Source organism: Melozone crissalis, unplaced genomic scaffold (assembly GCF_028551555.1).
Source record: "Melozone crissalis strain CALT ecotype California unplaced genomic scaffold, PUWL_Pcris_2 ptg000099l_1, whole genome shotgun sequence".
In the NCBI taxonomy this organism is placed as follows: Eukaryota; Metazoa; Chordata; class Aves; order Passeriformes; family Passerellidae; genus Melozone; species Melozone crissalis.
This window is the reverse complement of record NW_026535876.1, coordinates 2,454,702-2,526,790: the sequence shown is the minus strand read 5'-3', so window position 1 is coordinate 2,526,790 and position 72,089 is coordinate 2,454,702.

Below are 72,089 nucleotides of genomic sequence, written 5' to 3'. Positions count from 1 at the left end.
AAACTCCTGCCGTGCCCCCGCCCTAAAGAGCCCGGTTAGAGCTCCCCGACCTCCCTGCAAGTGTTCCCGAACTGTTTACGTTCCCCCGAGGATCTCAAGTTTCGGCTCGGACACAGAAGTGTCACCCGAGAGCCTTCCCGGACCCCCAAACAAAGCGTTGGAGCCACTTCCAGGACTACGGCTCCCATCATGCTCCGCGGCACACGTCCAGTGCTGTTCCAGCCGGGACTTTATCTCCCGTCATGCCCCGTGCCCCAGCGAGCGCCATTGCAGCTGCGCCTCGAACTCCCGTGATGCTCCATGGCCCCGTTTAACAGTATTACACCCACGCCTTCAACTCCCATCACCCCCCACGCCCCAGAGAGCCCTGTCAGAGCTCCCCAAGGGCCCGCCCAGACCCGAAGGCCCCCAAATTCCCCTCACTGACCTCCAAGGGCCCCCCTGGACCCCCAAGTGCTGCCCCGGACCCCGAACTGTCCCTCGGAATCACTGAGTGCCCCTCCAAGTGCCCACCCGGCTCCCCCAAGTGTCCTCCAGACCCTCAATTTCTCATTGGATTTCCTCCCCAGACCCAAAACTGCTTAAATGTGCCCCAGAAATGTCACCAGGGAGCCCAAAGTGCCTCCCTTGACCCTTTCTGAGAAAAAGATGATAAAAAAGATTACAAAAAGATTCAAATATTTCTAGTTACCATAAAGAGGAATAAATAAATAGCCAATGGAGATTAACGAATAAATGAAGGGAATTGTGTTACTTAGAACCAGCGACCAATAACTTTTTTCGTTCCTAAAAATGTATTGGTTTTTTAATATAAATGAAATAAATAGGGCAGGAGATCTTTATCCTTTTTAATGTTTTTATAAAAATCAGATCAGGTGGGGTGATCCGATGGGTCTCACACTGCCGCTGCCCCCAGAAGTGGCACAGAGGAGGAGAAGGAAAAGTGCAGTTGTGTCCACTGGTCTGCAGGCAGAGCTGGGGGTTCCTTCCTCACGAGAGCACCAGGGGATTCCCAGTATTTTGGTTTGACATTTGAGGTCCTTTTTCCAGCCAACATGTTTTTAGGTTAGGGTGAGGGGTTAAAAGGGTCTTAGCGGACACTGGATTCTGTTCTTCACATCTAGACATCACTTTGATCCCTCAATTCCATGTTGTTTTTAGGGGTTTTTGGCTAGGTTTGGTGAGGGGCTTCCTCATTTGCATGCCAACCCCGATGTCATTTCCATGCCAACTTGGTTGTCCCCTTCTCTTCCCTGTCCCAGGTGCCATCCTCCAGGAAGCAGCAGGGTGCCCCTCGACAAAAAGGGGAATTCCCAACCATCAAAAACAGGTAATGAACGAAAAATTATTAACAGCAGGTGATTACAACAACAAACAGTTAGAACTCCACCCTGGCAGCAACTGGCCCAACCTATGAACTCTGCAACCTTTCAATAAAATGGGCAACTTCTCTACTCATAACAGTATGACATCACAGAGAGGGTTTTGTGACATCACTGAGGGAGTTGTGACATCATACAGCTTCTGTGACATCATAGAGTAGGGTGTGTGGCCATATAGGATATGCTGCCATCATAGAGGGTGGCTCTGTGACACCAGAGAATGGGTTGTGACATCACTGGCTGGCTGTGTAACATCATAGAGCAGGTTGTGACATCACAGAACAGATTCTGACATCACATTGTGGCTTTCTGACATCACAGAGTCTTTTGGGACATCACAGTGCAACTGCCCGACATTCCAGGCTGACATCCTAGAGTTGGCTCTGTGACAGCACAAGGGTGACGTGTGACATGCTAGAGTGGGCTGTGACATCACAGGTGGCTGTGTGACATCACAAAAAAAGCTGTGTGACATCACTGGGGGATCTGTGACATCACAGGGGCTGTGTGACATCAAAGATGGCTTTGTGACATCACAGATGGCTTTGTGACATCACAGGGGCTGTGTGACATCACCAGGAGCAGTTTGACATCACAGGGGCTGTGTGACATCACAGGGGCTGTGTGAGGTCACTGGGGAGGTCACTCTGCCCCGGCCCCCCTCACAGTTCCCCCCAGAGCAGTCCAACCCTGCTTGTGCACAGCGGGGTCCCCTGTGCCCCCAGGTCCCCCTGCCCCTGGCCCCGCAGCCTCCCCCAGAGGATGTTCCACGAGATCGACCCCAGAGCCTGACACGGGGATGGGGGACAGGGCCCTGGGGGTGGCACAGGGGGACAGGGACCCTCTGGCAGCGTCCCCGTGTCCCCCAGGGCCAGAGCCTGGGCCAGGGTTCCTTCACCCTATTACCAATGAGGCCTTGAGAGCGCTGAAAAAAATCTATGGCAAGGGATCAGCAAAAACCAGATTTAATATTAAGGGACAGTAGCACAAAGTTCCTTGGCAAGAGTCACTCTGCTCCTGACTGGAAACTTGAGGCACACCAGGGAAACAAAATCCAGGCAATCAAACCAGAAATGAACTGAGAACTGTCCCTGTGTGTGTGTATGACACATGCACAGTGAGGGCAAGGATAAAAGGAATATAGCCTAAAGCTTAACAGGCCTCACGCTTAACAGGACTTAACTTACACCTTAAATGTAACCGATACCTTAAACATCAAAGTTTAGCAAAACAACAGCACTAAACAGTATTTAACTTTACTTATAGCCTATGACTTAGTAATTTAACAGAGGAATAACACCTAACAATATTTAATTTAGCTAACAACTTAAATTAAACATAAAAATTTTGCAAAAGAGCAACTCTTAATAGAATTGAAGTTAGCTTAGACCTCATGACTTTACATTACTTACAGCTATCTGGATATCTGATTGACTCAGCTATCCAAGGCACTCCAACCCCTCAGAGAGCAGCATTTCTGCCACATTTCCCCAGCACAGGCACTCCTGTGTGCACACAGACACAGAGTCAGTGCAAGGCACCTGGGAGAAATTCCCCTGAAGGCAGAAAAGGCTCCCTGTGGATCCATTGGCATTTCCCCAGTGGGCAGAGGGCTGAGCCTGGAGGAGTGGGGGGATCGGCCCAGGCTCCATCGTTGTTCGGGATCCCCGAGTGCAGCAAACGGGAGAGTTCCTGGATGGGAGAGACCCCACTCAGAGGGAGTTGCTGGCCCAGGAGAGCTCCAAGGGCTCCTTTTGGAGCGCTGTTTGCAGGGCCCCAAGAGAGGGGCTTCAGTCCCAGCAATGGTTCATCCTGGCCGCACTTGGCATCAACAGCTTTCTTTGGCAGTGTGAGAACAGGGATGTTGTGCCACAGAGGGAACAGAAACAGCTCCCAGGGCTGCTCCTAAAGGAACCAGGAGCTGGTTGGGCAGCAGCAGTGCCTGTAGCAGACAGTGTTTGTGATGAGCTGCAGAGGGGCTGAGCCCAGGGGCTGTTGGCCAAGGCCGAGCCCCAAGGAGCATTTCTCAGCTGGCAGGGCAGCCTGAGAAGGGGAGGGGGGAATGCAGCAGCACAGGGCCCATGGAACCAAGGGAGCATTGTGACACTGTGGGGCCTTGTGAGACCAAGGGACCATTGTGACACTGTGAGGCCCTGTGAGACCTAGGGAGCATTGTGACACTGTGGGCCCCTTTGAGACCAAGGGAACATTGTGACACTGTGGGGCCCTGTCAGACCAAAGAGCCAGTGTGACACTGTGGGGCCCTGTGACATCAAGGGACCATTGTGACACTGTGGGGCACCATGGAATCATGGAGAACACTGTGACATTGCTGGGCCTCATGGAAACATGGAGACCATTGTGACACTAAGAGGCCCCGTGGAATAAGCAAACCATTGGGACACTGGAGGCCTCATGGAACCAGTGAGACCATGAGGAAGTCCATTGTGATACTATGGACCTCCTCATGGTGGCCCTGGGAGGACCATTGTGATACTGTGGGGCCTCATGAAATCAAGAGGCCTTTGTGACACTGCAGGGCTGCATGGAACCAAAGCTCCAGGGCAACACAAAGTGCCCTCTGTAATCAATGGTCCATTGTGACACTGGGCAACTAAAGGAGACCATTGTGACACAGCAAAGCCCCAGGGTCCAAAGGTCCATTGTGACATTGCAGACCTCATGGAACAGAGGAGTCCCATGACATTGTGGGGCCTGGGGAACTATGGAGACCACTGTGACACTGCAAGGGCTCATGGAATCCTTGGGACCATTGTGACACTGTGGGGCCTTATGACACCTGGGGGCACTGTGACATTGTGGGACCCAATGGAACCTAGGGGCCAGTGTGACACTGCAGGTCTTCTTGTAATCAAGGGGCCATTGTGACACTGCTGGAACCCATGGAATCAAGTCACCATGATGACACGGCGGGGCTCCATGGATCCAAGGCACCATTGTGACACTATGGAGCCCCACAAAACCAAGGGAACACAGAACAGCTCTGGCTGGTTTGGCCTCCCATGGACTGCCTGACTGGTCCAGCTGACCTGTGCATGTTGAGGGTCACTTCTCATCTGCTGCTGAAACACTGGGGCTCTGTGCTTTCCTTCCCAATGGAAAAGAACTGTCCTTCTGCTCCAGGCACCCATGGCCAGAATTGGGATTTCACCTCCAGATTTCCTTATATCCCAAGATTGTTTCCATAGGAATATTGCCAGAACAAGTCTGGTTAGCAGTGGTTTCACAATAGTCACTTCTCATCTGTCCCCAAAACACTGAGGGAGGCTCCATGCTCTCCTTCCCATGGGAAAGAACTGTCCTGCCTCTCCAGGTGCCCATGGCCGAGATTGGTTTTCCACCACCAAAATTCCCTAAATTCAAAGACTGCTTCCAAAAAAAATCTGCCATTCCTGACACGTCTGGCTGGCCTTGGCCTACTGAGGCTCTCACCTGCCTTCCAAACCTTGGAGCTCTGTGCTTTCCTTCCTATGGAAAAGAACTCTCCTTCTAATCCAGGTGCCCATGGCCACAAATGGGATTTCACTTCCAGCATTCCCTGTAGTGACAGACTGGAAGAGATTGTTGGCTGGAAACATTTTGTGTGTGGGGGAGGAAGGGGCAGGTCCAGCCTTGCCCTTCCCTGGAACCCCTGCCCTGCCCTGGAAACCCAATCCCCCCAGAGCCTCCATCCCAGCCCAGCAGTGCCTGCCAGTCCCTGGCACAGCACAGGCAATGCTCCACAGCCACCTCTGCAGCCCCAGCCCAGCTCCTGAGGGACCAAATGAGCCCAAGTCTCACCTGGGGGAAGGGCCCAGGGAGACCAAGGGGTATTTAAGGCTGACCACAAGGCAAGCACACATCTTGACCCTGCCTCCTCTTGGAACTTCTATCTGAACACTGCAGGAATCCAGGAGTTGGTAGCTGTGTGTGTGCTCCTCTGTATCTCATTTGTCTTTCTCTCTTTTTAATTCACGCTTCTTGTAGAATTGGAGTAACTTAAAATTGATGAAGCTAAGAGTTCGTGAAGGTGAATGGGCCAAGTCAGTGCTTTGAGAATTGGTTTTTGTTGATTGAACGTCATACTAAACCTTTTGCCAAAGTTTCTCTGATTTTTCTAAAGTTCCCAGTAAAGGCTGTTTTGTTCTTTTGAGCTCCCAGCCACATTCCACACTCCATTTCCCAGCTGGAGCCGCTGCTGCCTCTGAGTTGTGCTGCCCCAGCCCCAGGGACGCTCTCCTTGTCTGCCCATTCCCCCACGGTCTCTGGGCAGGGATGGCCTCAGTGGGGGCTGCTGACATCCTCAGCACCTTGGAGGCTGCTGCTGAATTTTCCTGCTCCAGAGGCTTGTTCAGCCTTCAGCTCTTCAGTGCAGGAATTCAGTGTCCCAGGGCTCAGTAACATTCAGAACACTTTAACAAGCCAAGCCTCTGGGGATAATTTGATTTCAGTTTTCAAATCTTGTGTGGTTAATTAGGCAGATTTCAGAAGTGTATTCAAACTGAATATATTCTATTTTAAAAAACAGTGAGAAAAGATTTCTTAGGTCCCGTTTAGGTTTTTTTCCCTGTTAATAAATTGATATGTTCAATCTTCAATTGACACTGAATCCAAGTACCTCCTCATGCAGTTTGAATGGATATGAAAATCAAGATCCTTCATGGCTGACAATCAAGCAGACTCTGTCCCTCCCCCCACCCCACCATTTCCCTCATCCAAGCCCTGGCACTCAGAGCAGCCTTGTGCAAATCTGAGCTCCCTCCAGCCCAGGCTGCACCTGCAGCTTTCAGCTCCTTGGCTCCAACTCCCACCTGCTTTCCTTGGAGGAGGAGCTTCCCAAGACACAGAGGGATGTTCGTTTAATGTCAGCCAACAAAGCCAAGGGAAGGCACAGCTCCATCAAATGCAAAAGTCATTTCTCTGCTGAATATTAAATCCACTTTCCACAGCAGACAGTCTCAGAGCAATGGAAAACACCTTCTGTGCCCAGCACAGATCCCAGTGTCCCCCCAACCCTCCCTGCCCCGATTCTGCCCAGATTTGCTCTTTGCACACACGAGTCGCACGCTGAAGTCAGGAGCTCCCCCCAATCCCCAGAGGGAGGAAAAGAGAGAAAGGGAATGAAGAGCTCTCCTGTGCAGAGCCAAGGTCCACGTGCTCTGGGATGTCCCAGCACCATCTGACATGTCCACCATCCCCCAGAGATTTCTGTACAGTAACAGTTTCAGACAAAGACAAAAGAAAAGGTAATTCTCTGAGATATAAACACAATTAAGATGTTGACTAATATGCTATTTTTTTGAGCTTCAGAAATATTAGGCAATTCCCTGAAGCTCAAAGCATGAAACCAGTCAGCTGAAGGGCACTTGAATGACCAGAAAGCATTGGGAGGAGTGTTGAGGGTTTTTTGCAGGACAATGGACATATGCAACATATGCACAATGCAGCCTTCATAGAACCTGAGTAAGGTCTCTATGCCCTTGAAGGACACAAAAGGAGAAGAACATGCTCAGCAGCAGATGGTTCAGGATGCAAAGGCACACAAGAAAACCACAGTGAGATGCATGAAGAAGAAAGATTAACTAAAATTAACTGAAATGTCAAAATGCGTGCGTAAAAAGGACTTAACCAATCACGTATTAGCTTGAGGTGTGAACAATAGAGAACAGTATAAAAATGGCTTGCTTTTTGTAATAAATTGGCTTCACTTGATCATATTGATCATGGTGTGATGTCCCATTAATGATCCTCTGCACCTGGGGACCAGAAATGCATGCAAGCCTCCACCCCAAGAGACATTATGAATCCAAAAAACATGGCCATTAACTGCTTGATACCAACACAGAGTAATGGCAACCAAAATGCAGTCAGCCAAGGGTTTTTTCCACTCTCTCTCAAGCCCCATGCATTGGGCACCAAATTTTGTCCTGGTTTAGGGCAAATTTGGGAGAAAACCTCCAAAGGGGCCCCTCCAGAAAGGAAACCCACACAGCCCCTCTCCCCAACCGGGTCGGGAAGGATTCCTTGGAGAGAAGTGGAAAGAACCTGTTCATTTAACAGGCAAAGCACCCCCAGCACACAAAATGAACAATACCAGGTGACAACACTCTTTCACCACTCTGAAAAAGATGACAAATTCAGAAAGTCTCTCTTGGGAGTGGTCGCTCTGTTATCAGTCCCTCCGGTGCTGGGGCAGCTGCTGCAGCCACAAGGTGCAAACTCTCGGTGTTTCCCAGGGCCCAGTCTGGAGCAGTTTGAGTGGTTCCAAAAAAGGGAAAGGAAAACAGTCCAGGCAAAAATTCAGACTGCTTAGCTAAACTAACTAATGAGCAGAAGCAAAAGCAAGAGCAAAGCATAAAGCCAAGCAAAAAGCAAAAGCAGCACCATGTACTGCCCTGCCTCTGTGTCCTGCCAGCCATGGGGGAGCGGCTGATAACAAAACCAAAACAAAACTTCACTCTTCAGAGCGAGTCTTGAAGGCAAAGAACATAATATCCAGCATAAACAGAACAGACAGCTGGGGATACAAGCGTCCTAATGTCACCCTAGGACAGCACAGTTATTCCAAACTGCCCCCCAGCAGCCCCCTCCTCACCGATGCCATCTGCTGGGGCTGTGCCAGCTTCAGGAGATGCCTCCAGGGCCTGCATTACCTGTGTGAAAAATGCATATTGTATGACTGCCTTTTCACAAATATTAAAATGAATATTATATGTGTTGTGTTAGAAAGTTATGTTGTACTAATTTCCTTAAGTAGTGTGTTAAATCTAGTTTTAGGTTATACCATAATGTTGAAATAGAAACTATGCTATGTAAGATACTTTTATAATTAGAGTATTAATAATTTGGACAATTTGAATTAGGACAATATGAGATAATAGAAACAAAGAATTACAGACGTCTGGGTAACTTCTTCTGGGCAGCATAAGCCTGAAAAAGGACACACTTTAACAGAGGATTAACCCTTAAAAACAATAGCCTGTTGCATATTCATACCCCTCATACACGATGCATAAATTCTATTCAAACACAGGATTCTGTCTTCTTCCTCTGAATCCTGACGGCGTCTGCATAGCTGAGCAGGCAGGAAGAAGTTAGTTTCTTCTGATAAGAGAGCAATAAATTCTCTTTCTCTGAAAGATTTAGGTGTCCTGTGGCCGCTATCTCGTTGCGAGTCCTTTCTTTAAAAAAAGTATTTTACATAGCATAGTTTTTATTTTAACATTATGTTATACTCTAAAACTAGATTTAACACACTACTTAAGAAAATTAATACAGCATAACTTTCTGACACAACACATATAATATTCATTTTAATATTTGCGAAAAGGCAATCATAAAACACGCATTTTTCCCACGGGAGGACTGGCCCCCCCCCAGTTATTCCCTGTACCGGCGGGACCACCCCCCCGCCTTCCCCTCAGAGCTCTCCCGCGCTGAGGGGCCGCTGCTGCTTCCCGCCCTTCGCGCCTGCCCTCAGCGGCCGCTGGGAACTGGGGCCGCCCCGCCCGCCCTTTTATCGGAGCCATGGAGAAGGGAAATCGCTTTAAACTGTTCATGCCGCCGCGCCTGAGCGCTGGGCAGGTGTCTGCGGGCAGATCCCAGGTGAGCGCTCGGCCGCGGGGCCGCTGAGGGCGGCCCATACCACACCCGCCCCCGACCCCGGCCGCCTCCTCGGGCTGTGCTGCTCTGGAGGCCGCGGCTGAGGAGGGGACGGGGGGAAAGCGCAGGGGCCCTTCCCGGGGACACGGAGACAGTGCTGGGCCCGGGGAGTGCCCCGGCAGAGCCCCGAGCTGGAGCACACACACACCTGCCCCTTGCCCCGGCAGAGCTGGAGCACACACCCACCTGCCCCTGCATAGACCGGGACGGCTCCTGCACTGGACTCATTTCTGTGCGTATGCCTCGAGTGGCACATGCACAGACATCTTCAGTTTGAATTTCAAAGACTTTTGTTGTTGTGTTCTCTCAAAACTGAAGGGAATCATCTTCTGGAGCATCCGCTCTGTGTTGTAAGTCCGCGTTTGCTGTGGGTAATTCAGCCCAGAGAGCGAGCAGGGCTCTATCGCTGGCCGGGCTCTGTGTACAAATCACCAACGGGACGGGACTGCTGAGGAACTGCCTTGAGCTGTTTTATTTTCCAGCATCAGTCTCATTACGTGGTTATGACAATGGGAAGATGCCAGCAGCTCACATCCCAGGCAGCAAAGAACTGAATGTGACAACTTACTTTAAAAGTTTTTTGACCAATCACATAAAGCAAAAGCATATTGACAGCAGTTCTATCCAACCACTATAAGCACAGGTACCTTTGGTTAAAACAATGCTTGCCTTTTTTGAATACAATACCTGCTTGTAAGCCTTGAAACACAATGCACAGAGCTCCATTATTAAGCTTAGAACTTTCTAATATCTTGCTAGATAAACTTTTCTGTAGCTTAGGGAGTTATTCTAGCCAAGCATTAATACACAGACCATTGTTCTATTTGTCATTACTTTTCTACTTTTTGCATAATTTTTCTGCTGACCTATGTCATGGCTACTGCTTGGCACTAATCACAGTTCTGCTGTCTCTGAGGCTGCCTTTTGCAGCTTTCTGAAACCCCTCTGATTTTATGGATTCCCACAGGCCCCACTCAGATGCTCACATTGGCGTCTTGGTCTCACCAGATCAGGTGTGCAGTGAAAATGTTCTGTCCCCACGCTGAGTTATGAGAATTCAACAAGTTATTTTTTCATGTCAAAGCTCCTTATGAAATATGTTGAGATTCAAACAGGATATTCTGACAGCAGATGAGTTTGCTGTTTACAGGATGAACTTCTGTGACTTAAAAAACTTGTAAAAGGGTATTTTCATACTGAAACATAATCAGATATCGTTTAGAAGTGCCCTTGGAAGTAAAGCAAAAAAGAAATATCAACTACTGAAAAGTCTTCAGAAAAGTAATTTGTCTCCTTGAGCCCTTTGCCATGCACCAGTGCCCAGACAGGCAGGCGCTGCTGAGTTCCCTGCATTGAAAGCTCCCCTTTGGCCACAGTCTATAAATCAAACTGCAGAACACCAACAGTTTGATCAACCACTGGGAAGTAAGAAGTGAGTTCCAAAGCCATTACCAATACCTTGGGCTTTGAAAATTGTAGGCAGCTGTTTAATTAATGACACATTCTATTTTCACATCATCTGTAGGGATTTTTTCTGGCTTTTATAATTCTTCTTTGCAAATCTACTCTTAAGGAACTAATTTTTAAATTTGTGCAGGGTATTAACAGACGCTCAGATGATGACTTTAAGCTGCCATTCGATGTGTTGAGCCATGGAGAAATCACTGATTCAGGTACGATTGGAATATTTGCCATGCACCTTCTTTAGATTTTTATATATTGTCAAGTTTTAATTTTCATGAGTAGTCTCACAGTTTCATGTCTGTAACTGTTAAATACAGTTTCACTGTTACTTTTTTTAGAAATACATTGATCAAAATCTCTTCATGTTTCAGATACAATTTCACAGCAAGTGAAACTTTGCTCTGAAGTAGGTGAAGAGGTCAGCTAAGTATCAACTCTGCACATCTAATTCCTTGGGGTCTTTTGAATTTGTTCCCAAACAGTGCCTAAAGCATTATTCAGTAGATATTTCAGGCCTAAAGGAAGTAGTCAAAAGGGAATAATGTTTTCTGTCTCCTGTTTAAAGCTGAATCACTTAGAGGAGATACTTGTGATTTAGTGAACACCCCTGGAAATTAATCTTTAAAAATTAAGGTGATTGCAATATTGTTGTTGTTTTTTTCTTTGTTTGAAGTGTCTGCAAAGTCCATGAGCTTTAATTAGAGTAAGATTTAAACACTTAAGTATTCTTGTCGAACTGCTGCGGAATATTCTGTTGAGGGGCAGAAGGGTTGAAGTCAGAGTGTTCTTTGGAAAACTGAAGTAGATTATCCCAATTGCCCTTTCTGGCTTTATTTTATCTGTAAAACAATGAATTCAGTGGTTTCCTCAAGCACTGGATTCCTTTCACAGTGTCTTTACCAGCAGATCTCTGCTTTAGCACAACTCAGTACAGCTCATTTTTTTGCAATAGCTTCTCTACTTTGCAGCTACAAAACACTGTTTGCTACCACAAAATAAAACACATTTCTTGTGCTCTCTCTGCTGTTTTTCATATCCCTGACAACTTTTTAGACTTTTTTAATCCTAAGCTATTAAAGCACCATCAGGACTGTAACAAAACTGTGATGCAGCCAAAACAAGGGTGGTGTTTGGGGGTGTTGTAAATGAACCAAAGGGCCCTTGGGACTCGTGTGTTGCTCTCCCTGCCTCAACCACTGGCCCAGCACTGCTTGTAGGGCACTTTCAAGGTGCTGTAAGGGCACAAGGGTGGTGGTTTTCCTTCCTGCTCTGTGTGTGAGCAGAGAACTGCTGGGACACTTGGATATTTATAAATCCCTGGTTCCAGATGGGATCCATGCCAGGGTGATGAGGGAGCTGGCAGATGAGCTTGCCAAGCCTCTCTCCATCATTTTTCAGGAGTTGTGGCTCACTGTGAGGTTCCAGAGGATTGGACACTGGCCAGTGTGACACCCATGTACAAAAAAAGTAGGAAGGAGGATCCTGGTAATTCCAGGCCAGTCAGCCAGGCCCCAGTGGCAGGTGAGATAATGGAGCAGTTCACACTGAGTGCTATCACACAGCACTCACAGCATGACCAGGCTATCAGACCCAGCCAGCAGGGCTTTACCAAGGATGGGTCATGTCTGACCAATCTGGGCTCCTTCTGTGAGCAGGTGACCGCCTGGTGCATGCAGGAAAGGCTGTGGGTGTTGTGTCTCTGGGCTCCAGCAAGGCCTTTGGCACTGTGTCCCACAGCACACTCCTGGAGAAGCTGCAGCCATGGCTGGGACAGGAGCACTCTGTGCTGGGCTCAGAACCGGCTGCATGGCCGGGCCAGAGAGTGGTGGTGAATGGTGCTGCATCCAGCTGGCAGCCAGGCACCAGTGCCGTCCCTCAGGGCTCTGTACTGGGACCAGTTCTGTTTAATGTTTTTATAGACAACATGGGTGAGGGCATCGAGTCCTTCATCAGTAAATTTGCAGAGGACACTAAGCTGGGAGCTTGTGTTGATCTGTTGGGAGGAAGGAGGGCTCTACAGAGAGACTTAGATCAGTTGGATGGATGGGCAGAGTCCAGCAGCATGAAGTTTAATCAGTCCAAGTGCTGAGTTCCACATTTTGGCCACAAAAATCTCCTACAGCGTTCCAAGCTGGGGACAGTGTGGCTGGACAGTGCTCAGGCAGAAAGGGCCCTGGGGGTGCTGGTGACAGCCGGTTGAACATGAGCCAGCAGTGTGCCCTGGTGGCCAAGAAGGCCAATGGCTCCTGGCCTGGATCAGGAATGGTGTGGCCAGCGGGAGCAGGGAGCTCATTCTGCCCCTGTTCTGGGCACTGCTGAGGCTGCACCTTGAGTGCTGTGTCCAGTTCTGGCCCCTCAGTTTAGGAAGGACGTTGAGATGCTGGAGCACATCCAGAGGAGGGCAGCAAGGCTGGTGAGGGGTTTGGAACACAAGCCCTGTGAGGAACGTTTGAAGGAGCTGGGGCTGTTTAGCCGGGAGAAGAGGAGGCTCAGGAGTGACCTTATTGCTCTCTACAGCTTCCTGCAGGGAGGTTGGAGCCAGGTGGGGTCGGGGTCTTCCACCGGGCAGCACTGACAGAACCAGAGGACACAGTCTCCAGCTACAGCAGGGAAGGGATAGGTTGGATATTAGGGAAAAAATTTTCACTAAAAGAATAATGAAGCACTGGAATGCTCTTCCCAGGGAGGTGATAGAATCACCATCTCTGGATGTGTTTAAAAAAAGCCTGGACATGGCACTTGGTGCTGCAGTTGAGGTGTCAGGGGATAGGTTGGACTCGATGATCTGAGAGGTCTCTTCCAGCCTCATTATTCTGTGATTCTGTGATTCTGTGATTCTGTGTGTGTCCATGGCAATATCACAGGTACTCCTGGGCAAAGTCTCTGAAGCTGCTTTTACTTAACTCAGCAGTGTCTGTCAGAAGGAGAGGACAGAAATGGGGTGAAGAACCTGCTAGAAGGAAATTTGGCTTCACTGATAATTCTGGCAAAATTTTTGTTGATTTTGGTGGATTGCAGTTATCCGTGTCTTTAAGCCCATCTATTTGGTGATGTCTGAAGGGGGTTTGGGATATTTCATTGTATTTGTATCTCCTATGTGCCCTGTAATGCCTTTTGATACATATACAGAGGATGCACAAAGATTTAAACTTGGGCTCCTGATCATATATAAGCTTATATCACCATCTGTGGAAAAAATATTACTCTTGTGATGTTTCTAAGAGATAAATACATTATCTACAACAGTATTAATTAGATATTATATACTATTAATTAGATAGTATATCATGTGGAACCTGTTCTATTAGAATCCAGAAACAACAAATGAATTGTTCTCAAAACTCTACAAAGAGGCTGAGAAGATCAAGCAGTGGAAACTGACTGTGGAAACTGAACTAAACCAGAAAGAAAGAAAACTCCAAGAGAATAGAAAGATTATTGAAGCACAGAATAAAGCCATTCAAGAACTGCAGGCCAGTATTGTATAGTGTACATTGAATAGATGAAGTTCAGTGCTTCCTGATTCAGTATGACACTATTATTGATACAATTAAATATTAAAGACTGTTGCAGTTTGGTTTGTGCCTTGAGAAAATGATTATTTTGAGAAGTTGCAGGCACCTGTCCTGTGTGAGGGTAGGTATGAAGAATATACCTGTAAGTGTCTCATTTGCTGGTAAATTATTGTTCATTAATTATTGTATCTTTCATGCAAAAGATGACTCAGCATGTAATACCAGATAAAACAGACTTCTGTCTACTGATGCCCCAAGTGACTTTTTCATGAGGGATTTGAGAAGTTCAAGTGCATTTCTAATATATTTTTCAATAACAGTGTCTTTTTGCATCTGTTCCCGATGAAATCAGTTTGAAAATGAGAAACTCCATTTGAAACTGGAAGATGAGATATGTGAAAATAAAGATCTCTTGAAAGAGTAAGTAATAGAACCAAGGATATATTTTTGTGGTGGAAATAATCAGTTTCCATGTGGGCAGTTTTATGTAGCTGTTAAATTTTGAAGGTCATTTCCATTGTTACTCCTTAGGTGCACAAAGCACTGTGCACTCCTGTGCAAACATGATATTTTTCCCTCCTTTAGAGCTGCTGCTTCGAGGCATCTGTGTAATCTGCTCAAGGAAACCTGCACTCGCTTCACAGAGAAGACCAGCAAATGTAAATGCTTTTTTAGTTTTTATTTATCAGATAAATGTACTTCTAGCTTGTCTGAATTCACAAACAGAAGCAAGAAGAAGAAATTTCTCGTGCTGTTCAGAAAAGTTCTCCAATTGAGATTGACTGGATGTGGCTCTCAGAATGAGAAGTGAATTTTAAGTGGCTCACAAAATTGGAAGTGAAGCCCCAGGTCTAACAGATTTGTGGTTTGTAATGCTGAATGCAGAGGGCTTTTGAAGGCAGTGAGATTGTTTGCTGCAAGGTTGCCAGCCTGGGAGCTCCTTGGGTGCCCAAACAGTGCTCCAGGTTTGAGGCAGTGCCCACAGCCCCGACTGGCACTGGAGCCACTGCAGAGCAGGGCAGGGCTCCCCAAGGCTGCTCAGCCCATTGAAGCTTTGCAGTCCCAGCCACACTCTGGGAATGTATTCAGACATGAGAAGTGACACTTCATGCCTGGTTTTAGGCAGTAGAATCTACTCTGAATTCCCAGCACTCTGTAACAAATTTCCAGAGCTGACCTTTCCTGTTTTCAGCCATCACACATTTGTGGGGAAAAAAGGTCCGAACCCCAAGGTATAATGAGTAACTGGAATTCTTCTCATGAAACTGAACAAGCCAAGACAGTTGGATAACTTAATGAAGTGTAAATTCTTGAGGTTTTAAAATATGTTATTGATTGGGAATTTTACTTTATATGCAATTTAGAATTGTTATTATAATCATTATAATTTACTAACTTGATCCTGGATACTTAAGAAGTGTCTATTTCTTTTTAGCCTTAATTCTAGAAACACTTGTATATAGATGTACTGTTCTTTTTTGATAGCTGTTTCTTTTACTGTTCTCTTTTTAATTGTTTTCTTAGGAAAAAATAGTATCAATTACAAAAGTGAAAGGAAAGAAGGGAAATATGGACATGGAGTGTTGCAATTTTATAATGACAGTTCAGATGCTCTATCAGCATCTGCTGATAGGAAGAAATTAAGTGCTAAACCCTAGATTACAGTTTATAAATACTAACAGTTTTGATACATTATTATTCAACAGCATTAATACTATAATAATTAATATGGTCGCATAAACTGATCCAGAATTACACTTTTCACAGCAAAAAATATCTTGGGAAGGAAATTTAAAAGTTGAGCTTGCTTAATGTTTCAATGAAATACACATTTTCCCTAGATTCTGTAAATTTTGGCACCATGTTTCACAATGACTTATTTAGTAAGAATGGAGCTGATAATTCCTTTGTTAATTCATTATGCTGATTAAAAATTATGACTTGGGCAGCTGGCATTCTTGTTCAAAAGAAAAGCTTTCTTATATGTTCTTGCTTTGATAGATGAACAGGAAAAGGAAGCAACAATACAATTGCATGAGGAACTTCACAGCAACATAGAAGTAAGTGAGCAAGCTTGATGAAAGGAATGTGAGTTATGTGAGCTGAGCTGAGTTCCATGTTTATGTTGGGATACTGTTTGTGTCCATCATGTGTGGGTGTCATGTCATGTGTGATACATGAAGTTGGGTTTTCAATCCCTTTTCAAGAGTGATTTTTGCGTTCTATAAAGCACATTCAATGGAGAAGGTGCAGCAGTGTGTGGGATGTAGATCCCTGTGATCTGGGTGATGTGTGCTTAGTGCTGGGTCGCTGCCACAGCTTCTGGCTTCTTTATGGGCTCTGTTTCACCTCCCTGCTGGTTCCTCAGAATGGCTGAGGTGGGCAGCAGCCCCTGGAGAAGTTCCAGGGTTTCCAGTATTGAACTTCAAATATTAAATTTTGTTTTTAGAGAATGACGGTGGCATTTGAAGAGCTTCGTGTGCAAGCAGAGAACGACAGATTGGAAATGAGTTTCAAATGTGAGAATTCTGTTTATTTAGTTTATGCAGCTGGCTCATTTTTGTACTTCATAGCTTGTGTTACACATGCAGTGTCAGGCCAGCCAGATGTGAAGTGCTGGAATGGTGAGCAGCTCACACTGAGACACTGGGACCCTTCTTTTATTCCTGCTGCCTTTGGTCACTGCCTGGCCCCTTCTGTTGCTGTTCCACTGGGCCAAAGCTGGAACTTTATTTCTCAAACAGTCACTCAAAATTGAAGTTTTGTCTGTGAAGTACAGTCTAGAGATCAGTACTTACTTCCCATCGTTTGTTTATTTAAATGATAATGCACGAGTGTATAGCTACAGAAACTTTAGCTAAATGCTCTCTCTCTGTATGTATAGCCTGCTATGTTCCTGTTTCATTCTCACATGCTCTTTTCTGTTTGTATTTTCATTATAAAATCAAACATTGCCTCAGCAATTACTCTTGGGAAACAAATGGTACAGCTGTACAATTCCAGGCAACCTTAAACTGGAAGTTGTATTGAGCTTGGAGTATATTTCAGCTAGTATGTTAACTATGGATGTTACTGTATCTCCAAAGTAAAAGAAGAAGCAGAAAAAGTGGACAAGTTTGAAAAAGAATGCAGACTGGAAGTCAGTCAAAAGGAAAAGCAGGTTTGCTCATTTTACCATCTAAGATGTAGAGCTTTATTTGGAACTTATGGGGCAATGCAAGAGCCAAGAAGTGTTTCTGGGTATTAGTAAAAATGACAAAATAACATCTGAAGCTGCATTTAAGTCAAATTCTTCTAAGTTTAGTGGTGTTTCAGTCTCTTTAGTCTACTGGAATTTATGGTTTGATTTTGAATTGGAGAACTTTTTTGTTTAGAGTAATGTGACTTGATCAATATTTGGCTAAGATTATATCTAGACAAATATTATCTATCTATCTGTCTGTCTATCTATCAATCTATCTATCTTGAATGACAGCAAAATGTCTGCTTATCATACCTGGGTACAAATGAAAATTAATATCTGTCCCTTCTCCAGACTTCATGATGATATTTCTTGCATTTTTCTAGATTTCAGCTCTTACCATACAGAGAGATGAAAAAGATGATGTCATAAAAGACATCAAGGCTCAGCTGCAGACGTCACAAAATAAGATTGCTGACTTAATGGAAGCAAAATGTAAGAATGTTCTGCCTGCTGTGTTTAAATGTAATTGTTTATAGAATTGAAATGTAATTGTTTATGAATCTTTATTTATTATATGTAATTGTTTATAGAAGCATAGGAAACAGGGCCATGATAGTCTTATTCTGTTGCTGGTTGGCAGCAGAATTTTGGGGCCTTGAAGGCCTTATTTTTGTTTGGAACAGGAGCTGCTCATGTGGGAGCAGGACTGGCAGGGCAGTTTTTAGGGGGAGTCAAGCAGTGAGAGCTTTTGAAAATTGCAAGGGGAAAATATGTTGCTTCAGTTTTGCAAATATACAGTCAGGCAGATGTCACTGAGGACACTTTTCAGAACTTGATTTTCAATATTTTTAAGCCATCTATATTTTAATTTCATCTATTACTTTATAGTATATGATGTCAGTACCATTGGTCTTTGTTACATTCTTTAAATGTATGTAATTTTCCATTTTTAGCAGCATTTTTTAGTAAATAATCCTATTTTTAAAAATATAAACATCTTTTTTTGCTTAGTACATAATGAAGAAATGTTAAAGGAATCCCAGGGCAGTAAAGAACATTTGAGGGCAGAGCTGGAAGAGGCTAAAATTTCATTGCAAAAGGCAGAGGTACCCCTTGCTTATAGTTTTACAGTACAAATAGACTAGATGAGTATTTGCATAAATAATTATGGATACTTTAGACATGAAACAGCTGTAGCTCTTTGTTGCAAAACATGTTTAGAAATGATATCATGTCTTGAAGGCTACTCAAAAGAACTTGGAAACTGAATTCCAGACTACAGTGAAAACATTAATTCAGGTCACTGGAGAAAAGGAAGAGCAGGAGGAAGAATGTAAAAAAATGAAGGCTTTGCTTGCAGCCCTGACAGAGGAGTTTGAGACTTCTGTTGCCAATTTGAAAAGCTTGCTGCAAGAAGAACAAAATAGGTAAATTAATGAGTTTAAATTCCAAGAGTGATCTTACAGGTTGCAGCCTATGACGAAATCAATAACAATTGGAAATGAAGCTGAAATTTTTTTCACGCAGTGGTCTAAATGCAGAGAATTTAATGTATTTTTTTTGTTTGTGATAGTTGATACTGTATAAAAAGTAATCTTTTGCCCCCTCCAACTTTCATAATTCTGTCTTTAAGAAATACAGATTTCTGTAGGTATATATTTGTTTACTTTTATGTCTACTGTTCTGAGTTTTTAAAAGTGAAATTTGATGTGTGTTGCAGGCAGATCTATCACCTGCCTGTTGAAAGATAAATGTTCTTAAAGTGCTTGTGCTAAGACTTTGTCTTATTGTCCTGTAAGTTTCAAATGCAGTGCTTTGTACCCTACATTTGGGATTTTTCATTTACCATTTCCTTAGATTAAAGAAATCTGAAGATGATTCAAAGCTGCTTATCTTGGAGCTCCAGAATAAATCTGCTGAACTGAGTAAGGCTTGTAGAAAGGCAGAAAATGAGCTGGGCAGTAATAAAAATGTTTTCTGCTCTTTTCTGGAAATGGACTGTCTCTAGTAGCTGGAGAAATGATTTTACAGTACCTGTACCTGTCAGGAATGCCTGGATTTATTTTTACTCAGCTGATCCCTTTCCTTTGGGGGTCATTGGTGCTGGCAGCAGCCAAAGGGCAGTGCTGTGCACAGCTCCAATAGTCAGACCATTCATGCATGAATTCTTCTGGAGGTAATTTTGGTTTGCAGCTCAGAGCAGCAGCACTGCAGGTGCCAGGAGTGACTTGTGCAGCAGAGACAAAACCTCCCATGGAGGTTTCTGTGACCCTCCCCATGCTGGAAGTGGAATGATGCTGGCAGGGGTTGTCTTTAAATATCATCAATTTGATATCCTGTGGTTTCTAGGATGTACTCCTTAGTCCCCAGAGTAAGAGCTCTGCCTTGCTGTTGAGAACTTGCAAAAAATCCCAGAATTGTGGATGTGCACATAGAAACCATTTGGAAGTTAGTAACAACTGGTTTCCTTTCCCAGCATATCTATGTGATACCTTCAGCAGTTCATATTTTTTTTCTGGAACAATGCAGGTGCATCAATACTTGGAGAATACTCTAGTCTTACAGTCCATGGTTTACTTGAAGCTATATTTGTGGAAAACATAATAGGCTCTAAATTTTATTTAAGATAAATATTTAATTTCTCTTCAGATATAGATTTGCTAATGTCTGAATCATTTTCTCAAGTCTACATTTAGATTAAGTCATAAATGAGCTTTTCAGTTTCTTAACTTAATCCAACAAGTTTTGAGAACTGGGTATTGCAAAAGGGAAATGTTTTATACTGCCTGCTAAATATGAAAAATCATTTCTGTTCCAATAATTTTACATTTCATGTGCTGTAGAAGAGATGACAAAAGTAAAATGTGACAAAGAAGTGCAACTTGAAGAGCTGTCAGAAACTCTGGTAAATGTTCATTTTATTAATCCCATGGCATTTGCTCTTCATATGAAATTCCTCTTGCTTTGTAAGTATCTTAAATGCCATAAGTAAACTCCATCCAGTCTACCTTAACATTTCTACTAAACTTTCTCACACACAATTTCAGTGTTTTCTTTGAAGAACTTCTTTATTGCCTCTGTTTTTCTTGTCTCCTGTGCTTTTGGTTTTTCTTGTCTCCCATGTTTTTGGTTTTCCTTCTCAAGGTTTTTGGTTATTTCCTTCTTTGTTTATGCCCATTCAAATGCCACTCCCTCTGGATATAAAGTTTTCCCATTTTTTCTTCCTTCCAGGAAGGTAATTAGCTCTGGCCTCTGTGAACCCTGCTGTGCTGTGACACAGGCCCATTTTCTGTCACAGAAGTCTAAGCTATATGAAATACACTCTTAACAGAGGTTTATTTTCATTATGATTTTATATTTACAAGCCTAACAAGAATCCATATCAACTAAAGTTAAGATAGTGTGAAATCAGGTGTGCATTTTACTGTGTCTGCTTGTTGTTATAATCTGTGCATTGAGTGTTCTGAACTGAGTTTCACTCATTTTCTAAAATGGGTAAATTGGAGCACTTTTACTGAAGAAGAATCTTGAGGCTACTGTACAAAATTTGCAGAGACAGAGAAATGTGGAGAGAGAAATGAAAATGCTCTCCGAATGAGGGAGGTCTGAAGAAAGGCAACAGTTACATGTTTTTAGAAATAGTGAAGTTGCACATCATGACTTGGATACAAGTTTATACATAAGAAACAGCACCCAGAGCAGGGTCCCACCCGAATTTTGCAGCCCAGGTAATGAAACTCACAGCAGAGGACAGACATGAACAGCACTGGTGTCACAGTTCACTATCTCACACCACTTCCAGATCCCAGCAGAGACTGGAAAGATCCAATCTGGATAATCCATGGCATGGATGTTGTTGGGTTCTTCTGAAAGCCTTGTGCTCTGAGTTCATGTCTGATAACCTCCAGCAGTTGGAGTTTGCACATGGGAACTCAAAACTCTTCCTTTTCATTTTGCAGAAAGAATTCCACGGTTTGAAAGCACAGCTGACAAGAACAGCTAAGAAGGAACAAGATTATTTAAAGCAGCTTGTGACTCTGAAAACAGATCTTGAACAAGAGGCGTATGACCATTTTGAAAATGGGATATTTCATTAGTTTTGGTGTAATATAGAAGTTGCTTTAATCCACAGTGAAATGAACTATGATTGTTTTCTAATGGAAATTTTGAACCACATATATGCCATTAATTATATACTTACATTTCTAAATTCCACTTATCTATTTATGTGTATTCTATGGCATATGTAGTTGTTCTTTCACTTATTTAACAAGAAGAGAAAGTTTCTGAATTAATTGTTAATCTTGCTTTAAAATACATAATCTTCACTAACCATTATATATATATAAAAGTTGACTCTGATTTTCTTTCCTTCTTCTGTCACCTTCTTACATCTCTCTGACTCTGCTACAAAGCTTATATTTGTAGATAAAGGCCTGGACTTCTTTCACCATGGAATAACACTTGATAATGGGAATTTTTAATTTAAAAGGAGATTTCAAAATGCATCTTCTTATTCCTCTTGGCCATTTGTTTTTAATTAGGTTAAGGAATGAACAGCTAACAGTGTATCTCAGTAAGCTTTCACTAGAGAAAGAACAAACAGCACAAGAGAAAAATGCTGTGGCTGCAGAACTCCAGAAGCTGCAAGAACAACAAGAGGCAAGTTGTAAACTTCCAGCTTTCTTGAAAGGACAATACTCAATTTGGCAAATGACTCCGTTTTACAAATTAGATGATGAGCTGCAACATGACTTGGATCTGTAGAGTACCTGAGCAATTTTTTTTGTGTTTGAATTGGAAAGGAAGTGTATTTACACTTGTGAACAAGGCAGGTCTGTGTGCTTTGGATGGCTTTGAATTTTTTAAGAAGTCACTTTGAATTTTATTTCTTTGCTGACACAAGGGTCTTTATTTAGGATAGTAAGAAAAAAGAAGACAATACAAAGCAGTTAGTTGAAAATCTAGAAGAGGCAAATAGCCAGCTAAGGCAAGTAAAACCAAATATTAATAACTGATATTGTTAAAGGAAGTAGACTCAAATAGTTAGTTGTGTTCAAATGTTGCTTTCTGGGATTTTTTGGTTAATGTTTTTTTAGATTACATAGCTAAACGGAAACTATTCAGAATTGCTGTTGGCCAAGTAGAAATTTTCTCAGATAGAAATACCAATTGCTGCAGGAACAATGTTTGCCATCATTTTGTATTCCATAGTAGGAGCTGTCTTGTTTTGCATTAGACATCTCAGGTGTGAAGGAAATTCAAACGGAAGCTGAAGGTTATGGATGAAATGTGACAAGGCAAAACTGGATCAGAGTTACTCTCTGTATCCCCAGTTCAACAGACAGGCAGCTCCCATGTTTCACAGCTGCATTGCAATAGTCCAGGTCAGGATGTATTTTCCTTGGGCTCCTGGAACATCTTTTCCTACTTACAAGAAGTATGGACAGTTCACATATTGACTTACTGGGCCTGTTGCTGCATTTTAAGAACATTTTCATTGAGCAGCTTATGTGAAGTTCCCATCAACATTAGCAGCTCTTTTCAGAAAATAAAATATGGGTTTGTTAGAAGTACTGAAAATAAGTTAAAGGCAATAAGGAAATATTTACTAATGCTTGTTAATTTGGAACTTAGAAATGAACTGGAGTCTTTGAAGGAGAAAATGGCAAAGACAGGTGAAGAGATGAAAAGTACACTGGATGAAAGAGAAGAAAATGTATGTCCTGTGTCATGAAGAAATCTTACAGAACCTGCAGGACAGCATTCAATGTAAAATCTTTGTTGGGATTTTTTCTGCAAAGCTCTGCCTGGGGGATGTGATCTCTGCCAGAGGTTTCTTCTTTCCCAGCTGCTGCCAGCTGTGCCCTTGCATGTCCCCATGTGAGCCCTGGTATTTCAAAAGACAAGCACAGTCACTGGGATGTTCACTCTGTGCTGGAAGTTTAATATTAAAGATTTATTTGTTTTCAGGCAAACAGAGAACCTGCTTTTCTGTTTTTTCATATACCCACTCAGTGATGGATGGGCTCTGGATTACCTTTTTATATGTAGTGTGAGTTTGAGCTGAAATAGATTCAAACACTTTTACTTTTCTTTCTATTGGTTCAAAGCAACCTGGGGTTTTTAGCAAATTTCAAAATTTCATTGTAAAAGTCAAAGATTTACAATTTATTTTCAGGTTAAGAGAACTGAAAATGAAATTTCAAGAAAGGAAAAGCCATTGAAGATTCTAGAAAATAATTGGGAAAATTCATTTTTTCATGGATGTAGGGAACTTCATACAAGTGCACTTTTTAAATTGTGAAGATCTTGGGGTTTTTTTCTTCTTCTTTCTTAACTCCATAACCACTAAGGAACTGGTTCACTGCTATTAATCAACATCTTGTGGTACTTTATGGCTAAAACTCTGATTATTCTGACACGGCAGCTGGTGTTTCAGTCCCATTGGAACAAACCAGACTGGTGCAAGTGCAGGTTTGAGAACATCTACAGGAATTGCTCACATAGGGAGTCATTTGTAGAACTTACTAACTCATGTCTGAAATATCTCTTTCAGATGAATAATTTAAAGAAACAGATGGAAAATAAAACCAAATGCATTGAAGAGTTGCAGCAGGAGGTGTGTAGAGATTTTAAATGTCACAAATACATAAACACATTATACTTTGGGTTGCCTTTTCAGCAGGTTTTTGTCTGCTGTGATGTCTTTAGATACACCTATGTAACTTAAACATTTTCCTTTCTTATCCTAACCCTGAGCAAATTAGAGAGTCATCTTAGGGATCACTTGATTTGTTAAATGAGCCTTAATTTGAAAAGAGCAATTACAAAAATAATATCTTTAATAAACTTCTACTCTTTTTCATTTAGTGCATAGTGTTATTTATGTACGTGTATGAATATCTCAGTTACCACTTGTAGAAAAGAATTCTGCACTGGCACAAACTGTAGTAACTTCACTGTAAAAATAAATAACTTGTATTTTTGGTCATGACATCTTGACACCTTCTGTCAGCAGCATCTTAGTTTTAATTTCCATTCTGCACCTCATTTGTTATTCCTTGCTGCTGCTCAGGAGGAGCCTTTCTTAAGGTCGTGAAGAAACAGTAATTATCACAGAAATTAGCTGAACATTCATTTGTTTGAAGAATTGTTCTGGAACCTGAGCTGCACAACAAAGAGTTATTTGCCTGATGAAAGCTGGAATATCTTGATGCAGTTAAACCATGACATAATTCTATTAACTTATTGAGGTACAGTGCTTGTTTTGTTTTATTTCAACAGAATAAGGTGCTGAAAAAGAAAATTACTGCAGAAAGCAAGAAAAGCAATACTTATGAAGGGAAGGTAGGTTTAAATAACATCGTGTAGAAGATGAGGTGAGTGTTTTTAACTTCCAGTGTAGGTAATGATAATACTTGTTATACATTCTGAGCTGGTTTATGGATCTAGGATCCAGACTTTGCAGGAATGAGCTCATAGTTTTTAGAAGATGCTTCCATTTTTAATCATTGGGCACTGACTATTGGACATTTAAGAGATGGATTCACATTGCAATTAATGATGTTTCCAATCTGTTCCCTTTTTTTTTCTTTTGTTGACAGTGGACTGAACAGGGTTCAGCAACCTCATTGTAACAGAAAAGCATTTAAAAGAAATATATATATAAATATATTACTCTTTTTAGGCTGTTCTTTAAATGTGTTCTTCAGTGGCAATCCCTCTGATGGGAATATTGTGTCCAGCTTTGGGTAATGCACTTGAAGAAAAGTGGACTTTTTTGAGGATATTCATTTGAAAAACTTAAAAGGAAAAACTGTAGTCAAAATGCACAGCTGGGAGAAAATGTACCATAAAACCTGTGAAAATCTGATTCAGATTTACAAGAGAGGGAATAAAATCTCCATCTCTATTTGTTTTTTTTCCAAGGCATTCACAGCATTTAGGGTGACTGCTTAGGGCAGTCTTCCCCATTGTGCTGTTGCCATTGTTCCTTTGAATATTTTCTAACTCACTTCAGGCCAAAGTTCAACTCTTTATTAAAAAAAACCCCTGAACTTTTCAATAGGAACCACTTGAATCATATACCTGAAAAGTAACAGTGTTTGTGCTCAAAAATAAGAGGTAAGAAAAAATAACATAGTAATTCCTAAACAAATAACAGCAGCAATTCTGCTTTCTCCAAAGGTGAATAAATTGCAGTTAGAGATGGAAAATATGAACAAGCAACATAAGGAAGAAGTTGACATCTATCAAAAAGACATAGAAACAAGAAAAGTAAATGAAAATAAACTTCGTGAAGAGGTGAGAGGTGTTAATTTTTACTGCAATTTATTTTTTTTTAGTTTAAAATGTTGTTCTGAAGCTTTAATATCCAGAGTCCTTGCTCATATTTCAGTCTTATCAACATAAATGGAACTTGTTTTGTATGCCTGTGAGCAAAGCTTTAGTACATTAGGTGCTTAGGTTGAAATATTTGAATATGTCTTTGACAATGAGAACTCCATTAAAAATTCCTTCTTTCAAGATATAGTTTAAAGAAATTCCACCCTTGGTATAAAGTCAGCCCAGTTAAATTAGATTATAACTTCTCCCATATTAGGATTTTTCCGCCCACACTTTTTTGATGGCAATGCTAAGAAATGTTAGGGCAGAGGGCTTGAAATGGCCTTTTGGTTTGCAGTGAGCTTGCCTGCCATGGCTGTACCTTTGATCTTGCCCATTTTAACAATCTGCAGAAAAGATGAGGGATTTGAAAGGGATCTTAAAAGCAAATAAAGCCCAAGTGGGACTGCAAACTTTGCACCCACAGCGGGAAGAAGAAATTGAGATTTAAAAGAAATATATTGTTATGTTGATGAATGAAATGCAATTTATTACTGACAGGTAGAAAAGATGAGGTTGCTTTGTGATGAAACTGCAATGATACAGAGAGAAACTGATGCCAGATGTCAGCACAAGATAACTGAGATGGTGGCACTGATGGAAAAGCACAAGGTCGGAGATTTTCCTGCTTGCTGTGGTTTGCAATGGGTGATACCATGTCAATACCATGTTTATAACTTGTGACACCATGTTAATGACCTTTCCAAAGCAGAAACAGGCCTGAGTCTGGGAAAAGGAAGCTGAACACATGCTGGATTTTGCATCATCTAAAATCAAATTCATTTGAAGAATATGAACACATTCCTATGGGCAGATACATTCCATTCATCTAAACTTCTGGGATTTTTAGATTTTTTTTTCAATTCAGGCTTCCTTTGATACCGTCTGAATGCAATATTTTTCAGTATCAGTTTGGCCTCTTTCTCAGAGGTTACCTAGTGACTGTCAGCAGTTTAGCCTGACACATTTTAGTTTACCTTTCTATTCCTCATTTTGCAATATCTTTAGCAGCTACATTAATAAAGATGGCACAGCTGGCTCTTAGTGCTGAGCACATATTGCTGCACAGAAATAAAGCACTCTCTGCCAGTCCACAAAATAATACTTGAATTGAGCATTTCCTGTTTTACAGTTTCTGCAGAAGCATCAATGAATCTTTTCTTTATGAATCTTAAGAGCCTGGTTTGAAAAAATGATGTTTTAAGACTGGATAACTCTATATTGCAACATTTAGTCACATGTTTTGAGTTTGTTGTTGGTTTGGTTTTTTTACCACAGAATGAATATGATAAAATGGTTGAAGAAAACGATGCAGAGTTAAAAGTATATAAAATGAAACAGCAAAAGCAGTTCTCATCAGAAAGGGCACTGGTAAGGAGCACTTTGCAATGGTCAATAATTCAGTGAAGGGGCTGATGTCCTTGTGTAGTGGTTTTATACTGGCTAAGTGCCAGGCACACACAAAAAAACATTCACTCATTTTTCTCTGCTATTGTTGAGCAGAGGAGGGGAAAGAAAACTTCAAGGACTGAGTTGAGATAACGATTAGGAGAAAAACACTTTGAGGGTAAAGCAGATTCAAACTTAAATAGTGCAAAAAAATTATTATTAATAGAATTAAAAGTGAGTAATGATAATTAAACGCAACCCTTAAAACACCTTTTTTCCCAATCCCTCCCTCTTGCCCACCGACAGCACAGAGAGACAAAAGATGTGATCTTCGGTCAGTTTGTGACTTCTAAAGATCTTTTTTCAATTTGCTTAGAGAGTTTCTTTTCCTGCTGTGCTCTGGGGTCTTCCCACCAGAGACATTCTCTGGGAACTCTTCCAGTGTGCTTTTAATTTTTACCCGCAGCAGTCCCACCCAACCTGCTGCAACAGATCTTATTCTGGGCGCTAAAAACTCCAAATGTTTCTAAAAATAAATTGGAGTGGCAGTGTGTTTGTGTCTGCTCCTCCAGGTAGTGGGTCGTGTTCTGACTCCGCACTTTGAATAGGAAACTTTTGTTTTCAATATTTAGATTGTGCCCTCTCACCCCTGCTCTATTGTGCCCTCTCACCCCTGTTCTCCCAAGGGTTTTAAGGTATTACCTTGAACATTTCTGATCAAGTACCTGTTTCTTACAGTGCTTCAGTCTTTGTTAAACAAGCTAAAGCAAAGCTTCAAGTATAGGGCTGAAAAGCACATAGAATTATCTTGTGTATCTAATGAGTGTCCCTGTTAATTACTGCCTCACTTGGGACTGTTTTCCTTTTTCTGGGCTGTGCAGAGTTAACCCTGTCCTTTGTTTAATGGTTTGTAGGAAAATGAGCTGTCATGTTTGAAAAGGGAACTGTCCTCCCTTAAGGAACAGCTGAGAGCAGAAATGGAAGAAAAGGTGGAGTTTTTTATTCCCTGAGCAGTGGGGGTGAGAGGTGTGGCCTGGGCTTGTGCTGTGGGAGGAGTTGGGTAAGAAATGAAACTGAACAGAAAAACAGTGACTTTGGAATGCTGGGGTTGTGCTAAATCTGGTCATAGATTTGTGTGAACTTTGTAACAGTCTGTGATTATAGATTACATATAAATAAACAAACAACAAAACAAAACTCTCCTTGATTTTAGTTAATTTTAACTAGCTAAAGCAAAAAAGTTCCCTAAACTGAAGGGGTTTTTCAGTGACTTTGGAATGCTGGGGTTGTACCAAACCTGGTCATATTTTTGTGTGAACTTTGTAGCAGTCTGTGATTATAGACTGTGCTCTGTAATTAGACCAAGAAGATTTTTAACAAGTGAATTCAAATCAATATTTCCTTGCTGTCACATAACTCTTTTGTAGGAGAATCTTGTAAAAGAGCACTCTGGCAGTGTGATTCCTGAAAGTGAAAAGAAACACAAGGTAACTTTAACTTTTGAATTGCTTTTAGAATTTGGTAGTATTTATATGTGTAGAATCAATTGAAGTGCCATGATAATTTATTTCCATTCAACAAAAGACAGTAGAATGCTTTAGACTTAAAATTTTAAATTATAGAAAATACAAATTGATGTTCCTGGGACTCCTAAACCTTGTTTAGATCTATGCAGTGAATCTATTCATGTAAAAAATAGAAACTCTCCAAATTATATTCCTAGGAAAAAAAAAAAAAAAAAAAAAAAAGCCTTCTTCAGTACAGGAAGCCCCTTGGGCAGTCCAGCATTGAAGTTTTGTAACTCCTAACAGTGAATTTTTCTTGTTGCATTTTTCTGCCTGTATTTCTTACTTCTCTGTAGATTATTTTTTTTCCCCCTGGGATAAGAAGGGATTTTAAAGGGTCACACCATTCCATGGAGATATGAGACAGCAGTTTCTGGAAGGGCTCCCAATGTGTAATTTTTCTTGCTCAGTTGTTGATTTTTTTATGTCTCTAGAACTGATTTACTTAGTCTTAAAAGTGTCCATTTGTAAAGGCACTTTTCCTCTATGGAAGAGAAAAAAGCTGATACAGCTGTAAAAATGGTCAAAGTATCAAAGTAGTCCTGACTGCAGAACTGACCCTTCTTCCCTGTCAGGAGTTCACTTGTGGTTTTCACATTGGAACAATGGAATCCAGCACCATTTTGATGTTTTCTGTCTAAAAAAGGACTGCACTGGACCATTCAATGCTTCTCAGTTTCACTTCTAGTGAAAAGACTATTTTAAGAAACACCAATCTTGATGTAGCTACCAATCTTTCTTTGAAAGCCTTTTCCTGCAGTTTTGTTTGTTCCCATTTTCTTTGATGTTTATCAGAGTCCAATGTAGTGGCTGCAGTTCAGAATAACCTGGATTTCTGCAGATAAGCATGGAGAACTTAAATACAATGTGCCATGAAACTCAGCTCTTCCATAGCTTCCCCTTCATTCTCCTCATTTGGCAACAAAAATAATATAAAAAATGATATTTCCACCCCACCCCACTTTGTTTGGGTCTTTGCTCCATCTCTGGATGGAAAGATCAGAGTTCCACCATTTCTCTCAGGTGAATTCTTGGACACTCAGACTGTAAACTGGGTCCTGAGTTTGGCTTTAGATTCCATACTTACCCCATAAAATATAATCTAAAAATAGAAACATTTTCTTTCCCAGACATATGTTATAAAGACTCCTCCAAGGGATAAAATGCAGAGTGGAAGAAGCACAAACCTGCCTGCAGAGCAGAGCAGCAGGAAAAAGCAGAAAATGCTTGTGCAGCTGGACACTGAGTCAGACAGCTCTGAGCACACTGACCTCCTGGTAAGAGCCAGAGAACAAATCGTGGGCTGAGCAGCTCTTTGTGCTCACTGCTGGGGCCGAGAATGGAAATAAAGAGTTTGGGCTTCCACATTCAAGCCAATATTTATGTATATTTTTAATTTATTGGTTCTTTCTGGAATTGTAGTTGTATGTACATAATTAACATTCTTTTTATTGAACTGTTATGCCTCATAATGACAACTTTTCTTTTTCATAATTTAATATCCTTAGGCAGAAAGAAAAAGTAATTTTAATATAGTGTGACTAAGTAACTTTTAATTTAACTTTCAACTTTTAATCATATAGAGCATAGTCTCGGAAGAAGAAACATTTAAAAATCTGTACAAAGATTATCCACAAGCTTCACAGTTACATTCCACAGCACCAAAAAAGGTATGTTAGCCTTTCCTAAGATTAAAGCAAGCAGTTAATCAGATTGTTTACAGAAACGAAAGGATGGCTTTATTTTCCTTCCCAGAGCCCAGCTCCATGCAGTGTGAAATCTCCAGGCTCTGCTCTGAAACTCAAAACCATGAGGAGGATGCGCGAGGCGGGCTGGACTGTGCTCTCCACAATGGACAGGAAAAGGAAAATTAAAGATGCTGTAAAGCTCTTTGCTTAAAATGCAGAAATGCCCAGTGCTGTGGCATTGCTTGCACGGTTGTTCTTCTCTCAGGGTTAGGAATTTGTTGCTTTTTTCTGTCATGCTCAGTGTGTTTAATACTTCAAAATGTTGGGACAAAAATGAGCCAATTTTAAATTTTGAAATAAATAGAACTACATAGAAAGTTGTTTCAAAGCTGTTTCTGGCATTATAAACTCTGGTTTTATAAACATCTGTTCTTTTACATTTGCTCTGTTTTTCTTAACACATAAATACTTAGTGGAAGAAATGTAGCTGTTAAATGAATGTTCTTTTACCTGAAGTCCTCTTGCTTTTTCCTGCATTTTAATGGCTGTTAGACCTGTCTTTTTAGACTGTTTTGTTTTCAGAATGTTAAAATGGTTTTGAAACTTCTAAAATTTCAGTAGAGTTACTTGTATTTAAAAAGATTTCAGCTTCACAAGGAGTAAAATATGCACATTATAAGATTGTGAAAACAATGTTAAGATGCCATTAAATTGTTTATCTGAAATATAAAGTGTGGGACTATCTGTTGTTGCTTTAAATATTTGAACACAGACAGAAATCACCCACCAGCCTTCCTAGGGACCAGCAGAAGTGCAAGGATAGATTAGAACATCTATTTCTGTATTAATCCCTGATTAATCTTTGTCAAGATCTCTGGCTGGTCAGAGTGACCCCGAGAACAGTTCCAAAGTCTCTTTTCCCAGCCCGGTGCTTGAAGAAGGAGTCAGGGCTCTTCATTTCTCAGTCTCAAGGTTGTTTCATTTATCTTATCTGTAAAAAATTTTCTCCTGCCCTGCCAAGGTGAGCTCAGCAGGACAGTCTGAGGCATTCTGCCTCCCCCGGGGCAGTGTTATGTCTTTATACTACAAACTACATGTACAATGTTTACAATTACTTTCCAATACCTATCATCTATGTTGGACAGTGAGCTTCTACTCTAAACTGATCTGTAAGTGCTACCAACACAGCAGAAGAAGAAGGAGAAAGCTGGACACACACAGTTCCCTCCATCTTGCCCCCTGAACCCCCATACCAGAAACCCCAAAATCTACATTTTCACCCCGTAATAGCTTCACTAATATGCTACCTAAACTGTTGTGGCTTGCTGATCTTCATAGAAGGTTGGTAACTTGCTCCATGGGTCATAATCAAAACCACAGGGGCATTCTGGGCTCTGTGCCAGGGTCTCTGAGCCCCATGGCAGGGGTCTGGGCTGCTCAGGACAGCCAGAGGGATGTCCTGGGTCCTGACAAATCTTGGTTTCACAACAATGACAAACCCTGCTTCAGAGCCTAGACATAACAAGAAAACTACAAGTACATCTTAATCCCCGAGCCCCCTGCCCATCGCTGGGGGCTCTGGGGGTTTCTCCCCCTGTCCCAGTGTAGGATTGATGGGGGTAGCACAGTCAGGACACATGGAGATGAGAGATCTCTGCAGCCAGGTCGTGGAACTTGGGGTTGTGATAAATAGGTGTGATTCATGCTGATAAAAATTGAAACAGTAATCAATATTGATACAGTAATTAATATTTGAGAATAATAAAATAGTTAACAGCTAAAAGTTGTAATGCCAAAGAAGAGAGGGAAAGGAGGGTCTCCACCCACCCCCCCTTCCCAGCAGATGTTCTCAAGGACCACAGGAAAGAAGCTGAAGATACCGTTGCTAAAAATGACCAAGAACCTGGTTGGGTCCAAGAAAATGCTAATTATAAGGGACTTATTGCCTTGATATGCAGATGCAGTGATATGTTAGTCTTGGCTTACATTGTACTGGCTTGGTGCGCATGTGTAACCCAAAGGTGAATTAAAGGACAACGAAGAAGACTACAGAGCCTTCATCAGTGACGACCCCCAAAGACTTGTGTGACCACCAAACCAAGTGGTGGCGCATGCGTGATAAGGGTGGTAATGAGGGCGGAGATAGAGATATGATGAACTGAAAATGGGAGGAGATGGCATTTACACATGGCATATAAGGGGTGACTTTCACTTGGCAAGCTTGTACGTGAAGTGGCAAGGGTCATTGAACTCTGCCCTCCGTACCCCGTGGTTGTTTTTGCTTATGCGCTATTATTTGAACCAAATTATCCCTTATTTATATATTTTCTAAACTATTCAATTAAAATTGCTGCTACCTTAAATATTGTTTGGTTTTTTTTATTATGGATAATTGGGCAAACATAACAGGGTTTATTGCAAAGGGCCTGGGTGCAGGGCCCTGCTGGGAGCTGCAGCCACAGCTGGAGCAGGCCCGAGAGAGGAGAGGGGGAGAGAGGATGAGAGGGTAAGAGAGTAAAAGCGTAAGAGAGTAAAAGGGGTAAGAGCATCAAAGGCAAGAGCTAGGAGACAAGAGGTAAGAGCAAGAGTAAGAGAGGTAAGAGCTAAAACAGCAAAGTTCCCATTACAATATAATAAATCTTCTTCTGTGTTGAATATTCTGATTCTCACTAACCAATCTAGTAGAAGATACAAATCCTACAGCATTTTCATACCACCTATAAGAATCATTACATTACCATACTGTGCTACATTTTAAACCTTAAAAACTCCTCCGTGGACCCCTTCAGTAGGGGCTGCTCTGACCCTGGGACCTGCCTGCAAGCAGAGGGAATTGTTCCATCAAAAGGGGATTACTTTCAGCGGCCGCACCATTGTTTTCCCGTTGTTCAGTAACTAAGGGATCTCATAGCTTGCTTTCATTTCAATCTCGCTTATAGTTTCCATATTCTCAAAATCTTTTGCCAGACATTGATATTTGTAAGGCTTTCCTGTTTCATCTTCCCCAACACCCCAAAGCCGGCGCTGCTCCGGCTGTGGGGCAGAGGGGGTGCGAAAGGGGGATCCGGGCTTGGAGCGGGAGGAAGGGGAGGGAGAGGGGAAGGGGAGGAGCAGGAACAGGAGCAGCACGGAGGGAGCAGCCCGAGGAGGAGCAGCAGCAGGGCCAGGAGCATTGCGGGGTTCCACGGCGAGCCCGCAGCTCGGCTGGGCCCGGCAGCATCGCATTGCCCCGCGTCCCGCAGGTGAGCGCCGAGGGGAAGCGGCAGCTCCGGGAGGGTTTTTGGGGGGGGAAGAGGGGGATTCTGCTGGGGTTTGGACCTTGCCGATTCCGGAGTTGTGAAAAGTGCGTATTGTATGGCTCTATGCAGATATTTACTGTGGGAATCCATAAAATCAGAGGGGTTTGGGAAAGCTGCAAAAGGCAGGCCTCAGAGACAGCAGAACTGTGAGTAGAGCGCAGCCATGAGATAGGTCAGCAGAAAAATTGTTTAAACTGTAGAAAAAGCAAGGGCAAATAGAACAATGGCCTGTATATTAACGCTTGTCTGAATAGCTCTCTAAGCTGCAGAAAGTTTATTTAGCAAGATATTAGGAAAGTTGAAGCTTAAGAATGGAGCTCAGTGCGTTGTGTTTTAAGGCTTACAAGCAGGTATTGTATTCGAAATAAGCAAGCATTGTTTTAAGCAAAGGTATGTGTGCTTATGGTGTGTGAAAAACGGCAATCACTTGTTTTTAAAATTTTAAAAGTTTAATAGCAATAAAATAGTTCTACAAATAGTAATATAATTAGAGTAATAATAATTTAGACAATTTGAATTAGGACAATACGAGACAACAAATATAAAGAGTTACGGACATCTGGGTACCTTTTTCTGGGCAGCACGAGCCCGAAAAAGGACCCCCGCTAACGAAGATTAACCCTTAAAAACAATAGCCCATTGCATATTCATACACCTCATAGATGATGCATAAATTACATTCAAACACAGGATTCTGTGGTTCTGGTCAGTGTCAGCTTCTTCCTCTGAATCCTAACAGTGCCTTTGAGGCGGGAAGCAGTTCGTTTCTTCTGATAAGAGAGCAATAAATTCTTTTTCTCTGAAAGGTTTAGGTGTCCTGTGGCTGCTATCTCGCTGCAAGTCCTTTCTTTAAAAAAAGTATCCTACATGGCATCGTTTCTATTTTAACAATTTTTATAACCTAAAACTATATTTAACATGGTACTGAAGAGAATTAATACAGCATTACTTTCTAACACAACACATATAATGTTCATTTAATATTTGCAAAAAGCCAATCATAAAATACAGGCATTTTCACATTTACCATATGTATTTTGATGTATTGATTAGTAGTGCTGTATTAACAGTTTGATAATAAATGTAGTCTTGTAATTAAAAGGTAACTTTTGTAGTTAAAAGAAGAACTATGTCAGTGAGGTTTTTTTAAAGAAAGGAATGAGGCACTTGCATCAGATAGCAGCCACAGGACACCTGAATCTTTCAGAAAAAAGAATTTTTTGCTCTCTTTTCAGAAGAAACTAACTTCTTCCTGCCTCGAAGGGGCTGTTAGGATTAGAAGGAAGAAGTTGATGATGGCCAGACAGAATCCTGTGTTTGAATGGAATTTATGCATCATGTATGAGGTGTATGAATGTGCAACGGGTTATTGTTTTTAAGGGTTAATCTTTGTTAACGGGTGTCCTTTTTCAGGCTCGTGCTGCCCAGAAAAAGGTACCCGGACATCCATAATTCTTTGTATTTGTTGTCTTGCATTGTCCTAATTCAAATCGTCCAAATTATTATTACTCTAATTGTATTACTATTTTTAGAACCATTTTATTACTATTAAACTTTTAAAATTTTAAAAACAAGTGATTGGCGTTTTTCATAGGAGTTGAGTCCCAAATATATTTTGGTGTCGCTGAGAGAGGTATTTTTAATTTATTTGATGAGGGGATACTTTTGGATCTCTCAGGAGTGCAAAGGGGAGCAGGGGAAGCGCTGAGTGCCTGGAGTGGGGGGATGCTGGAGAAAGGGGACCCTGGAACACCTGATGTAAAATTTCAATAGCCAATGTGAATTTTACTTCTATACCTTTTATTTTAAAGCAAGCACGCAGCGCTGGGTGGCTGGGGAGTCACTGCTCCACTCACAGCACACACAGTTCAGTAAAGTATATATACTGTTTTTAAGCCTACAAAGCATTTTCCAATGTGCTTGGTTAGTCCAAATTAGCAAATATCAATAAGCTGGGAGCAGTAATTTCATAATATTTCTAGGTGGTCATTGATTGCTATCCTTCTTGTGATTGTCTGGAGGGAGGCCTTGCACTGGTGTCTGCTACATGATTTTGTCAAGTGCATCAAGCTTTTTATTATACATAAGCTTTTAATTGCTTTGTTGCAATATCTCTTAGCTTTACCCCAACTTCCTCTATTTTATTCTAAGCATCAGTCGTCTTGCTGCCTCATCTCTTTTGCTCTACTATACTTCTTTGATTTTGATGCTTTATTTGTCTATTTGGTCAGAAAGTTTCAAAACCTTTCTTTGTGTCTGTTTTGGACACAGCAGATAGAAGCATTTGCTGATTCCATTGCCAATTGGCACGTATCTCAAAAACTATTTCCACAGAATCAGGGGAGAGTGAGCCCTGGGACCCCCCAAAACCCCCTCATCATGTCTGAGCAGGACCTGGGAGACAGGGGGAGGCCCAGGACCCACAGCCCCCCCAGCAGCTCTGAGAAGAGGGACCCCCATAACCCCAAAGTGAGGACACTGGAAACAGGGAACTCCTGGGAGAGGTTTTTGGACTCCTTGATTTTTGGAGGTATTTCTGGCCACCAGACACCCAGTGACTTCTAGAGATGGACTTGGCCAGTGGGACCATCAAAGGCAGTGCACTCACATCTTGTTTTTTCCCCAAACCAGGATTTCCCATTCCCAAACCTCATCTGGATGGAGAAGGCTGTGAGGAAGAAGAAGATGCCCCAGGGCACTGAGGCAGGTGAGGAGGAAGTCAGTGCCCCTTTTCCCCTCTGTCCTGCTCCATCTCCCAGCCCAGCACGGCCCCGGCTGCAGCTCAGCCCCACTGCTGATGCTGTCCAGCCAGGGATGCACTGGGGGAATCCCCTTTCCCCTTCCCTCTGGCATGGAGGCAAATCCCATCCTCTTCTTGTCCTTCCTCCCCCAGGGAAGGAGCTGAGGATGGAGACCAGGGAGGACAAATCCCCATGGCAGAACCTCGTGGAAGAGGCTGTTTTGAGCAGCTCCAGGGCACAGGAATCCACCGGGGAGGAAAAGCCACAGAGATCCCTCAGGAGGAGGGGCTGCAAACCCAGCCCAGGGTGCTCCGAGGAGGAAAGACTCACCCTGAGCCAGGAAGGCAGCCAGAGATCTGGCCAGAGCGCTGAGGTGGTGGTCCATGAGCAGCTTGATGATGGCAAGAAGCCCCACCAGTGCTTGGAATGTGGGAAGAGTTTCGGCAGGAGCGACCACCTGCTCATCCACCAGAGGACCCACACCGGGGAACGGCCCTATGAGTGTGGGGAATGTGGGAAGAGCTTCAGGATCAGCTCCAACCTGATCGCCCACCAGAGGATCCACACCAATGAACGGCCCTATAAATGTGGAGAATGTGGGAAAGGGTTCAGGAGGAGCTCCAGCCTGAAACTCCACCAGATGATCCACACTGGGATACGACCCTTTGTGTGTGGGGAGTGTGGGAAGGGCTTCCGTGACAGCTCCCGCCTGATCATCCACCAGACAATGCACACTGGGGAGTGCCCCTACACGTGCTCAGAGTGTGGGAAGAGCTTCATTGAGAACTCCAGCCTGATTCTGCACCAGAGGATCCACACTGGGGAGAGGCCCTACAAGTGCAGGGAATGTGGGAAAAGCTTTAGGCAGAGCTGCCATCTGAATGCCCACCAGAGGATCCACACTGGGGAGAGGCCCTACAAGTGCAGGGAATGTGGGAAAAGCTTTAGGCAGAGCTGCCATCTGAATGCCCACCAGAGGATCCACACTGGGGAGAGGCCCTACAAGTGCAGGGAATGTGGGAAAAGCTTCAGTCAGAGCACTAGGCTGATTCTGCACCAGAGGATCCACACCGGGGAGAGGCCTTACAGGTGTGGGGAATGTGGGAAATGCTTCAGGCAGAACTCTAAGCTGACTGCCCACCAGAGGATCCACACTGGGGAGAGACCCTATGAGTGTTCTGGGTGTGGGGAGAGGTTTCAGAGCCGATACCGTCTCCTCAAGCATCAGCAGATTCACACCTTAGAGGCCCTTCTGCTGCCCTGACTGCAGGAAGGGCTTTTAGAAAAACTCCACCCTCGTCACCCACCAGTGGATCCACACTGGGGAGAGGCCCTGACAGTGTCCCAAGTGTGGGAAGAGCTTCTCCCAGAACTCTGCCGTGACCCAACACCAAGGGACGCAGCAGTAAGGGTTGCCCAACAAGTGCCCTGTGTGCAGGAAGAGTGTTGTCTTGATTTTTTAAGATTTTTTGAGCCTTCTGATGTCTACATTCTTGTAGCAAACTTTCTCAAACACTTTCTGTAAATAACTTCTTGTTTGGCATTCTTTTATAGAAGAAGAACAATATGATGGACTGTTAGTTTGTCCAGTGTCATTGGAGAGGTGGCACTTTCACCCTCCAATCCACGGTCGCTTTTAGAAAATTATAAATGTTGGAGTCAGGAAATAAACTTCCCTTTTCTTCCCCTTGAGAGCAGCAGTGTGTGCTCTCGTGTTGTTTTGTGTCCTACAGTGACAGGAAGAGCTTTGAGCGCTGCTTCAACTACATCCCCCATTGGGGACTCCCACTGGATGGTCCACAGTGATCCTTGCTGGGCAGAGACTTGGTCATCCATGGTCCTGGTGATCCATGTTGGGAAGACACCTGGCTGGTGGTCTCCACGTCTTCCTGGCTCCCCTTGGGCACTTGGACACGGCCAGAGAAAAATCCATTGGGATGCAAACAGACATCAGAATTTCACAGTGGACAGCACAGTTTTTTACTTTCGACCCCAAAAAAGTCTCACCTTTTGCATCCTATCATTCTTCGGGTGGCATCCAAGAAACTCCAAATGGTGTTGGAGGTCTTTTCCAACCTGAATCATTCTATAATTCTAATTCTCTCTGGCCCACCAGCATCTTCCACAGCCAAATGATGATGGACTGGGGCAAAAAAACAGGATTTTGGAGACAATGGAGTGGAAACTCCTCTTAAAAAAGGTCGTTCCTACCTACCCAAGCACATGGATACTCAGCAGCATGGACACATAAATGCTTTTATTTTGGCCTTTATTTTCATTCATTTTTCATTATCCTTCACCCAACATTGGGGTAAATATAAAGACATTTAACTAGCACACGGATGGTGACATTGTGGGACATGGGTGGGGACATGGTAGGGATGGGGACAAGGACGTGGGTGGGGATGTGGTGGGGATGGAGTCAAGGACCTGGGTGGGAATATGGTGGGGATGGGGACCAGGACATGGCTGTGGATGGCGATATTGGGCATGGGGGGGTGTCACAGATAGAGATGGTGACATGGGGCTCTATGGCCATGGAGGAGGACATGGGGGACATGGCCATGGATGGTGACACAAGTGGCCTACAGACAAGTCCATGGGTTGACATGTCCCTGCCATGGGGTGTCCCATGGCCGAGGACAACACATCCCCACCACCACCATGATACTGTCCCTTTCATGCTACCATTTATTCCCTGCTCCTCCCCATTGTCACCCCACTGTGAACCCAGCCAGGGACAGGGGTGACATTTGGGCACACTCCTGTCCCCACTCCAGCACATACCTGGGGCCAGCAGAGAAGGGGATGAAGGACGACGGGGACCGTTCCTTGCTGTTCTCCGGACTGAACCTTAGAGGACTGAACACCTGGGGTGACACCGACACAGTCACACTGAGGGGACACAGCTGTCACCACCATGGTGACAGGGACACCTCATAGGGTGGCCCTACCTCAGGCTTGGGCCAGAGGTCTGGGTTGTGGTGGGTCCCGTAGATGCTCATCAGGCAGATGACCCCTGGTGGGATGGGAATGGCCACTTTAGGGACAGCAGATGAGGGTGGGTGGTGACATTGGGGACACCCTGGCCATGCCATACCCTTGGGGATGACACGGCCATCACACAGGGGGATGTCCTTGGTGCAGCGCCGGGACACAGCAGTGACAGGAGGGTGCAACCGCAGGCTCTCCTTGATGCACGTGGTGGTGAAGGGCAGCTAGGACAGGTCGTCCCTGGGGACAAGCGGGGGTGGCACCGTGTCCCCAAGCCACATGACCAGGGTGGCCCTGGGGACATCTCACCATTCAATGTCTGCAGTGTCCCGGCCAGCCAGGAGCTCCTGGACCTGCTGGTGGCATCACTCCTGGTGCTCAGGATGGCCGGCCAGGTTGTAGAAGAGCCATGCCAGGCCACTGGCCATGGTGGCTGTGGGGACACTGGGTGAGTGAGGGGACACTGGAGTGGCTCCTCCCCAGTGGCACCTGCGAGCTCGTGCTCACCCTCAAACATGAAGGTGTCAGCCTCAGCCGCGATGTCCTCATCTGACAGGGTGCGGCCATTCTCGTCCTGCAGGGGCAAGATGAGCCACGGGCCACTGGGGCCACCAGTCTGTGGCCACCTGGGGCCAAATCCCATCCATGGCCACCACCCTATGGCACCACCATCCCACTGGCCACCAGCTCTATGGTCAGTGCTGCCCATGGCCACCACTGTTCTCCTGTGGCCACCAGTCTATGCCCAAGCCCCCCATGGCCACCAGCATCCTACTGGCCTCTGTGGCCAATCCTTCCATGGCCACCACCACTCTCTTGACCACTTCCATGCCCCATGGCCACCACCCCAGCCCCACCTTGGTGAGCAGCAGGATGTACTCGCTGGGCCGTCTGCACCAGGGACAATGGGGGGACACTGTGGCCACCAGCATGGATGATAGCAGGACCATTGGGGCCACCAGAATGGCCAACAGGGACAGTGATTGGACAGGATGGCCAGTGGGGACCATGGCAGAGCCAGCACAGCCACCAGGATGGCCAGCAGGGACAATGGTAGGGTCACCAGGGCCACCAGGATGGCCAGCAGGGACAATGGTAGGGTCACCAGGGCCACCAGGATGGTGTCATGATCCGCTCGTACAAGCAGGGGTCATGATGGTTTGTTAACTGATCTCAGAGTGCAAAAGCAACACGGAAGGGGATTTTGGTATTAATCAAAACAAATGCACCTTTAATTGAGTGCCCACAGCAGATGTGATGGAAGGATTAGAAAGGAGAATAAAGGATAGAGAGAGAGAGAGAAAGAGGGGAGGAATAGCTGCCAATGGAGAGATGAAACCCTCGTGGTCCAGCCAATAGATCCGTCTTGTCATGTCAGGGAGAATCTCAAAGTCTTGGTTCTATTGTAGTCCTCCACCAAGGGGGGGAACAGGTAAGTCTATTGAAACCACCGAGAGGGAACAGGTATGTTTGCAGACAGTCCATGTTCTCAGCAGTGAGCGAGACCAATTGTTTTCTTGGTCCAGGGAACACACCTGCAGGCAACACTTGGCAAACATCTCGCTTCAGTCCGGCCAGCCCCTGTGTTAGAGTTATAGGGGTCTCAGTCTCAGCCCTTGGGAGGGGGCTTCAGTCTCCGTCCATCACAGTGGTCGTGAGGCAGATGAGGGAAACCTCAGAGTGTCTCTTACAGATGATCAGTGGGGACAGGTAACAATCACTCCTGGCCGTGGCTCTCGTGGCTGAAGATGCACTTCTGGAGCGTGTCCAGGGTGAGGAGGCTCAGGGGCTGCAGCACCTCCAACTCCACTGGCCCTCCACCAGCTGCCACTGCTGCTGCCGCCCACTTACGGGGAAGGACTGGGTTGGGGAGGGAACAGGGAGGGGATCAGGGACAGGAGAGAGGGGATAAATTTGGGGGTGGGACAGGGGTGGGAGAGGGGGAGGAGTTGAAGAGAGGGTGTGGAACAGGAATGTGGTGATGAATGAGGGGTGGGGTTGGGACTTGGGGGCAGCTTTGTGTTTGGGGTATGGGACAGTACAGAATTTGGGTACAGGACGGGGCTCGGGGTGCAGGACAGGACTCAGGATGCAGCAGTGGGTGCAGGACAGAATTTTGGGTGCAGGACTGTCCTACGGTGACGTTATGATGCTTGTATCCCCATCTATGTGTTCTGTTTATGCTGGATATTATGTTCTGTGCCTTCAAGACTCGCTCTGAAGAGTGAAGTTTTGTTTTGGTTTTGTTATCAGCCGCTCCCCCACGGCTGGTGGGACAAACAGGCAGGGCAGTACATGGTGCTGCTTTTGCTTTTTGCTTGGCTTTTTGCTTTGCTCTTGCTTTTGTTTCTGCTCATTAGTTAGTTTAACTAAGCACTCCGAATTTTTCCCTGGACTGTTTTTCCTTTCCCTTTTTTGGAACCACTCAAACTGCTCCAGACTGGGCCCTGGGAAACACCGAGAGTTTGCACCTTGTGGCTGCAGCAGCTGCCCCAGCACCGGAGGGACTGATAACAGAGCGACCACTCCCAAGAGAGACTTTCTGAATTTGTCATCTTTTTCAGAGTGGTGAAAGAGTGTTGTCACCTGGTATTGTTCATTTTGTGTGCTGGGGGTGCTTTGCCTGTTAAATGAACAGGTTCTTTCCACTTCTCTCCAAGGAATCCTTCCCAACCCGGTTGGGGAGAGGGGCAATGTGTGTTTGCTTCCTGGAGGAGCCCCTTTGGAGATTTTCTCCCCAATTTGCCCTAAACCAGGACAAAATTTGGTGCCCAATGTGTGGGGCTTGAGAGAGAGTGGAAAAAACCCTGTTCTGACTGCATTTTGGTTGCCATTACTCTGTGTTGGTATCAAGCAGTTAATGGCCATGTTTTTTGAATTCATAATGTCTCTTGGGGTGGAGGCTTGCATGCATTTCTGGTCCCTAGGTGCAGAGGATCATTAACGGGACATCACACCATGATCAATATGATCAAGTGAAGCCAATTTATTACAAAAAGCAAGCCATTTTTACACTGTTCTCTATTGTTCACACCTCAAGCTAATACATGATTGGTTAAGTCCTTTTTACGCACGCATTTTGATATTTCAGTTAATTTTAGTTAGTCTTTCTTCTTCATGCATCTCACTGTGGTTTTCTTGTGTGCCTTTGCATCCTGAACCATCTGCTGCTAAACATGTTCTTCTCCTTTTGTGTCCTTCAGGGGCATGGTGACCTTACTCAGGTTCTATGAAGGCTGCATTGTGCATATGTTGCATATGTCCATTGTCCTGCAAAAAACCCTCGGCACTCCTCCCAATGCTTTCTGGTCATTCAAGTGCCCTTCAACTGACTGGTTTCATGCTTTGAGCTTCAGGGAATTGCCCAATCTTTCTGAAGCTCAAATAAATATCATATTAGTCAACATCTTAATTGTGTTTATATCTCACAGAATTGCCTTTTCTTTTGCCTTTGTCTAAAACTGTTCCTGTACAGAAATCTCTGGGCCATGGTGGACATGTCAGATGGTTCTGGGACATCCCAGAGCACTTGGACCTTGGCTCTGCACGGGAGAGCTCTTCATTCCCTTTCTCTCTTTTCCTCCCTCTGGGCATGGAGGGAGCTCCTGACTTCAGCGTGTGACTCGTGTGTGCAAAGAGCAAATCTGGGCAGAACTGGGGCAGGGAGGGTTTAGGGGGACTTTTGGATCTGTGCTGGGCACAGAAGGTGTTTTCCATTGCTCTGAGACTGTCTGCTTTGCAAAGTGGATTTAATATCCAGCAGAGGAATGACTTTTGCATTTGATGGAGCTGTGCCTTCACTTGGCTTTGTTGGCTGACAAGAAATGAACATCCCTCTTTTTCTTGGCCAGCTCCTTCTCCAAGGAAAGCAGGTGGGAGTTGGAGCCAAGGAGCTGAAAGCTGCAGGTGCAGCCTGGGCTGGAGGCAGCTCAGATTTGCACAAGGCTGCTCTGAGTGCCAGGGCTTGGATGAGGGAAATGGTGGGGTGGGGGTAGGGACAGAGTCTGATTGATTGTCAGCCATGAAGGATCTTGATTTTCATATCTAATCAAACAGCATGAGGATGTACTTGGATTCAGTGTCAATTGAAGATTGCACATATCAATTTATTAACAGGGAAAAAAACCTAAACGGGACCTAAGAAATCTTTTCTCACTGTTTTTTAAAATAGAATATATTCAGTTTGAATACACTTCTGAAATCTGCCTAATTAACCACACAAGATTTGAAAACTGAAATCAAATTATCCCCAGAGGCTTGGCTTGTTAAAGTGTTCTGAATGTTACTGAGCCCTGGGACACTGAATTCCTGCACTGAAGAGCTGAAGGCTGAACAAGCCTCTAGAGCAGGAAAATTCAGCAGCAGCCTCCAAGTTGCTGAGGATGTCAGCAGCCCCCACTGAGGCCATCCCTGCCCAGAGACCGTGGGGGAATGGGCAGACAAGGAGAGCGTCCCTGGGGCTGGGGCAGCACAACTCAGAGGCAGCAGCGGCTCCAGCTGGGAAATGGAGTGTGGAATGTGGCTGGGAGCTCAAAAGAACAAAACAGCCTTTACTGGGAACTTTAGAAAAATCAGAGAAACTTTTGCAAAAGGTTTAGTATGACGTTCAATCAACAAAAACCAATTCTCAAAGCACTGACTTGGCCCATTCACCTTCACAAACTCTTAGCTTCATCAATTTTAAGTTACTCAAATTTTACAAGAAGCGTGAATTAAAAAGAGAGAAAGACAAATGAGATACAGAGGAGCACACACACAGCTACCAACTCCTGGATTCCTGCAGTGTTCAGATAGAAATTCCAAGAGGAGGTAGGGTCAAGATGTGTGCTTGCCTTGTGGTCAGCCTTCAATACCCCTTGGTCTCCCTGGGCCCTTCCCCCAGGTGGGAATTGGGCTCATTTGGTCCCTCAGGAGCTGGGCTGGGGCTGCAGAGGTGGCTGTGGAGCATTGCCTGTGCTGTGCCAGGGACTGGCAGGCACTGCTGGGCTGGGGTGGAGGCTCTGGGGGTACTGGGGTCCCAGGGAAGGGCAAGGCTGGACCTGCCCCTTCCTCCCCCACACACAAAATGTTTCCAGCCAACAATCTCTTCCAGTCTGTCACTACAGGGAATGCTGGAAGTGAAATCCCATTTGTGGCCATGGGCACCTGGTTCAGAAGGACAGTTCTTTTCCATAGGAAGGAAAGCACAGAGCTCCAAGGTTTGAAAGGCAGGTGAGAGCCTCAGTAGGCCAAGGCCAGCCAGACGTGTCAGGAATGGCAGATTTTTTTTGGGAGCAGTCTTTGAATTTAGGGAATTTTGGTGGTGGAAACCCAATCTCGGCCATGGGCACCTGGAGAGGCAGGACAGTTCTTTCCCATGGGAAGGAGAGCATGGAGCCTCTCTCAGTGTTTTGGGGACAGATGAGAAGTGACTATTGTGAAACCACTGCCAGCCAGATTTGTCCTGGCAATATTCCTATGAGAACAATCTTGGGATATAAGGAAATTTGGAGGTGAAATCCCAATTCTGGCCATGGGTGCCTGGAGCAGAAGGACAGTTCTTTTCCATTGGGAAGGAAAGCACAGAGCCCCAGTGTTTCAGCAGCAGATGAGAAGTGACCCTCAACATGCACAGGTCAGCTGGACCAGTCAGGCAGTCCATGGGAGGCCAAACCAGCCAGAGCTGTTCTGTGCTCCCTAGGTTTTATGGGGCCCCACGGTGTCACAGTGGTCCCTTGGTCTCACAGGACCCCACAGTGTCACAATGGTCCCTTGGTTCCATGGCCCTGTGCTGCTGCATTCCCCCCTCCCCTTCTCAGGCTGCCCTGCCAGCTGAGAAATGCTCCTTGGGCCTGGGCCTTGGCCAACAGCCCCTGGGCTCAGCCCCTCTGCAGCTCATCACAAACACTGTCTGCTCCAGCCACTGCTGCTGCCCAGCCAGCTCCTGGTTTCTGTAGGAGCAGCCTGGGAACTGTTTTTGTTCCCTCAGTGGCACAACATCCCTGTTCTCACACTGCCAAAGAAAGCTGTTGATGCCAAGTGCGGCCAGGATGAAACATTGCTGGGACTGAAGCCCCTCTCTTGGGGCCCTGCAAACAGCGCTCCAAAAGGAGCCCTTGGAGCTCTCCTGGGCCAACGACTCCCTCTGAGTGGGGCCTCTCCCAGCCGGGAACTCTCCCGTTTGCTGCACTCGGGGATCCCCAACAACAATGGAGCCTGGGCCGATCCCCCCACTCCTCCAGGATCAACCCTTCACTCGCTGGGGAAATGGCAAAGGATCCACAGGGAGCATTGCCTGCCCTCAGGGGAATTTCTCACAGGTGCCTTGCACTGACTCTTGGTGTCTGTGTGCACACAGGAGTGCCTGTGCTGGGGAAATGTGGCAGAAATGCTGCTCTCTGAGGGGTTTAAGTGCTTTGGATAGCTGAGCCAGTCAGATATCCAGATATCAGTAAGTAAGGTTTTGTCACAAGCTCTAAGCTAAGTTAAATGCTTCTGAGAGCTGTTCTTTTGCAAAGATATAAAGTTTATTTTAAGTTATAACCTAATTTTTTTAAGTGGTATTCCTGTTTTAAATTGTTAAGTCATAAGTTAGGTTAAATACTGTTAAGTAGTGTTCTTCTGCCAAATTGTGAAGTTGAAGGTATCACTTAAGGTTAAGGTGTAAGTTAAATTCTGTTAGGTTTGAGCTCTATTAAGCTTTTAGGCTGTATTCCTTTATCCTTGCCCTTGCTGCCCTTGTGTCATACACACTCACAGGGACAGTTCTCAGTTCATTTCTGGTTTGATTGCCTAGATTTACTTTGGTTTTGTTGTTACTTTGTTTCCTTTCTGTGCCTGACGTTTCCAGTCAGGAGCAGAGTGACTCTTGCCAAGGAACTTTGTGCTGCTGTTGGTTAATATTAAATCTGGTTTTTGCTGCTCCCTTGCTGGGGATTTTTTCCAGTGCTCTCAAGCCCTCATTCGTAACAGGGTGAAGGAGCCCTGGCCCAGGCTCTGGCCCTGGGGGACACAGGGATGCTGTGGGGGGGTCCCTGTCCCCCTGTGCCACCCCCAGGGCCCCGGCCCCCCGTCCCCATGTCAGGCTCTGGGGTCGATCTCACGGAACATCCTCTGGGGGAGGCTGCGGGGCCGGGGGCGGGGGGACCTGGGGGGAGAGGGGACCCCGCTGTGCACGAGCAGGGTTGGACTGCTCTGCGGGGAGCTGTGAGGGGGGCCGGGGCAGAGTGACCTTCCCAGTGACCTCACACAGCCCTCGTGATGTCACACAGCTCCTGTGATATCACACAGCCTCTGTGATGTCGCACTGACCCTGTGATGTCACACAGCATCCTGAGATGTCACACAGCCCCTGTGATGTCACACTGCCCCTTATGATGCCGCACACCTCTTTTGCAATGTCACATAGACACCAATGATGTCATAGTCCACTCTGGGATGTCACACATCACGCTTGTGATGCCACAGAACCAAATCTGGGTTGTCACCCTGGAATGTCATGCAGCTGCACTGTGATGTCACAGAAAACACTGTGATGTCAAAAAGGCACCCTGTGATGTCACTGTCTCTTCTGTGTTGTCACAGCCTGCTCTGTGATGTTACACAGCCACCCAGTGATGTCACAACCCGCTCTCTGATGTCACAGAGACACCCTCTATGATGGCAGGATCTCCTCTATGGCCTCACACCCTACTCTTTATTGTCACAGGCAGCTGTGTGATGTCACAACAGTCTCAGTGATGTCACAAAACCCTCTCTGCGATGTCACACTGCCACTCTGTAATGTCACAGCACACACTCTGACCTCACAGCCAGCCCTATGATGTCATACAGCCATGCCTTGATGTCACAGACTGCTCTGTGATGTCACACAGTCCTCTCTATGATGCTGTAGCTGCTCAGTGACCTCACACAACAAACTCTGTGATGTCATAGCCCAACCTGTGACCTCACACAGCCCACTCTGTGCTGTCACACAGCCGCTTCCTGACATCACAGCTGCTCTGTGCCTCTATGACACAGCCCCAGAGGTGCTGCTGTGACACAGCCCCTTCTGGGACATGCCACAGCCCCTGCCAGTGCTGAGCCCCTGTGAGCTCTGTCTGTGCCCTGCTGGTGTCCCTGAGGGGCCCTGGCAGTGCCCCAGCCCTGCTGGGCTGTGCACAGGAGCTGCTCCTGGCCAGAGCTGTCTCTCTGCAGCGCTGCCCTTGCCAGGAGCTGCCTCTGGGCCAGGAGCCCGGCCCAGCTCAGCAGCACAGACACAGCGCAGGGACTTTAATCACCCTCTGGGGCTTTGCTGTTCTTTGCTTCAGACCCATCCCCCAGAATGTGCTCAAAAAACTTCTCAGGGACTCAAAAAGAGGGGGAAACACTGAAGTTTTTCATACTTTAAATAGATCCTTCTGAGGGACAGGACCAAGAAAATGTACCCAGGTTCCAGGCAGAGCAGAACACAGGTGGCAGTGATGACACGTGGGAACAAGCGAGGGAAAGGTGTCTCTGGTGCTGAGCAAAACTGTGTCTCTGTCCCTGCAGGCTGTCGGCATCCCTCGGCTGCCCCACCTGGCTGGGTCCCTCCTTTGCTGACAGCTCTGCCTCCTGCCTGGCTCTGCCTGCACGTGCTGCACCACAGCCCTGCCCTGGCAGGGAAATTCCTTTCTCCTGGTGCCAGTCTGGGCCTCCCCAGCTGTCCTTGGTGCTATTATGTCTTCTTCAGGCCCATTCCCACTATGAAGAAAAAGCTCCAGCCTATCTGAAACCACCCTTCCATCCCTCCCAGGCTATTCCCGTTTAGTCCTCAGTCTCTACCCCACTGACCCCAGAGCTATCAGCCTCTCCCTGGTGCTTATCTGATGAGGCCTCCAAACCCCATCTTGGGAGATTTTTGGGTCCTCTCCAAGACCTGTGAAAATGGAAAAATAGTCATTAAAGGCTTTTTCTCCTAAATCTTGCAGTGACAGAACAAGGGTCAATATCTTTAAAACGAATGAGGGTGGATTTACATTTGGTAGAAGGAGGAAATCTTTTATAGTTATGAGAAAGGCACAAAGCTGCAAGTGTATTTCCAGAGAAAGGGGTGCCCCATCACAGGAATTGTCCAAGATCAGGATGTTTGTGCAGCCTGACCCAGTGAAACCCTCTCATCCTCAGGGACAGAATTCCTGTAGTGTGGGTTTTCTGATGTGCTGGGTGCCCCCACAACGCTTCTGGCCAGAATGTCTGCTGAGGGCAGCCAGGCAGCTGCAGGGGCAGTGACCTTACAGCCATCACCATGGCACACCTTTCCCCTGGGCCTGGCTCTGCCCTTTCCTCTGCCCCTGCCTTGGCTCTGCTGGCATGAAGAGTTTTGTCATTAATATCTTGTCCCCGAGGTGCTGGGGCCAATGGCTTCCCAGTCAGGCTCCTGGAGCAGAAGTGGCTTTTCAGGGCCCAGCCAGGAATGAGCCCTGAGGCAGCAGCTCTGCAGTGGTTCCCACCAGGCCGGGCTGCCAAGGGAGGCTTCTGGCCATGGCCTGCAAGCAGCTGCTGCTGCCAAGGTGCCTTTGGTGCCTCAGGCTCTCCCTGGCACAGCTCCCAGCACGGCACTCTGCCCTTGTGCCCGAGCCCTTCCCTGTGCTGGGGCTGGCCTGGGGCTTTTCCTGCAGCGGGACCTGCACTGCTCATGGCACAGGAAAGGCAGTTCCTGCTGGAGCAGGAGGCTCTGCCTGCAATGGGCTCCAACAACTCCAGCAAGGCCCTGTTGACTTCAAAACTGCTGCTTAGAGCACTATATTATAATAATGGTTATAGCTCCTGAACTGTGCAGTAAATAACTGTGCTAGTGATCTTTCCATCTGATCATGATCAGAATAAGCTAGAGTCATATTTATATGAATGTATCTGGTATTCTGTCATTAATCCTGTGGGACAAAATGTGTTGAAGTTGAATTCCACCTGTTCAATCTTTTACACCTTTGACAAAGTCTGGGGCTGGGATTGGATCCAGCCACTCCCAGTCTCCTGTCTTAGAAGGAATTTTAGAAGTCTACAGGCCCTGCAGGGATTTGAGGAACCATGGTGGCTACGGGGTGTCATTTCTTAACCTCATGACTCATCAGAAGTTTCTCCAATGAAGAAATAAAGCTTTTGCCTGAAGCTCCAACTGTGCCCATGACAGGAACCCCTGTGAGTGTCTGGGACATCCCGGCTCTTTGGCAGCCTGGGGACTCCGTGGAGCCCCCGTGAGTGCCTGTGACAGATTGGTACCTTTGCAGCCCAAGGTCCCCTGGGATGTCACCATGGAATGGCTGTGACTGCCTCTGACCACAGGGCTCTTTACCATCCCAGAAACCCCTGGGAGGTGTCCATGGAGCCTCTGTCTCTGCGTGTGACATTCCAGCTCTGGAACAGCCTGGAGACTCCTGGAAAGTTCCCATGGAACACCTCTGAGGGCCTGTGACAAATCTGATCCTTAGCAGGCAACCATCACCAGCCCCATGTTGCTATGGTCAGTTTCCATGGCAACCATCACATACCCCCTGTTTTATGGTCAGTTTCCAGGGCAACCATCACCAGACATCTGTTGCTATGGGCAGTTTCCATGGCAACCATCACCAGCCCCCTGTTGCTATGGTCAGTCCCTTGGCAGCTCCATGGAGACCCCATGCCAGGGGTGGTTGCCATGGACACCAGCTCAGGCCTGCAGCCACAGCCCGTTGCCATGGCAACCATTGGCAGCCCCCCCATTCCCAGGCTCATGGGATCCCAGAACCACAGAATTGGCTGAGCTGGGAGGGACCCATCAGGATCCTCCAGTCCAACTGCTGGCCCTGCACAGGACACCCCAACAATGCCAGCCTGGGCCTGGCAGCGCTGTCCAAACGCTGCTGCAGCTCAGAGAGCCCTGGAGCTGGGACCCTTCCCTGGGGAGCCTGGGCAGGGCCCCAGCAGCCTCTGGGCAAAAACCTTTTCCTGACATCCAACCTGAGCCTGCCCCGACTCAGCTGCAGCCGTTCCCTCCACTCCTGTCCCTGGGCACCAGAGGGAAGAGGTTCCCACAGCCCCAGCCAGGGACCCACTCCCAAGGCTGTTGCCATGGCCACCAGGGCTGGGACCAGCTGGGATGCTCGGTTTCCATGGGCCGGGGTTCAGGAATGGGATTCCCCAATTTCCTGCTCCTGCTAAAACCGTGCTGCCCTCGCTGCCCTCCCGCCTCCCATGGAAAGCACAAAAGGTAAAGATCCCGGGCTGGGATAAGAACAATTTATTGGGAACAGCAACAAGATAAGGAACAAATGGAACAGAAAAACTATTGATCAGAGAAGGGATAAATAAAACTGTTTACAGGGAAAACTAAAACACAACTCACTGGCTCTTCCCAGCAACATATTTCCCCCACCTGGAAAGGACACCCTTCTTCTCAGGGAGAGAGAGAGTCCCTTTCCTGCCCCTGGCAATAACCTGAGGTGAGAATGAATGTAATGACAGGACCATGGAAAGACCCTCATGTTCTTCAGTTCTACACCATGTCATTGACAGGGGAAGGTATTGGGGCAGTTGTCTTCCCAGCATGGATCATAGGGAACATGGATCACCCGCGCTCTTCCCAACGTTAGACCTCCATTGGGGATGAAGCTGGAGCAGTTCACAAAGCTCCTCCTGCAGCTGGGGCACTCGCAGGGCTTCCCTTAGTGGCACCTCCGTTGGTGTTTTGTCATGTTAGACCTATGGGTGAAGCTCTTCCCACACTGGGGACACGTGTAGGGCCTCTCCCCAGTGTGGATGCATTGGTGGGTGATGAGGTGGGAGTTTTGCTTGAAGCCCTTCCCGCACTCAGGGCAGCGGAAGGGCCTCTCATCCATGTGAATCCGCTCATGCAGGAGGAGATTGGAGCTGCTCTGGAACCTCTTCCCACAGGTTGGGCACTTGTAGGGCCTCTCCCCAGTGTGGGTGCGCTGGTGCCTGATGAGGTTGGAGTTGTTCTTGAAGCCCTTCCAACACTCAGGGCAGCGGAAGGGCCTCTCCTCTGTGTGAATCTGCTGGTGCTGGAGGAGACTGGAGCTGGTCTGAAACCTCTTCTGACACTGGGGACACTCGTAGGGCCTCTCCCCAGTGTGGATGCGTTGGTGCCTGATGAGTTCTGACCTGTAGCTGAAGCCCTTCCCACACTCCCCACACTCGCAGGGCCATTTCCTGGTGTGGATGCGTTGGTGGCGGATCAGGGTGCTCCTCTGCCTGAAGCTCTTCCCACACTCCAAGCACTTGTAGCGCTTCTCTCCATCATTAAGCTGCTCATGGACCACCAGCTCTGAGCCCTGGCTGAAGCTCTGTCCACCTTCCTGGCTCAGGGAGGGTCTTTCCTCCTCAGAGCACCCCAGACTGGGTTTGCAGCCCCTCTTCCTATGGAATCTCTGGGGAGTTTCCTCCCCATTGGATTCCTGTGCCCTGGAGTCACTCATCACGGCTTCTTCCTGCAGGTCCTGCCGCGGGCATTTGTCCTCCCTGGTCCCAATCCTCAGCTTCTTCTCTGGGGGAGGAAAGACAAGGAGAGGATGGGATTTGCCTCCGTGCCAGAGGGCAGGGGAAGGAGATTCCCCCAGTGCATCTCCAGTAGGATGGTGTTGGCAGCAGGGTTGTCCTGCAGCCAGGGGCCATACTGGGCTGAGAGATGGAGCAGGAGAGAGGGGGAAAGGGGCACTGACTTCCTCCTCACCTGCCTGGGTGTCCTGGGGATCCTTCTTGTTCCTCACAGCCTCCTTTTCCATTTGGCAAAGGTTTGGGGATGGGAAATTCTGTTTCGGGAGGAAAACAAGGAATGAGTGCATTGAGTTTTGCACTGGGTTTAAGGCAAACCTGGGGAGGGTCTAAACCAGAATTACAATTTAAAAGAAAACTAAGATCAAGGCAATGATACAGAAACACTGCCTTAAACTGACAGAGTCAGGATATAACCTGACACCCTGTATGTAAGGGTGGTGGCAGCAGTCCCAGTAAATGGTGGCTGCAGTCCTGTTGGAGTGATGAACGTGATTCTGTCAAAGCAGTGATGCTGTAGAAGGGTCTGGCCTTCCTCTGGAGGTCCAGTGGTGGTTAGGGAGCTCTTGTCCTCTGGGAACCCAGTAGCCAAGCTGCTCCTGGTTGTAGCAAGGCTCAGCTTATATCCAGGCAGGAATGCTTGGATCCTCCCCCTGGGCGGAGCATCCCACAAAGGGAGGATGGAATTTTATCAGTCCTGCAGTGACACTCAATGGCCCATTCACAGGAGATATCTCCCCTGGAGGGCGTTATCAGGGCTGAGTCATGGAACAGATAAAGAACACTGCCCCACCTGTTTCTAACAGTTTATGGAGATGGTGATTGAAAACATGCATTTGGTTACATCTTGCATTGCAACCTGAAACAGTGGGGTAATCCCTGCTCAGGGGGGTGAACACCACCCCCCTTACCCAAACTGGCTCAGGTGTAAAACCCCCACACACAGGGGACAATATCACACTTGCCCTGCTCCAGGGGAGGTCTCTGTCCCTTGTCACTCATCTTTTCTCTTTCTTTCCATCTCTCTACCTCACATTTACTGTTCAATAAAAACCATTTTGGATTTGGTGTCGTTAGCACCTTAATTGGGGCAGAGGAATCTCTCTAACAATTTGCATAACCAGACTGTGACATTATTTTTGCACAGTGTGTTTAGGCGCTGTTCTCTGAACCCAAGTGCCTTTGACAACAGCATGGCTCCCTCCACTGACGAGGTTGTGGTTCTCTCTGGAAGAACTCTTGGAAACTTGGACACAGTCTCTCCTTCCTCCTGCGGAGCTTATGGAGCTTATAAAAGTTTTTTTTCTTTATGGGAGAAATGATGAGGAAAATGGCTTTTATGGCTGGCCAGTGTAAAGAAAATAATTTGCTGCCTTTCCTTATAAAGTTGTTAAAATCACTGGAGGAAACGGAGCAAATCTTACCAGTGAGACTGACAAGGTTCAGTCACCCCATGGTGAGGAATGCAAGGCAGCTAAAAGTCCCAGAAGAAGCCCAGCTCAAGTAGATAAATTTCCGAATAAGTCCTGAATTCCCAGGCTTGGGGGCTTTACCAAATGTGACAATCATTTTTCTCTTTATCCCTATCACCTTTGTTACTGCTACACACAGCTTTCCATTCCTTTTAATAATCTGTATTGGGCCAAATTTCCACTTTCCTTTTATTGAAACCTGCCAGCAGCTTAGCTGGAGCTGTGCAGGAAGCAATGAATATTGGAATTGCCACTTCACTGCTTGGATTGTCAGTTTATTCATGTTTGGGATTTGTTTGCACTTTCATCACAAGTTACTTGTGGGAAGACTATATATTCTTCACAGTGATTTTGCAGAGTCAAATTTGATCTCTGCCAGGTTTATTTTGTCCAGTGCCCAGAGGATGCTCAAGGGGTCTCTGTGCCTCTCGCACTGGGGGATGCTTGGGAGGGGTTTGGCAGGGGGGGGGGGTTTCCTCTCCCTGTCAGCCCAGACTGTTCCCCAGGGGGTTTCCCTGTCCCTGTCACCCCAGGCCATTCCCCAGGGGGTCTCCATCATTTTCACCCAGGAAATGCCTGGGGGGGTCTCCCTCCCTCTCACCCCTCTGCCAGGGGGTGCTCGGGGCAGTCTCTGTCCCTATCAGCCCAGGGGGATGCTTGGGGGGTCTCCATCCCTCTGGCCCCAGGCAATGCCTGTGCAGGGCTGGGGACCAGGGGCTCTGTGTCCCTCTCCCCGCTGAGGGTGCTCGGGGCTGGGGGGGCTCTCCGACCTTCTCACCCCTGGGGAGGCCGGGGGGGTCTCTGTCCCTCTCAGCCCTGCTGTGACCCCACCCAAACATCATTGGGGTCAGAGGGACAGAGACACCCCCAAACCCCCAGAAGGGCTGAACCTGGGATTTGGTTTGGGGCTGAGGATTTAGGAAGGGGCTGGAATTGGGGATGGGGTTGGAGTTGGTGCTGAGGTTTGGATTAGTGCTGGGATTGGGGTTAAGGCTGGACATGGGATTGGCTTTACGGCTGGGGTTGGGATTGGGTCTGGGGCTAGACAATTCTGGCACTGGGATGAGATTAAATACAGAACTGTGAGTGTGTCTAAACATGGAGTGAGACTGAGACCAGGATCAGGGTCAGGTTTGGGATTGAGCTCACCCAGAGCGGGACAGGGGGGATGTTACGGTGGGAAGGTTTGGGGAAAATCCTGGTTTGGGGAAAAACAAGGTGTGAATGCCTTGGGCTGCGGACTCCTCCAACCCATGTCCATTTCTAGAAGTCACCTGATGTCCAAAAATCAAGAGTGAATAAAAAAAAGCCACCAGGAGTTTCCCATTTCAAGTCTCATCCCTCTTGGGTTATGCTTGCTCCCCCATCTCAGGGCTGCTGGGGATTCCATCGGTCCTGGGGATCCCCCCTCTCCAGGGTCCTGCTTTTGGATTCTGGAAGGTTCTGGGGTCCCAAGGTCCCCCTCTCCAGCCTCCCCTCAGTCCAGCCACTTGGGGTTCCCCTTTCTTTCCACCACCCTGTTCTAGTTTAAGGCAAAATCGGTTGAAACCCTCCAAAAGGAGTTTCCTCTAGAATGCCGATTCAGCAGCCCCACCCTCAGCCAGTCCGGGAAAATATTTCCGGGGAGAAAAGTGGAAAAAAACTTTATTCTACAGGCAAAGCATTCACCAGCACAAAAATTGAACAATATTAAGCAATGAAAACTCCTGCTGCTCCAAAATAGATGACAAACTCTGAAAGTCCCTCCTTGGGTTGTAGCTCTGTGCACTCAGTGTCTTATCAGTGCCTTATCAGTCTCTTATCAGTCCATCCAGCGCTGGAAATGCCTCAGCCCAGGCCCGTCCCAGTGGGCTTCACGGAGGAGCTGCCGGTGGTGTTCTGGGTGTTCAATCCAGAGCAGATTTAAACAGCTCCAAGGAAAAAGAAAAACCACAGTCCAGGGAACTTCTCTGCCTCAGCGAGCTAAAAACTAACTAAAAGCAAAGGAGAGCTCTGTCCTGCTCTCTGTCCATCCAGCAGCTGGAATGTAGAGGAGTGAGTACAGTTTCTGAAAACAAACTGCTGCTTCTTCCTCCTCCCCTTCGCTCTCAGAACCAGCCTTAAAGGTGCAGAACTCATTTCTGGGCTAAACAGACCGATGGGGTACGAGCATCATGAAGTCACCCCAGGACACGCCCCTGTCAGGGTCAGGGGGTCCCGTCCCCGCCTCATCTCCGGGCTGCCGGGGGTGCCCCAGCTCCGGTATCTCCCCTTCCCCTCTCTCCGCCCCGGGGGTCCCCCGTTCCACAGCCCCGGCTCTCACGGGGATCCCCAAAACAAATGTCCCGCCCCATCGGTACCGGGCCATCCCCACGTGGACCCCCTGGGACCCTCCCGAGGGGCGATCGCGGCTGCTCTCCCCCCGAAAAAGCTCCTCTTGGGGAGCTCGGAGATACCCGGGGCTCGAGTCCGGGATCTGCCGGCTCCGAACACTCTCCAAAAAATCCTCCTGGAGACCCCTGGCTGGAGCCGGGTCGAGCTCGGCCTCCGCCCTCACCTGCGGCTCGGGGCTGGGGGCGATGCTCCCGGGGCAGGGGGTGCTGCTGGCTCAGCGTGCGGGCGCTGCGAGCGCCGCGATTCTCCCGCTCCCGCTCCTGCTCCTCCTCTCCCTCCTCTTCCTCCCGCATTTCCTCCGCTGCCAGCCCGGACCCCCCTTTCCCACCGCTCTGCCCCGCGGCCCCGCAGCACCGGCTGCTGGGTGGGGGAGCCCCCGATCGGCCCCAGGGCTGGGCAGGGGGCTCGGGGACCCCCCCGGGGCGGATCCGTCCCCCCGGCCCGAGCCCCAAATTCCGCTCCGGGGCCGCCGGGCTCTGCGGGCCCGCCTGGCAACCGGTGAGTCATCGAAGAGAAAAGCTCTGGTTGGCTGGAAATTGTTTACCGCGTCCTCTGATTGGCTGGAATTGTAAAAGGCGCTACGCCCGGCGGATGTCCCTGGGAGCTGCGGCGTCCAGGCGGGAACCTTTTCCCATTTCTTTATGTTCTCTGAGACCTCTTCCGGATTTCTTTCTCTCCCTTTCTCGTCCCCATTTCTTGTTCCGTTCAGTCCACGTTCAATAATCGCCGGTTGCGTTCCCACGCTCTCATTCGCTCCTTCACTGGGGCAGAGGCGTCTCTCCCTCGCGGGGTCGTAATCCATGGACAGGGTCCCTTCCCACCCCAGTCCCTGGAAAATTTCCATCAAAGCCACCTTTGCTGTGTGCTCTGGGAGCCCACAGAGCTGCTGGATCTTCTCCCCTTGGGAGAGAAGCTCCTTGGGAGGCACGGCAGGAGCAGCACCCTGGGAGCCTCGGGAATGCCCCTCTGGGATCCACGGCACACACTGCCAGGGTCTGGAATTCCAGTTCTCAGCTATGAAAAGATGTTCCTGCCCTTGAGGGCAAAGCTGTCAAGAAGGAGCCAAAAGCCAAGTGGAGCAAGATCTTACAGTGGCATTTCACTGCGAGCCTTCATAACTTCCCCCATGGTTGTTGTAGCTCCTGAATTGGGAATTAAATCCGGGCACGGTCTTTGGTGTGAGCTGCCCTGCGTCAAGGGAGACACTGAGAGAGAAACAGAGCAGACAAAGAGAGGCAGGAGAGAAAGGAGGGCACAAACGCAGTCAGCTGAGAAGGTGGCACTCTGAAAACAGATCAAAACTGACTGAAAAGGAATATAACAGAAAGGAATAATTTTTCACCTTTTATTTACTATCAAAATACAATTTCTTCCCCTTCTCATGAACCTCTTGCCAGTGTCATTCAGCAGGGCTGTCAGAAAGTCCTTCATTCTGGGTGGATGTTCCAGGCTGCAGCCACAAGGAAAGAGGGAATGGGGATTTTCCTGCTCCTGGGGTGTTTGACATCCTCAGCTGAGGAGAGGAGGAGGCACCAGAAGAAAAGGGCAGCTGGACTTCACCCTTCCACAGGAAAAACGGGGCGGGGGAATCATCCTGTCTGCTGCTGCTCCCACAGGGATGTGAGGGCTGATCCCAGAGCCCCAAGGGTCACAGTCAGGGCTGCCCTCAGGAAATGCTCGCCTGGTATTGAAAGGCAGCGTGGGAGCACCTGGATCTTGGGGCACCCAGCTGCTCCCCATGTTTGGAGGTGCCTGAGGAGGGCTGGGATGATGCCAGGGACATCCTGCAGTGACATCCTCCCTGTCCTGCCCTGGGTGAGCTCAGTCCCAAACCTGACCCTGATCCTGGTCTCAGTCTCACTCCATGTTTAGACACACTCACAGTTCTGTATTTAATCTCATCCCAGTGCCAGAATTGTCTAGCCCCAGACCCAATCCCAACCCCAGCCGTAAAGCCAATCCCATGTCCAGCCTTAACCCCAATCCCAGCACTAATCCAAACCTCAGCACCAACTCCAACCCCATCCCCAATTCCAGCCCCTTCCTAAATCCTCAGCCCCAAACCAAATCCCAGGTTCTGCCCTTCTGGGGGTTTGGGGGTGTCTCTGTCCCTCTGACCCCAATGATGTTTGGGTGGGGTCACAGCAGGGCTGAGAGGGACAGAGACCCCCCTGACCTCCCCAGGTGTGAGAAGGTCGGAGAGCCCCCCCAGCCCTGAGCACCCTCAGCGGGGAGAGAGACACAGAGCCCCTGGTCCCCAGCCCTGCACAGGCATTGCCTGAGGCCAGAGGGATGGAGACTCACCGAGCATCCCCCAGGGTGAGGGGACAGAGACCCCCGAGCATCCCCTGGGCTGAAAGGGACAGAGACTGCCCCGAGCACCCCCTGGCACAGGAGTGAGAGGGAGGGAGGCCCCCCAGGCATTCCCTGGGGTGAGAATGATGGAGACCCCCTGGGGAATGGCCTGGGGTGACAGGGACAGGGACAGCCCTGGAGGAATGGCCTGGGGTGACAGGGACAGGGACAGCCCCTGGGCAATGGCCTGGGGTGACAGGGACAGGGACAGCCCCTGGGCAATGGCCTGGGGTAACAGGGACAGGGACAACCCCTCCAAACCCCTGCCAAGCATCCCCCAGGGCGAGAGGCACAGAGACCCCTCGAGCATCCCCTGGGCACTGGACAAAATAATTTGGCAGAAATCAAACTTGACTCTGCATAAATCACTTTGATGAATATTTAATTTTCCCACAAGTCAGATGTGATGACAAACAAATCGCAAACATTAATAAACTGACAGTAGAAGCAATTTTGTGGCAATTCCAAGTTCCACTGGTTCCTGCACAGCTCCAGCTCAGCTGCTAGCACATTCTGATAAAAGTGTAAATTCAGCCGAATACAGATACCATTAAAAGGAAAGTAAACTCTTTGTAGCTGTCACAAAGGTGACAGGGATGAAGAGAAAAATGATTCTCACATTTCACAAAGCACTCAAGCCTGGGAATTCAGGAGTTATTTGGGAATTTAGCTACTTGAGCTGAGCTTCTTGTAGGACTTTTAGCAGCCTTGTGTTCCTCACCATGGGGTGAATGAACCTTGTCAGTCTCGCTGGTATCATTTGCTCCCTTTCCTCCTGTGATTTTAAAAAACATCTCAAGGAAGGATGTCACAGACATTTTTCATAAAATCCTCTCTTTTAGGATTTGTCCTTTCTGGGAAGCTGGGGCCCCAGAAGAAAAATGCAAACAATAATTATCTGCTGATGTGGAATGTAACAGGAGCATCTGTGATTGGTCTTCTGTGAGTGTTTAGATTTGCTGACCACTCACGGGAGAGTTGGTCCTTGCGTTCTGCTGGACACAGAACTTTGTTATTCATTCTTTTCTTTCTATTCTTAGCTTAGCAAGCCTCTGCAACTTTCCTCTTTATTCCTTTTAGTATAGTTATAATGTATTATATATCATATATCAATAAATCCAGCCTTCTGATCATGAACCAAGATTCTCGTCCACTTCTCTTACCCTGAAGACCTTCATCAGGTCGCTGTAATAGAAGGACAACAAAATATTTTCTTTACACTCCGGGCCCACAAAGGCGATTTACCTCATCAGTTCTCCCATAAGTCACTCAGAGGAAGCTGCAGCCCAGTTTCAAAGAGTTCCTCCAGAGACAACCACAACCTCCTCAGAGGAGGGAACCATGCTGTTGCCAAAGGCACTTGGGGTCAGAGAACAGTGCCTAAACTCACTGTGCCAAAAGAATTTCACAATCTGGTGAGTCTGGTTAAGAAAAGTGTTAGAGAGATTCCTCTGCCCCAATTAAGGTGATAATGAGACCAAACCCAAAATGAATTTTATTGAACAGTAAATGGGATAGAAAAGGGGGGACAGGAAGGGAATGACAGGAAAAAGAGCCCTCCCCTGGGGCAGGGTAAGTGTGACATTGTCCCCTGTGTGTGTTTGCCCTTCCCAGAGTGGGGGTTTTACACCTGAGCCAGTTTGGGTAAGGGGGATGGTGTTCACCCCCCTGAGCAGGGATTACCCCACTGTTTCAGGTTGCAATGCAAGATGTAACCAAATGCATGTTTTCAATACCCACCTTCATCAACTGCTATAAACAGATGGGGCAGTGTTCTTTATCTGTTCCATGACTCAGCCCTGATAACGCCCTCCAGGGGAGATATCTCCTGTGAATGGGCCATTGAGTGTCACTGCAGGACTGATAAAATTCCATCCTCCCTTTGTGGGATGCTCCGCCCAGGGGGAGGATCCAAGCATTCCTGCCTGGATATAAGCTGAGCCTTGCTACAACCAGGAGCAGCTTGGCTACTGGGTTCCCAGAGGACAAGAGCTCCCTAACCACCACTGGACCTCCAGAGGAAGGCCAGACCCTTCTACAGCATCACTGCTTTGACAGAATCACGTTCATCACTCCAACAGGACTGCAGCCACCATTTACTGGGACTGCTGCCACCACCCTTACATACAGGGTGTCAGGTTATATCCTGACTCTGTCAGTTTAAGGCAGTGTTTCTGTATCATTGCCTTGATCTTAGTTTTCTTTTAAATTGTAATTCTGGTTTAGACCCTCACTAGGTTTGCCTTCAAACCAGTACAAAAGAAAATGTGCGCACCCTTTGTTTTCTTCCCAGAACAGGATTTCCCATTCCCAAACCTTGGTTGGATGGAGAAGGAGGCTGTGAGGAAGAGGAAGGAGCCCCGGGACACCCAGATAGGTGAGGAGGAAGTCAGTTCCTATTTCCCCGTCTCTCCTGCTCTATCTCCCAGTCCAGCATAGCCCCCAGCTGCAGGACAACCCTGCTGCCAACGCCATCCTGCTGGGGATGCACTGGGGGGATCTCCTTCCCCTTCCCTCTGGCACGGAGCCAAATCCCATCCTGTCCTTGTCCTTCCTTCCCCAGGGAAGGAACTGAGGATGGAGACTAGGGAGGAAAAATCTGCATGGCAGAACCTCGTGAAAGAGGCTGTTTTGAGTGATTCTAACACACAGGAATCCAACAGGGAAGAAAAACCTCAGACATCCCCCATGAGGAGGGGCTCCAAACCCAGCCCAGGGTGCTCTGAAGAAGAAAGAGCCACCCTGAGCAGGAAGGTGGACAGAGCTTCAGCCAGAGTTCAGAGCTGGTGGTCCATGAGCAGCTTCATGATGGGGAGAAGCCCCACAAGTGCTTGCAGTGTGGGAAGAGCTTCAGGCAGAGCAACCACCTGATCAGCCACCAGATGATCCACACTGGGGAATGGCCCTATGAGTGTGGGGAATGTGGGAAGGGCTTCAGCTACAGATCCAACCTTGTGACCCACCTATGAATCCACTCTGGGGAGAGGCCCTACCAGTGCACCACATGTGGGAAGAGGTTTCAGACCAGCTCACATCTCCTCCGCCACCAGCGGATTCACACAGAGGAGAGGCCCTTCCACTGCCCTGAGTGTGGGAAGGGCTTCAAGCACAACTTCACCCTCATCATCCACCGGCGCATCCGCACAGGGGAGAGGCCCTATGAGTGTCCCCAGTGTGGGAAGAGCTTCATCACCAGCTCTAACTTGGCCAGACACCAATGGAGCCACCAGTAAGGGAAGCCCTGCAAATGCCATAAATGCAGGAACAGCTTTATGTACCACTCCAGCTTCATCCCCCATGGGAGAACCCACATTGGGAAGATCCCTGGTGATCCATGTTCCCCATGATCCATGCTGGGAAGACACCTGTCCCGTTTCCTGCCTCTACCAGTATCATGATGTGGCATTGAAAAACATGAGGGTCTTGCCATGGCTGTGTCATTACATTCACTCCCACCTCAGAACATTTCCAGGTGCAGAAAAGGGACTCTCTCTCCCCCTGAGAAGAAGGGTGTCCTTTCCAGACCGGGGAAATTGTGGCCAGGAAGACCCAGCGAGTCGTGTTTTAGTTTTCCCTGTAAACAGTTTCATTTATCCCTTCTGTTATCAATATTGCTTCTGTTCTCTTTGTTCCTTACCTTGTTTCTGTTCCCAATAAATTGTTCTTATCCCAGCCTGGGACCTTTGCCTTTTGTGCTTTCCAGGGGAGGCGGGAGGGCAGCGAGGGCAGCGAGGTTTTAGCAGGAGCAGGAAATTGGGGAATCCCATTCCTGAACCCCGGCCCATGGAAACCGAGCATCCCAGCTGGTCCCAGCCCTGGTGGCCATGGCAACAGCCTTGGGAGTGGGTCCCTGGCTGGGGCTGTGGGAACCTCTTCCCTCTGGTGCCCAGGGACAGGAGTGGAGGGAACGGCTGCAGCTGAGTCGGGGCAGGCTCAGGTTGGATGTCAGGAAAAGGTTTTTGCCCAGAGGCTGCTGGGGCCCTGCCCAGGCTCCCCAGGGAAGGGTCCCAGCTCCAGGGCTCTCTGAGCTGCAGCAGCGTTTGGACAGCGCTGCCAGGCCCAGGCTGGCATTGTTGGGGTGTCCTGTGCAGGGCCAGCAGCTGGACTGGAGGATCCTGATGGGTCCCTCCCAGCTCAGCCAATTCTGTGGTTCTGGGATCCCATAAACCTGGGGATGGGGCTGCCAATGGTTGCCATGGCAACGGGCTGTGGCTGCAGGCCTGAGCTGGTGTCCATGGCAACCACCCCTGGCATGAGGTCTCCATGGAGCTGCCATAGAAACTGACCATAGCAACAGGGGGTTGGGGATTGTTACCATTGAAGCTGACCATAGCAACAGGGAGGTGGGGATGGTTGCCCTGGAAACTGACCATAGCAACAGGGCCCTGGTGATGGTGTCCATGCAATGGTGATGGTTTCCCGTGGCAGTGCTGCCATTCTCTGCTGGGGCACTCGGGGCTCTGGCTGAGCAGCAAAGGTCACCCTGAGCCAGGACCTTTCCTTGCCTGCAGCAAAGCCTCGGCACGCAAAGCCCTTCCTGGGGCTGAGCCCTGTGCCAGGAGGGATTGTGCCAGCGGAGCTGACCCAATATTCCTTCTCCCAGACAGCTTTAGGACACGCAACACGGAGAAGCCAGAGCCCACTCTCAGATCTGCGCAGCCCTCCAGCAGAATCCTGAGTTTGAAGCAGCCTGGGAACAGGGTTTAGTGTCAGGGGAGGGGAACTCAGAGCCCTTTTCTGCCCTGTGGGCTGGGGCTCTGCATTTCCAATGGCCCTGCAGATGCCAAAGGGGCCTTTTTGGCTCAGCTGAGAACAGTTCTGCTCAGAGCCTGTCCTAAACCTGCTTCTCCTGCAAATGTGCCCAATGAACCCCCATTTTTTGCAGCCTGTGGTCTTGTGTGGGTACAGGTGTGACAAGTGAAGGATGGAACAGCTCTGCTGGGGGGAGTTCTCTTGTTCTTGTTTTTTTTTGGGTTTTTTTTTGTTTGTTTGGATTGGTTTTTTGTTCTTTGTTTTGATTTGTTTGTTTGCTTTTTGGATTTTGGGGTTTTTTCTCGGTTGCTTTTTTGTTCTTGGTATTTTTTTCTTGTTTAGGTGATGGTTTTGGGGTTTTTTTGGTATGGTTTAGTTTGGTTTTTTATTAGTTTTCTTTGTTTTTTTGCTTTCTTTTTTAATGAACTCCCCCTGTCAGCTTTGAGCAGAGTTCTGTGACTGTGTCTGACACTTGTCTGTGGCACTGTGCAGTGGCCATGGGGACCTTCCCCGAGGTGTGTGCAGAGGAATCCACATAAGCCCAGGCCAGGGTGGGCAGTGGCCGCTCAGTTCCATGGACTGGACGCGGCTCTGGATGCTTCCCTTGGAGCGACTGCAGGGAGGGAACACTGGGGCTGTCACCGCTGGGGTGTCACACACAGGAACGCAGGGGCTGTCACCGCTGGGGTGTTACACACAGGGCAACACTGGGGCTGTCACTGCTGGGGTGTCACACACAGGGCAACGCTGGGGCTGCCTCGCTCCTGCCCTGTCCCACCCAGCTCTGCCAGCACCTCGAGGAGGCACAAAGGCTGAGCCAAAGGGTGAGAATTGCACAAGGGGCTGGGCGAGCAGGGGCCCATTGGGATCAGCCAGTCCAGCCCCTGGCCCTGCACAGACCCCCCAACAATCGCAGCCTGAGCACCCTGGGAGCGGTGTCCAAAGGCCTCTGGAGCTCTGGCAGCCTCAGGGCTGTGCCCATTCCCTGGGGAGCCTGGACAGTTCCCTAGCCCCCTCTGGGGGAAGAAGCTTTTGCTGATCCCCAGCCCAGCCCTGCCCTGGCCCAGCTCCAGTCGTTCCCTTGGGTCCTGTCCCTGCTCACCTGGGCAGAGATCAGAGAAGCTGCCCAGAGAAGCTGTGGCTGCCCCTGGATCCCTGGCAGTGTCCAAGGCCAGGTTGGACAGAGCTTGGAGCAGCTTGGGATAATGGAAGGTGTCCCTGCCGATGGAAGGGGGTGGAATGAGATGAACTTTAAGGTCTCTTTCAAGCCAAGCCATTCTGTGATTCTGTGATATTGGGAGAGATGCTGAGGTTCTGGCTCAGCTTTATCTCACCAATTGTCTGGACCCAGCAGCAGCCATGGGTGGGATCATCTCCTCCTTCCTCTCCCTGTGGCTGGAACCCACCCAAGGGCAGCAACTGAACAATGTCCCTCATGGGCAGTGAGTGCCAGAAAGGGACATTGCTCCCTGGGGAAATACAATGTCCTTGGACTTCAGCAGAGCATTGAAATGGGCCCCCTCAAGCACCTCAGCACCACTGCAATCTCCTCTTTTTGCACTCAACCCAGATCTCCCAGAGCAGCTGCAGAGGAGTCGCTGTCAGGACGAGGGATGTTTATCAAAGGTTGATGTAGATCAGAACAAGCTCTGGCACCATTCCACATTTTTGTTTGTCACTGGGAAATAAATGCAGATGTCCCCATGCCACAAACTCAGTCCCCCCATGGTTCCTGTGTTCGATTTTGCCTCCTGATATGGAGACACAGGAGCTCTCCCAGCTGGACAGGGTGTCAGGAATCTCTTGCTGAGTTTGACACCCTTGGAGAGGGTGAACAAGGAGTTTCCTTGCTGCAGAACACTGTGTGGGTTTTGGAAACAGGCCAGACCTGGAGAAGGCTCCTTCTACAAGCCCTCAGCACCCGGCAATCCCACGTCTTTATTTGTGTGACTGTCTTGTCAGGGCAGAGAGAGGGGAGAGAGAAGCCTCCTTGGGGCAGGGAGAGGAGGCAGAGACACCAAAAGCAGGAGTCCCAAATGAATCTGGGCACATCTGGATCCAATGGCTGCAGTAGGTGTGCCATTCCTAAATCCAGTTCGGGAGAGCCACGGCCGTGTTGCTGTGTAAGCTCTGAGGTATCTGATGGTGGGAGAGGCTCAGGTTTGTCCTGTTTGCATCCCCGGTTCTTGCAGAGGCGCTGTCAAACAGCGCCAGGGGATGCTCCTGGCACTGACCCTGGCACGGCTCAGGGCTCAGCTTTCCTCCATCAATCCCACTTCAGAGCTTCACTCTGGTGGGGAGGTGTCAGTGGGTGAGGAGCAGCACAATCCAGAGAATTGGAGGATGGTTTTGTGTTGGTAATTCTGGGAATGGGTTTCTCTGGCAGGATGCTGGATACCAGGGATTTCTGCCCTCCCTTCTCAGGAGAGTTTGGGTTTCTCCTGTCAGTGCTGTTCCATAGCTCCCACCATCCCTACTCCTTTCATTGACACTTCCCCAGCTTCCCAGTGGCCTTTCTGAGGATAAAGAAAGGAACGTCCGTGGTGGCACCCATTGGCTGCCTGGGACTCCAGCTGTTCTTGGAGCTGCAGCATGTCCAGCACAGCTGCTCTCAGTGGGGCTGGGCCTTGGTTCAGGCCCCACAGTCCCTGTCAGTGCCCACTCCCCACTGGGCTCACGCTCTGGCCGTGTGGGGCTGCTGAAGGCTCAGTGGCTCTAGCTGAGCACTCCCAGCTCTGCAGCTCCTGACTCATCCCAGGGATGGGGTCCCGCAGCCCCAGTCGGGGCCGTGTTGCCCACGGGGCCCTGGTTTGGGGTGGCCATGGGTACCTGCTGCTCCTCCCCCCTCAGCAGCCCCACAGCAGAAGGGTGCCCAGGCAAGGGATTCAGCTGTGCCATTCCCTCTGTCTCTGCAGCAGCTCTCCCAAAAGTCCTTTGGGCTCCCTGAAATCCTGTCTCCTGAGGTGATCCATGCCAGGGAGTCCCAGGGCCTCTGGGCCAGTCCCAGTGGGTGTTTTTGCCATTCCCAGTCGTGGTCACTTCAGCTGCTGATGTGCTCAGGCCTGAGTAGCAGCCCTCAGCCAGAGCTGGCTTACAGGACAAACCCTGGGCATTATGTGACTGACACCATCAGTTTTCGTTGGCTAAAAATAGATGACCCAGATGCTTCTGCCAGCAGTTTAACACCAAACCAGCTGCTTTGGAGACTTTCACATAATCTTGTGTAGTTACCTGCAAGAAAGGTATCATTTAAATAAATTTTCCCAACTGACATGAATAGAGGCTTGTAGGATGTTTTAGGGGAAACCCTCCAAGCTGAGGATTGGGCTCCGGCCAAGCCCTGGCCTGTTCTGCTCAGGAAAAGTGCCACGAGACCCAGGAGTTTATGTGTGTCCTAGGGTGACATTATGATGCTTGTATCCTCAGTCGTTGTTTGGTTTATGCTGGATATTATGTTCTGTTCATTCAAAACTGGCTCTGAAGAGCAAAGCTTTTGCAGGGCACGGAGGTTCAGGGACAACACACCATGACCAACATGATCCAGTGAAGCCAAATCTATTGTCCCTAAAAAGATTCTGTTTATAATAAATCTTTACTGTCTACGTGCCTCTAGCTAAGACATGGTTGGTTAATCCTGGCTATTCACACGTCTTATATCAGAATGCTGATTGGATCACCTGATTTTTCATGCATTTTGCTGGGGTCGTCTGGCCCACCCATGACTTTCCCAAGCTTGCTGACAAACTTGCTGAGTCCTGATGATTCTTCTTGTATCTCTTTCAAGGATATACCGACCCCATTTCTGAATATGTCCATAATTCATTCCTTGTGTACGTGACCATTGTCCATTAGTACAAGCAGGCTGGATTGGACATCGGATGAATATGTCTATTGTCTGACAAAACCTCCTCAATCTGCAAAAATCTCTCAACAGTCCCTGGTTTTGTTTTTGCACAAGCCAGACTGTTTTAAAAGCATGGTCAATTACTTTCTGCACACAGCATAGCAAGCAAGGCACAATAAGCAGAATTGAAAAAAGAATACAAAGCCAATAATACGTAGAATTATTTTTTAATTACATGGCCAAGAATTCCTAATACCAAAGTGTACTAAGTCCTTGAGCCAGTCTGTTATTCACCAGGATTTTAGCCACTCATCAAAAGAATTCTAAACAACTGTCAGCTTTTTCATATTTTCCTTAAGGAATGAGAGTTTCTTGTGAATAGATTCAGAGTGGTCAGAGAGATTCAAGCAACACATCCCTTCAAAATCTTCACACCCATCTCCTTGTGCTAGCAACAATAAATCTATGGCAGCCCTATCCTGTAACACAGCGTGGCGTATGCTGCCTACATCAGTGGTGAGCTCATTCAGTATTGCAGATGTAATGTTAATTTGTTTTCCTGTCCAACAAGTCAATCGTTTGAATTATGTAAGGGCCTTTGATGAAGCTAAAACTGGTGTAAAAAGTGATGCCAATTAAACCGAAGGCCAATTCCACAATTCTACATTATCCTTGCAGTCTGAGCCTAAAAATGCACCTACATTTTGGACGTTGGAATTTGTGCCTGATGTCAAGCATCTGTTGAATGCCAGGGGCAAACAGTGTCAATTTCCCAAAATAGCACAGTCCTCCTAATGCTTTTTGAAGAATTGCAGGCCAAGCTTTATCACCACAAAAGAGAAACAAAAGTAGAATAAAGTTATTGCAGAAGTTATTGTAGAAGGGACTTTTCTCTCCAATGATGTAGAAGCTTTTCCTGTAGTAGCTAATGCTGCAAGTAGAGTTTGAAAACCTTTCGATTGGAAGATTTTCAAAAAGTTGAGAGCGGCAATTTCACAATTTAGTTGAAAATCCCAACTTGCACAGTCACTTCTGCAGTATATTTTTCCATCTGACACATTCATTCCAGCTGATGTGCATACCCTAATAAGATGAATAATGCCACCCCATCAGCAGGTGATGTGTCATAAAAGCTGGGGGGAAAAGTGTGCTCAAGAAGCAGCAAGACCTAGAGTGCAGGGTGATCCTCTGTTTGGTTTAACAGCACAACAGTAACTTGGCAAGGGGCCCTGGGCTACTGCCACTGCCCAGGCTAAGAGCATTGATCAAGTCTTACAGATGAGCCAACAACTAGCATATAATGCTCTTCTTGCACTTCCAGGTGGATTACACACTAAGTCTTTTACAGAAATTTGTCAAAGAGAGAATGGAGACTGATAAATTTGTAGACAAATTGCATGAAGCTATCTATAATCATTCTGATTTAAATTCAGACACAAAGATACAATTGTATGGACTTTGGGATCATTACTCCATTCCAAATGGCTTTCCCTTCAGTCACAAGAGGCTTCCATCTCTTCCAAAAATTGCCTGCTGAAACTCTTCTGCTCCCTTGCCAATCAGTTCACTACTCCAACGTAACCCTTGAAGCACGGACAGATGGCTCTTCAACTAATTACAGTAGAAAAGAAGGGTATTTATTGCACCCCTGGTCACATGTGAACTAGTTTCCAAAGATGCGTGCAAGGAGTTGCAGACTCCTGCTCTCTATTTCTACAGAAAAGGTTTTACATTAGGTTTCTAAGGACCCATAATACATAATTATTACCTGCCTGCTTCTCATTTTTATCAGCTGAATATCCATTACAGCTGTACAATTGTACTCCCTTAACTGGTTCGGTGGGATTTTGAAATGAGGGAGTGGTTGTATGGGAGGAAGAAAGCCGTCTTCCTCATGGTGAGCTCTTCTCCTATGGCCAGTTGGCAAGACCTTTTGACCTGCTGCTCATGGTCCAAGCGTCTCCTAACTGTTCAATTATTCTTAAGGCAAGGTATTTCTATGGTTTCTGCTTCTTCACAATTGCTTCCTCTATCCCTGTCACTCCTAGCTTTACGTTCCTAATATATTTGGTACTCTAACTAAGGTACATGATTTCTGTATTACTAACTTAACTTCTTACCTCATTTTGAAATCTTAACTAAAACATGCAATCTTCTATTATCCCAATTCTATTCCCAGCTGGCCCCTCCACTCATCTGCACTTTTCAATTATCCTAATTACATTTTCAGCTAACCCCTTGACTCACCTCAGGCACATCCTCGACTGCCTCTCTCCCAGCAGCTCAGAGCTGCATTGCACAGTGTTTGCGGTGCACCAGAGAGGACAAAGCAGGCTGGCCTGGTGGGCCTGAATATTTCTGCCAAACACTCTGCATCTCACACCTTTGCTCAGGCTCAGTGCAGAACTGCAGGATTGCAGCCGCTTCCTCTCAGAGCTGTGTGAGGTGCTGGCTCCTGCAGATGTGCCCTGCCAAGCTGTCCCTGCCTCACGCTGGCCTCGCTTCCCCTGGCACAAGTGCCGGGCCTGAAGGAGCTGCCCTGTGCTCCAGCCTGCAGAGCAGCCCGGCTCCCTGCCCCGGTGCCCAGAGTGCTGCACACACTGCTGGCCTTTGCCAGGGGTTGCAGGGGAGCCGGCAGAAGAGGAGGAATCCTCAGCCAACCCAGCGGCCCACGGCTGCCCTTGGCCTTTCCCTGCTCCTGGGCACGCTCCAGATGGCCAATGCCTCCAGGCCGGGCTGTGCCCAGCATGGCTGCGCTTCCCCTCAGCAGCAGCCAGCTGCCACCTGGGCTCTGAGAGTGGAGGATTCGCCCGCTCCCAGCAAGAGGCACCCAGGGCCCGGCTGCTGCCTCTTGCAGCTCCAAGGGCCTCCTTCCAGCCTGCCTCTGCCAGGGCTCAGGCTGCTCCGGCCTCTGCCAGGGCTCTGCTGGGGCTCCAGCCCAGGCAAGGCCGGGCCCGCTCTCACCTCACAGGCGCTGACAGCTCCGCACCACAGGAGACCTTCCCGAGCACCCTCTCTGATCTTTCTGCTTTCTCACTTGAGCAAGGCTCTCCTCCTGCCAAAGAGATTATTGCATTTAGGGATACAAATCCAAGCGGCAGGAACCCAAATCCTCTCCAGTCACAGCTGAAGGCCTGCATCTGCACAAGATGTTTGGGCTGCCTCATTCTTCCTTTGTTTTTGCCTTCAAATGCCATTGCCCTTTCTGCCTCAACTAGAAGTGTCACAGATGTACCAAAATGGGCCAATGTGCTGGCCAAAGACAGTGTGCTCTGGAGATGATGAACGAAGGGTCTTCCAAAAGCACTTCCAAAAGGGACTTTCAAAGCACACTGCGAAAAACAATAATCCCTTCTTTTTAAATTTTAACAGTTTAATAGCAATAAAATTGTTATTAAGATAGTAATAAAAGTCAGAGCAATAAGAATTTGGACAATCAGAGTTAGAACAGTAAAGGACAATATAAACAAAGACATACGGACAGTCCTGGTGCCTCCTGGGCAATTATGCCCCAAAAGCACACAGGCTAACAAAGGATTAGCCCTTAAAGGCAATAGTCTTTTGCATACTCATATATCTTATACATGATGCATAAACTCTTTTCAAACAAAGGGTGTTCTCGGGTTATTGTCAAGTTCTACTTGTTAATCCTGTTGGCTCCTCAGAGTCGGGAAGGAGGTGGAAGAAAGTTGGTCTTTTCCAATAAAGACACAAGAATTCTTCTCTTGTGGCTTTAGATGTCCTGTTGCTGTTATCTCTGGGCAAAGAATTTCTTGATTATCCCATCCCTTTCTTGAGCTAGTTAAAAAAGCATCCTACATGGCATAGTTTCTATTTTACATAACGTAATAACCTAAAACTATATTTACCACTGAAATAATTATCAATATAGCCAGACGGGACGTACGTGAGCTTGTCTGGCCTTTGCTGCTTGACCAAATAGTGGCAACTGTGGAATTTTACCCCAGAGACACTTTTGGCTAGCTGGATGCTGCAGCTGGGTGCTTGTAGGCAAGTCCAGGCATGCAGGAGCTCAGGTTTACCTTTGGTGGAGAAGCTTTAAGGTGAGGTGAAGGAATGGAGTTGGTTCTGATGGAGGGTTTCGATCCAGAGCTTTATTCCTGGCCCACAGGCCTCTGGATCCAGCAATGGCTCCAGGAGAACTCCCAACCACATGGTTTGCTCACCCTTTTACCCGGGGCAGACGGGGAGGGAAGGAACACGGGGACCACCAACCAGGTACGGGGCAGGGAAGTGTCAAGGGAAAGAGGACACCTGGATGGCCCAATGTCCTTCCAGGAGGGGAGGGCATCTTTTGAATTCTGCCAATCACTTGACGCCCTTCTGGAATGCCAGGATTGACAGACAGCGCTCAGCAGGGGTCAGGGTGTGGAAAGGAGGGATGATTGACACACCTGGAAGGGAATTATCAGGGAGGAACCTGGGGTATCTGAGGCAAACCATGACATCACACCGCAACATACCACACTACTTAAAACAATACAGTACTACTAAATAAGACAACATAACACATATAGTATATTAATTTTTATATATATATATATTAATTTTAATACCTGTGAAGTGCCTATCCTGTAATATGTACTTTTCACAACACCAAAGAAGCCATTTGCACCTTTAAGAGACAGCTGACAAGGCAGAAGGAAATGCTCAGCTTCTTCACAGGGTGAGAAAGAAAGGATTCTTCCAGATGAGTTAGTTTCAGAAACTTTATTTATTTACAATCCTACTCTATAATCCTGTGGGGGGTATTTACAGAAAAATGGACAGGTACTAAATCAACCAGCCTAACCTTCTGGAGCTAACTAAACTAATTAAACTTCTAGGACTAGGTCAGGTTTTTAATAAAGCTGCATTCAATTTTGTGGATAAAAAGGTGATGTTGCGAGCAGAAAGAAGAAGCAGAAGAGTTGCTGACAAAGGGATAGCAACCCAAATAAAATGACCCTTACAGCATCTACCAATTAGATTAAGAAAAAGATGCATGCTTGCCTCAGGACAAAATAGAGCTACCAGTCAAGAGATGTGTGGACAAAGTGCAGCAACCAAACAAACAATGCATGACTATAGAAACCTGTAGGATAGGAAGTAATTATAAACTGTGTTTAGAAGCACAATAAATGGCTTCTCCTTGATTCACATGGGATTGTGCAGAGTCTTTTGTCTTTTCTCCACATAATCCTACTCTAAATCCCACTCTACAATCCTACTCTACAATCCTACTCTAGGGTGGCTATGGAGAAAATGGTCCTGATATGATTATAGCACTGTTTGCTTCTCCATCTTCCTCTTCACTGAGATGATGAGAGGTGCCAGGGTGGATGCAGCCTCGGCTGATGTTACAAATGGATGCTGTTCACAAAAAAACCCAAAAAAACAAACAAAAAAAATACAAAAACAAAAAAAAAAGAAAACAAACAAAACCAAAAACCCCAAAAACAGTACAAAACCAAACAAAACAAATAAACAAAAAAAAAAAAAACAAAAAACAAAAAGACAAAGAACAGTG